Source organism: Mesocricetus auratus, unplaced genomic scaffold (genome assembly GCF_017639785.1).
Source record: "Mesocricetus auratus isolate SY011 unplaced genomic scaffold, BCM_Maur_2.0 Super-Scaffold_100004, whole genome shotgun sequence".
Classification (NCBI taxonomy): domain Eukaryota; kingdom Metazoa; phylum Chordata; class Mammalia; order Rodentia; family Cricetidae; genus Mesocricetus; species Mesocricetus auratus.
In genome coordinates, this window is record NW_024429189.1 from 31324447 (window position 1) to 31383226 (window position 58780).

General features: G+C 39.8%; 1 protein-coding gene across 3 annotated transcripts; it reads right to left on the bottom strand.

Annotated features, from left to right (window-relative positions):
* Positions 1–1024: 1024 nt before the first annotated feature.
* On the bottom strand, positions 1025–53548 carry Ifih1 (interferon induced with helicase C domain 1). Of its 3 annotated transcripts, none has more exons than XM_040744845.1 (16): positions 52777–53548; positions 45591–45759; positions 39640–39723; positions 28380–28484; positions 22476–22696; positions 17367–17577; positions 15815–16032; positions 14416–14532; positions 12846–12969; positions 12070–12345; positions 11320–11579; positions 9231–9380; positions 7504–7665; positions 5105–5295; positions 4528–4618; positions 1025–4430 (listed from the first exon to the last, which is right to left on the bottom strand). In XM_040744845.1, the coding sequence occupies exons 1-16, from the start codon at positions 53221–53223 to the stop codon at positions 4251–4253; spliced, it is 3006 nt and encodes a 1001-aa protein (XP_040600779.1). In that variant the 5' UTR covers positions 53224–53548; the 3' UTR covers positions 1025–4250.
* Positions 53549–58780: the final 5232 nt, after the last annotated feature.

Below are 58780 nucleotides of genomic sequence, written 5' to 3' on the forward strand. Positions count from 1 at the left end.
TCACCGGGGCGGTGGGGGGAGGCGGGGGGGGTGAGGGGCAGATAAGGAAGCTGGAAGCCGGAAGAGAGGAGGTGAAGAGGAGGGGAGAGGAGGGCATGGGGGAACAGGAAAGCTGAGTCAGAGGAAGAATAGAGGAGAGAAGTAAGAGAGATACCATAATAGAAGGAGCCATTATAGGTTTGAAGAGAGATCTGGCACTAGTGAGATGTCCAGAGACCTACAAAGATGACACCAACTGGCAATCTAACCAATAGTGGAGAGGCTACCTTAAATTCCCTTCCTTATAACGTGATTGACAACTTCCTTGTGTGCCATCCTAGAGCCTTCATCCAGTGGCTGAAGGAAGCAGAGGCAGACACCCACAACTAAACACTGAACTGAACTCCTGGAACCCCATTGCAGAGAGAAAGGAGTGATGAGCAAAGGAATTAAGACTTGGTGGGTGAAACCCACAGAAACAGCGGACCTGAATCAGGGGGAGCTCATAGACCCTAGACTGAGAGCTGGGAGGCCAGCATGGGACTGATCCAGACCCCCTGAACGTGGGTGTCAGTGAGGAGACCTCAGCATCCTTTGGGGCCTCAGGCATCCAGAGACTCCCACATCTTAAAAGCTATAATGGCAAGAAGAACTCCGACTCTTCCTTGACATCTTCAGTTGAGTTGTAAACAACATCTGGGACCTGTTTTTTCCAAGGCAGTACTTTCTGCTGTAGTGACTATTGCATTTCAGAGAAGAAAATATCTATTTCTTTTATAGCATATTTCATGTTGAACACTTGTGACATGTAATATTAGCTTTTGAGAAATCATTTCATATTCATGGGCTATGCTTTAAAACAAAAGTACAGACAGGGAGCCAGAATCACAAACCATGAAAATGTTAGGGTGGTTGGGAAACTTTTACCCAACCACTTATGGTTCAGGAGAAAAAAACACAGATGTGTGTGTGGTATGAAGTTTCTGAAAGCCATTCAAACAACTAAAGGACTAAAACTAAGACATTCTAAGGCCAGACTAATGACTTTGTCTCACAGGTACATTTATTAATCAATGTTATGATATTAAGGATTCTACACTATTTAGTAATAATTATTCAAGACACAATAACAATTATAGTTGCTTTTAAATAAGTTGTCAGTTGTAATCACATATTAAATTATAGTGTGCCTGAAATATAAACCTTTAACTTTAAACAAGTAACAACTCCTTTCATTGAAAAAAAGAGAGAACATTGACAAATACAGGCCAATATTTGTTGATACCTCAAAAACAGAGTATATAGGTTACAGTGACCCATTTAGATGTCTTAGATATTTGGTTTCTTGCATGGTTTACAAAACATTTTAGAATAGAGAAATACTTTAAGTCAGGTGGAATTTTTATGGAATTTTAAGAAAAACCAACTCTCTTTTGTGCATTTATATTTCAAAGAGCTTCGATTAGTATATTCATCTTGGCTCAGGTCTCATCAATAAAACATTCAAAATATCTTAATATGGGATTAGCTAATAGATCAAAACCACAAATGAATTCTGTCTTCATTGTCTTCTTCACCAGAGGTAGTTGTTTCTGTGGAGCAAGCCATCCATGAGACTTGGTGTCAGTTCACATGGCTGGTTGAAGTTATGGTCTCTAATCAAGGCTCTTCTGTGACAATGGAGAGGCTCCATTACTGCTGGGTGCAGGCCCTGCAGTGAAGACAGCTGACCCTGATCCATCTCCAAATAACATATTTATTGTATCACTCTCCAGGGTTGTTACTCTTCAAGCCAGAATGTGGAAAGCTTTTATTCTTCATTAACACACTAAGCCTTCGACATCAGTTCCCTCCTGGATCCCATGCAAAGGCTGGAACGACTCCAAGCTACTCTGTCCGTGAACACTGATAATCTTACATGCATTAGAACTGCTCTCAATTTGGCCACTACTCTGTGATTAGGTCGCATTCCAGGATGGTACTGTATTTGCAGAAGCGAAGGCTGAGGAAACAGACCTGACACTGCTTGCTGCTGCATTTAGTAACACTGTTTACTATATGGTGCTTCTTGTTTGTCCAAGTGCTTGCCTATGAATATACATTACATTAGCAAAAAAGGAACAAATGGGGTGATGGTAAAATTCTAAAATGACCCCCAAGATTCCTTCCAAAATTATGTCAGTTCATGCACCATATCTTAAACCATCTCCTTGCTTTGAGTGTGGGCATGACCTGTTGGCCACAAAGGATAGACAGGCATGCGCAGAGGATCTTACCCCAAATGACTTTAGATCTTATCAAATGGACAAGTGAGATTGCCTATCACACCTGCCTATCAATAAGATGCCTAACTCAAAATGTAATGTATCACGTCCCTGTTACTCTAGTTAACTTGCTTGAGATTCCTTAGCAGCTTTGAGAGTTTGTCCTGCTGGCCCTGAAGAAACACATGATACGTGCTGGGGCGGGTTCCTGAAGAGATCACAGAATAAAGCATTCCTGGGATATGAGAGCAATTCCTGGTGGAAATGTAACAAGAAAGCAGAAATCCTAGCCAGACAGCTACAAGGAAACAAATTCTGAGTGAGCAAGGAAGTAGATTCTTCCTTGAAGGCCTCTGGATGAGAACAGTCTGGCCGAAACCTTGATTTTGGCCTTGTGAGAAAACTCCATCTAGACGCCTGACCTACAAAGCAGCTGCTATAATAAATGGGTGTGTATAAATCCATGAAACATGTCCCTTTGTTGTACAAGAACAGCAAGCTAGTAAGAGCAGAGCAGACAGTGTAATCAGCACTTCCCTTACGGGGAGCCGGTGAAGAAGGGTGAACAGAGGAGGGGAATTTGATTGTGAGGATGAGAGGCGGAGAAATGGCTTAGTGGTTAAGAGTACTTGCTCTTGTGAAGGGCCACATCTGATTCCTATCACCCACCTGTGGCTAACAGCCACCCAGAATTCTAGTTTTAGGCAAGCTGGTGCCTTCTGACCGCCAGAGGCACCAGGCATGCATATGGTGCACATACCTACACACATGCATGCCAAACCCACATATACATAAAATAAATCTGAACAAAACTGAAAATCAGTTGTACCAGACTTTTTTCTTTTGGGTCACCGACCTGCTCTCAAATCATGACACGGAGACTTATTGGCTTTGATTGCTTGGACTTAGCATATCTCTTTTCTGGCTAGCTCTTTTAACTTAAATTCACCTGTTTCTCTTGATCTACCTTTTGCCTCAGGCTAATCGCCTTTCTTCTGTATATCTTACTCTCACTGCTTCTCTGCGTCTGGCTGGCTGGTGGCTGCCCCGCTTCTTGCCCTGAGTATGGATGTCCCTCTTTTTCTCCTCTTTCTTTTCTCATTCTTCCTGCTCCAGAGCCTCCTGTTTATTCTCTCTGCCTGATAGCCCTGCCGATCTATTCTCCCGCCTAGCTATTGGTCAAGTAGCTCTTTATTAGACCAATCTGGTGCTTTAGGCAGCAAGGTGAAACAAATGCAACACATCCTTACATAATTAAACAAAAGCACCATAAACAAAAGTAACACATCTTTACACAGTTAAAGTAATATCCCACAGTGTAAACAAAGATAACACATCCTTGCCCAGTTAAAATAATACTCCACAGCAATTAGTGATAGAACTGGCTGGGATTAGTATATTAGATTCTCATTTATATTCCAGCACTTTCCACAATAGTCTACACTAATGGATATTATTGGTAGATTTTTCTTTATCCCTACTGTTTTAATTACTTTTCTGTTACTATGATAAAAATGCCCCATCAAAATAACTTGGGAAGGAAGGATTTCTTGTAGCTCCCAATTCAAGGTTATAATCCATTACTATGGCGAGAGCTTGGGGTAGCTTGTCACATTGTGTTTCACAGTCAAGAAGCAGAATTACCAGTGCAAATGTGGGCTCCTCTAGTTTTCTCAGTTACATACAGTGCAGGACTCAAGCCTGGAGAATGGGAGCCCCGACAGTGGGCAGGTCTTCCTACTTTAGTTAACCTAAGAAATCCCTTATGCGCATTTGTTAGAAGCCCATCTCCCAGGTGATTCTAGATCTCAGGAAATTGACGATTTAGATTAGCAATTTCATTTACAACCAGTAAGAAGTGTGCTTTGTGTCCTTTACATAAATTAAAGCAAAACAAAACCATCATTTATATATTCTGGTATTAGTTCAGTGGTGTAATGAAAACATCAATCAAAATCATACTAAATTTTGAGTTGGCAACATTTTAAAATAATCATGAATCAAGATCTAGTCTTCATCACTATCCAAGCAATATTCTGAGCAATCAAGATCAGGAAATCTGATAGGCAATTCCACCCACTTCTTATATTGTTTTCTTGATGAGTTATTTTTGAAATCCACTACAAAATTCTTTATTTTGAGACAAGGCAAATCTAAACCTTTGTGTACCATCATTGTTCCCCAAGCCTAGAAAACAAAAGAGAGAGAGAGGAAAAATCAAATATCTATTCAGTTTATCATTTCTTTGGGCAAAGTAAAACTGAACCCACTAGAGTTTACTCACCTGGCCACATTTGCAGATAATCTCTCCATTTGCTTGATAATCAGCAAATTTCTTTTGCAGCGCTTTGTTTTCTCTTACAATGTAGAGTCTCCTAAAATGATTACATAGGAAGGATCACTGGTGAGACTTGACAAAATGACAATAGGCAGCCATGGGTTCATAGGACTTGATGATCACCCGCGTGGTGGGTGATGATCTCCCCAGGATTTCTGTGACAAATCAGATGGATGTCACCAACCTACACATACTTCACAAGTGCCACACTGTCTCTGGGTCTCCTTTGAAGTCTGTTATTATTTTAACTTTTCAATCATTCAAAATAATTGAGAACAGATGTGGACATCTGTAAATTAAGTGTCTTGTATCCAAATTGCTTTGAGTCTTAGCTTTACTCCTTGCCTCAAGGGAGATTACTTTAAAAACAGACACAAGAGATGAGGCTATATATCAGGAACTACAAAAGGGAAAGTTGTGAAGAGAAAGAAAACCTCACTTTCGCTATGTAAACAGAATGTCTACAGTGCCATTAACCTCACCTCTCCTAAAGAAATTTAAACATGGATCTTTCTGCACTCACTTGAATTCTGGTGTCATGTTGACATGATGCATCTTCTCAATTACGTGGATGTTTTCTCCTGAGCAGACTAACATATTACAATTTTTGCAGAGTAGTGTTATTAATGACGGATTGTTATTGTAATGCTTTGCAATACTTCTTTTGACTTTCATTTTCTTTTCCAAGATACTTTGTACCTGTAATTTCAAAATCTGTGTGGAGAAGAGAACAGTGAATTAAATATTTCTCATAGTTTTGTGGAATTAAATGAGATGAAATTTACATATCTTAGATAGATTGTACTCTAAAAGATAAACATGAAGAGACAACAGCACCAGATGAACTTAGTATACCATCTTTTACTCTAGTCATTGTCAACCTAAGTCCAAATACAGTGGAAGGATGGAGTAAAAGGTGTTGGGTCAAGTGGTGGGTGGTGTTTGAGTTCATTCTGAATGCCTTGTATAATTTAAACTTTTCAGTAAGACTGACATTTTATGATATGAAAAACAGACATTGTCTTGTGTGTCACTTTGCATCAGTGGTTGCCTATACACTGTTGAAAGGGCATTTAAAACTGGAAGAGTGGAGTTGGTCTCTCGGTAACTGACATGCAGCAATTCTTTCTGGGAGCTTTGAGTATAATGGCACTGGGCACGGTCCACTTCCTTGCTAGTCTTTCTCTTCTACCCTGAGAAGTCTTGCGAGGACAGATCTCTTGCTCAAGGGAGACTGAAAAAGGTAGTCCCTCCTGGAGGCCCTAAATGGATCATCTGTTGTCATTTGAATACTGGTGGCACCTCTATGTTCATGCACGAATTGAATCAACAAAGTCTTGTGTTAATAGTGTTAGAAGAAGTGAAACTTAATCTAGTTGCATGCTTAGAAATGGGGCCCTTGGGAAAAGACTGTCTTGGATTAGGATTTAGAGCACAAAGAAGTTCAGATACATATGCATTCTTGAACAGGGGGTGAGGCCTTACAGAGCCTTCCATGTTCTTAGGCCTCATGGCTTTAACTCTAAGCCATACTCATAAACCTCTTTATGTTGTAAATCAGCCTACCTTGATTATTTTGTTAATGTAATCAAAGGCTAGCTAGTACAATGTTTGAGTCTATAGGTGGGGAGACACTGACCTGTGAAGGGTAGATTGTCCTGTGATTGACCTAAACAACTTAGTCTTAAAACATCAGCTTTTATAAGAATCTCACTGAATCATTCTCTTTAGTCATAAATATGAGGAAATAACTTCATAGTAAGATTATTTAGTGAAAAAAATTGGTTTGCTTTATATTTAAGGGGGTTTAAAATGTATGTTTGTATGAAAACCTGGGCCAGGAAACCTTGGAGTTGGTTATATACTTTGCACACCAATTTGAAAGCATCCCTTCCCTAAAACTCTATTTAGGGTAGAGCCAATTCTAATGTTAAGAAACTAACATTCACACCCATATGCAAGGGTGTGAATTTTCTTCTAAATGGATTGTTTGCTATTATAGGAGTTACAGTCTTTACTTCAGTGGTACGAAAGTTTCCTGAAATATTGTATAAATATATTCCTTTTCCCCTCACTGTGTTCCTTCTCCCAATTCAAATAACTGTTAGTAAGCTGAAATTCAGCTATATGACATAATGCGTACATTTTAATCATTCAGAACTGACCTCAATGTCAATCTCTAAGTGTAACTTATCAAAAGTAGTCATGTTGTTAAATGTCTTTCATCATACTCCACTACGCTGAGTTTTCGTTTGGTTTTGTGTGTTTCTGAAACAGGAATCACTCTGTAGCACTGAGAGTAGTATGTATTCCAAGATAGCCTCAAATGCATGAGGTAAGCCTCTCGCCTCAGCCTTCTGAATGCCGGGATTACAGACATGAACCACCATGCCTGGCTACACAATCCTATCCTAATTCCACAACTCATGTATGATATACATGGTGCCATTAAATTTGTGTTTATTGTTGCTCTTCCCCCCCTCTCCTCACCGCACACATTGCCACCTCTACTTCACATGGCAAGGGGATTGTATTTTGCTTGCCACCGTGTTCTCTGTTTTCAGAATACTGCCTGACAGACAATAGGTGTTTTATAAATATTTCCGTGTTTGTACACATGGATTGGATCAATTTGAAACTACTAGGTAGGTTCCAGTGAGTGAGTTGCACCAGTCTTTCTGGAAAAGGGCAGCCAAATTTAAATTACCAAAGTTGATGTTTGGTTTCCAGGAATGATCAAAACTCCCTCATCATTTCCTGCCCTCCCATAGATCTTGGGGCTTTGTGTGATTCTGGACTCAGAACAAATGACAACTTAGCACAATTTTTCTGTCTGGAGAAATAGCCACACAGACCTCAGTGGCAACCAAATATAGCCATTTTCAGATGAAAACCGAATTCAGCAGCGGCCAAGAACAATACCTCACGTGCATACTCCTCTGGCTTCATATTTTGAACCCGGTTTATAGCTTTATACATCATCTTCTCTCGGAAATCATTAACAATCTCCCGTTCCGTAACTCCAGAACCACTGCTGGTAACCAGGACATAGGTGCTTTCATCAGCTCTGGCTCGACCACGGGCCTGAGAACAAAAGGAAGGAAGTGCTGAGTCTTGCTATGAGCTGTCCGAGTTTGGGCCTGAGAAGATAGTCTTTGGTGAGTATCACAATCTCCAAATGATCTCTTTATTCTTAGTAAAGGTAGTTATTACCCATGGCTTGTAGATAAACCTTTCAAATTTAAATGTTCTTTAACACAATGTTCTAGAATGATTTTTGCAACTCGAGGAAGCCAAAATAATATACCACCCTTATAGCCCTACTGTACCCTGAGCAACTGTCAGAAACCACGAAAACCTTGAGCAGTGGCTTGGACCAGTGAATCCATCTATTTGGAAGAGGATGAATGAGGACAAGGCACATCTCTGGCCTTGGCACCAGGGCTTCTGAGCACACTACAGTGTTCCTGGCAGCCTGCCTTGGACTTTGTACATATTTCTCCAGGAAAACATACACAATAAAGAGTCAAATTTCTGTGGGCTCCATAAGAAGGAGAAGGTTTGGCACATCATTTGTTTTTGTTCTTTAAAATGCTTGTGTAAACAACAAAATATGATGATAGCCACCTCCCAGGTGCCCCCTCCGACTTCTCACAGGGCTCTTCCCCTCCTCGCCATCCACCTCCATGTCTTTTTGATTTTTAATGACCACTGCAGCCATCTATTCTGTGCTGCCCATACATGCCTGGGTATCAGGCCACTCAATGGCGCATTATCAACCTAGCACTGACAAGGTGCAACTTGCCAAACCAGACCTATCACTGGGAGTGATAGGGACACATTTTTAATAGTAAGTAAGCTTGGGTGCCTAGCTCAAGAGCTTATCAACTATTCTTAGGGCAAACTGCTTTCATATTGTAATCAGAAACTTCTGACTTACGGATCACTTCCTGAAATAACCTTGCTTTCTAGCAGGATAGCTGCTAATGACCTTCATCTTCAATAACTTGTCATCTACCAACGGATGAAATAAAACCCCTTCCATGTTTAAAGAATAATGTCTTTGTGATAACTTCTCTACGTACCATGACATTGTTAATGTGAGTAAGAGAGCTGTGAAACTTCAGTCCAAACTGAGAATTATTCATTTACTTATTTTAGTTGTAACCCCACTAAATATTTTATGGAAAACTGAATGTGTAGAAAAGTTGAGTGGCTGGAGGAGGAAAACACAGATCTGCTGGGCCCCCTGAGGTCTGAATGGGTTTCTTTGTCAGACATTTGTGGACAGTGTGGTTCACATTCCTGATCCCACGAGGGGCTCGCTGACATCTTAAAACTGAGGAGGCCTCTTGAGCCTTGCAACGGGGCCAATATTATGCATGGTCTTGGAAAATCTCAGGACATAGAAACAGCAACTAAAGTAGGCTTGTTAGTGAAATTATAAGAGGTCACCATAGTAGTTCCACAAACAGCAGTCATATAAAAGGCTCTCGCTTGCAGTTCTTTAAGATTGGTCTTTTAGCAGAAACACAGATGTATACTTAAAGCTAAAGGGGTTTTGTGTTGTTTTAGTATAAGGGAGGAGGAATCCACACAGGAACACAGGGATGAGAGGGAACCCATTAGTTAGCAATCTCTGGGCATACCTGGACCATGGCTATTTCATTAGTGACAAGACCGTAACGGATAACGATATTGCATTCTTTGATATCCAGGCCTTCCTCTGCCACTGTAGTAGCGATCAGCAGATTTATTTTTCCAGTGCGAAATTTACTAATGACTTCTTTTTGTTCATTCTGTGGAAACATTTTAATAAATTAAATTTTGTGATGCTAAACACATTCAGATCTTCTAATTAGGGGAAGAAATAATAAATTGCAACTGGTCAGTGTAAATCAGAGGATTAGATCATGCATGGATTTGCTGCCATCTGTTTTTGGCAATGAACAAAGACATGATGGTGAGACAACATTTGATTTCCAATCTGGGATTACCACACAATAACAAAAATATTTCCATCCTGCAGTCTGGAGGTGGGAAGAACATTCTTTATGCCAAGGAAATAAATTGATGGGCGATTTGGGAGGAAGAAAAGGGAGAGGGGTTGCTGGCTGAGGAAAGGCTTGGCAAGGACAGGCTAAAATAGGGTTTACCTTTCAATACATTATCCCAAGAGTCCGATACTTAGGGACTAAAATTCACTGAACCATTTATATCAGTTTTGAGACAGAGAAAATTTCCCATGGATATTACAGTTGGTCACTTTAAGCTAATCATCAGAAAGGTGGGGAGGGAACACCTATGGAACATTCCAGAAAGAATACAGGGAGGGGAACTGAAACAGTAGGAAGCAGCGCTACTCTTTAATTCCACTTTGAGGAAGATTCAACTTTAGCCAGAGGAAATATAAGTTCTAGTCAAAAGACAGTCTAAATGAAAAGTGGATGACTGTGTAATTAAAGTCTAATCATAGTAAGTAGTTTTTAAAATGTGAGCTTCAGAGGTTAAGATAAGTCTATTGTAATCTGACCTCTAGCCTTTGCATTGGAAAAGCAGCTGAGCACAGATACCACCTGACAGGGACACTCGGTGCTCCTTTATTTCCTCGAAAGCCTCATCAAGCTGCCAGCTTCTGGGGCATTCAGTGCCTGTTTTCATCCTTATAAATTAAACAAAACTAGCCTTCTAGACCAAGCATCTGTTCTCTAGTGCCCTACCCTTTCTTCTTAAAGGTAACATGAGCTTTCGTTTGTCTCATCACTGTGAAAGAACATGACAGAAAGATCCCTGACAAATCTGTGGCCACTTCTACTTTATTCCTTAACATACATTGACTTTTTAAAAAAAAGTCACATCTTTGATTTTTTAACATTCATCTGTGCCTTCATTTGAAACAGTACTTGAATATGAGATTCCCGGCTCAGGGATAGGCCCTCAGATCAAGAATGTGCCTAACTGTATCAGAATGGATGAGTGAGCTCCAGTTCACAAGGTGAGCCTGGCAGCCCCTAGCTTTAAACCCCATAAGGACCTAAGCCCAGGGAATGAGCAGCTATTGAGTGTCAGAGTGGGGAATTTCAAGTTCTCTTTTCTTAAACACCAAGTGGATTTCGTTTGTTCCATTGTGTGAAACAATGATGGCCACCAGTGAAGTATCCCCTCCCCAAGCAAGACTCAAGGGAAATTTAGCTTTCAGAAGAACACTCAAACAATATGCATGTTTAAATGTTTACACAGTTTACAAGTACCTTTTTTTTCTCTCAGAAGTAGTTTTTACTGGGCACACAATAAATAATATAACTTTTAAAAATTGGCAAAGGAACAGAAACCCCAAAGCCCTATCCTAACATAACCAGTACATTAATTCTTCCAGGTTCTTATAGAGTTCACCTTACAAACGTTTGCTGTACAGTTTTATTGTAATCCATGCATCCTGTGCAGTTTTGAATTCCCTCTGGATTTTATATTGCAAATATTTCTTTGTGATGCTCTTAAGGTAAACGTTACTCATTTTTACAAGAGGCACCAAATTTCAGAAGTTCCTGTAACTATGTAAAAGGCAAGGGGAATTCTGAGGTGACACTTAATGTATTAGCCTACCATTAACTCAAAATGCCACAAACAAGAGCCCCCTGTGAGTCTGTTTGTGAGATGGCGGAAGAATTGAGAAACATTACAAGCAGTTAGAGAAGACTAGCTCAGGTATAAGAAACGAACCCTAAAAGGATGCTGTACCTGTGTCATGGGCTTGACTTCACTGCTGTGTCCTGCTCCAATCAGATGATGTGCTTTGACTCCAACCTCTGCAAACTTTTCATTTTCCGTAATCCACTGGGAAAGTGCATAGGTACTCTGACGCGTTTTTGTGAAAATTATTCCTCGAGATGATTCCTCAGTCTTTGTGAATTGTTCCAATATAGTTTTTCTTAATTTAATGAGTTTTTCATTTTCATATTTTGGGTTTTCAGCTAATTTTCTCAACATTTTCTTGTTATCTTTAAAAGTAATTATTAATGTTATTAGCTTGATTTAGCTACCCCACTAAACACACACACACACACACACACACACACATGCACACACCCTATTGTGCACCACACATATGCCTAATTTCTATTGGTTAATTAAAGAAGAAATGAACTTAAAACTATTAAAAATCAAATTAGTTTGCATCAATAAGTTAAACAAAAATTTTACACTGGCAGATTTTACATAATGATGCACTAAGACATGACTCATCCATAGGTAATATTGTAATAATTAATTAATTAATTGCATTGTCTTGGCAATGAAACTGAGTGATCAAATGATTAATTATGATCACATAATTAAAAGTTAACCTATGATATCGTTATCAACCATAGTCTTCATGAGAATCCTTTTCTTTTAAGATGAATTTTGTAGGTGCTCTGGAAAACTCAAAGAAAGCAGTGAGTCCCTGTCTGAGAGATAGGGGCATGGGCTCTGCGTTATACTGAGTCTTACCAAAGAATAAGTTCATGAGAAATTCGTCTGTGTCGTCCAGTTTCAAAGATTTCTTTACATTGCCCTTAAGTTCATCATCGTAACCGCTAGCATCGTCTTCACTCTCATCGCTGTCCTCTAGGACTGCGAACTTCTTTTCTTTCTCATCGCTGTAGAAAGCTTCCAGGTGGTTGTATGCGTCAATCATTCGGATCGTGTCGTTGATTTGGAGGGCTTCGTTGTACTTCCTCAAATGTTCTGCACAGACGCGGTCTTTGCGATTTCCATCTTTAGCGGCTGTGGAAGAGTAAACTCTGTGCGTGAGGCAATGGGCAGAGAACCGTCCTAAGACTACATTGTAAACTTGAATAGGGTTATGGATCAGAAGCCAACTTCACCGTGGTGCTGGAATGGGCAAGGCTCCTTATGTGCCCTGGGTTCTGAAGGGAGTGGTTTTCAGTGCCAAAGCTTGCTGCTTGAGCTCAGTGGGAACAGGAGTATGGACCTGAACCATATCTGAACAGCTTGAAAAACACGTCAGGGAAATTGCCTTTGGAGACAGAGCTGCTGATAGCTGCCTTAGTACTTTATATCTAATAAATGAAAGTGAAAAGTGGATGAATTGACACCTCTTTCCTTAGATGAGGAGCTTGAATATGTGTGGGCTTGCCCTACACACAAAACAGAAATTCTACTGGATGTTCCATCTGCCTTCAGATTGCTTCTGAGACTGAGAAGATCATCTAAAATCTTGGTGTAAACAAGGAAACAAACGGTTAGATCAAAACCCAAATTACCTTTTTTTTCCATTTGAATGGCCCATTGCTCATAATGCTGGGTTCCAAAATCTGACATTGGGCTCATTTGGCAGTAAGTTTGGATGCTTGTCATAATTTCCAGAAGTTTCTCTTTAAATGGATCCTAAAAGCAATTTTACATACATTACTGAAGTTGTTTGAAATGGCATTGTCTTTACTAAATCAATTTGCATATTATAATGTAACTGGTTCAGAATCACTAACTAGACAATGTAACACAATGGTCCCTGATCGCTTCTTTGTTCTCTACATTTGGTTTTATCCTTTTGCCTCTACCTTCAGGATACACCAATCCTGATACCATAAATCTCTATCATAAAATTGCCAATTTAAATTTTTAAAAAGTAAAGTGAGTATTACCAACCTTGAAAGCTAAAGGCAATTACAAATGTTTATTGCATTAATGTCACAATTATTTAGAAAGTCTTCAATTGTATTTAGGTAACATTCCTATGTGAATACCAGGTTTCACTACTATTACTTCCAAAATAAAGCAATTGACATCGTTTGGAAAACATCCAGATAAGAAAGCATGTATGTTACATGATTCAACTTGGATAAAGTTCAAAATCAGTCAAAGCTAATAGTTTCCCTTGGCATGGGGACGGGGAGGAGAAGGACCTTGTGATGTACTGTTTCTTTATCTGAATTTTTTATGTTTTGTCAATTTATGAAAATCCATGGGCACATTTTGTGCTTTTCTCCACACATCAAACTTTAATGAAACGTAATTTTAAAAGTTAAGGAAAAAGAATGGCAATTCTTCTCAAAAGAATATCCAGTAAAATGTCTTTGGGTGATCATGAATAAAATCACGATAAGTTTGAGTTTATCAGGTAAATCGCAGTGACAACAATGTAACAATGAGTATAGTATAATCAATATGCCAGCATTGCTCTATTTCAGAATAAAAATAGGTACACTATAGAGGTTGGCCACTAACACTTGTTTGGTGCCTACAACATATTGAGTATGACTGCACACATATAATCCCAATAGCCTTATGAGATGGATTCTCAATGGAATTAAACTTATCATACATAGCTAAAATTTTCCAAGCTTTTAATTCTACAAAAGAAAGAATTGGAATAATCTACCAAACATAAAGTCCAAACTGACTATAAGCTTATTTTTTTAATTAATGAAAATATTCACCAGAAAAGCATCAGTACATTAAACATTTCACTTTTTTACAATCAGTGTTTTCCAGAGAAAGAAAATACACAATGAGGATTCCCATTGGTACTCCCAAGTGCTACAAAATGGCTCCCTCGAATGTCAGAAAACCAATCCTGTAAAATGCCGAGACAGAAAGAAGGTGATAACATCTATAACCCCTCCAGTTTAGCTATTCAATGCTCCCCAGTTCCACTCCTCCAAGAATCATATGTAGCTAAGTACTGGTGCCTTGTATCAATTTTTAACAGTATAAAATGATGGCTTTTGATAAAAATGTTAAATGGAAATATTCAGTCAGTGAATGTAAAATAGCCCTGCCATCTTCCAATTCCATACAGTGTTGACAGACAGGGAAATGTTTAGAACATACTTCTCTGGTGTCATCAGCAATCACAAACTTCTTGCATGGCTCCTTTATTTGGTGTTTAAGTTGACCAAGATTCTCCTTCACTGTTTTAATGGTAAATGCATCAAGATTGGCACATATCTGGAAAAGAGACACTGCAAGTGTTCTTACAACTGAATGTATATTTTTGTGTCAGTAGAGTGTAACACGAAGTTTTTAGCATAAATACATAGCATCACATTTTATCCAAATAATATGCAACATTATTTATTAACTATAGCATTTTAGCAATAGTTATTTAGCAATAATATTTGTTCTGGTGTCTTCTGAAAGTATGTTCTAATTCCTTTTTGTTTTTTAAATTCCAATTTGTAGCTGTTATATAGGACTTAGAAAATAGAACAATTTATGCAAATTAACAGGATAGTTATATGGTATTACCTGATTCTATCAGGCTTCCGAATTCACTGTCATGCTTATATTCATGCATTATAGCCTCATTCTTTTCTACATACAAAGAAAACAGCACAAAGGGAGGGACTGCCTTACACTTTATGCCTAGATCCTAGGTAGAATCTAGGCCTTTATTCCCATAATAAGCTATATCTTGGAGACAACCCTTTTCTGAATGATTTTTACTTTAATAATTTCTACTGAATTCAACCTATAATGAGAAGTTTCTGAGGTACTCTGATGATGTCACTTGAGATCAACAGCAGCACCCCAATTTGGGGAAGTTGATGAGTGCATCTTTAATAAAAGATCATCCTATTTCTATTTCCCACTCCCTGATTTAGAGACAGGGTCTCACTCAGCAGCATTAGCTGGCCTGGAACTCACTATGTAAACTCGCAGCAATCTGCTTGGCTTTGCTTCTCACTTGCCAGAATTAAAGGCTGGAACTACTACACTTGCCTCTTTTTCTCTTTTAATTTGAGTAACCTGTATCCTAAACTGACACATAGTGGAAAACGAGACAGAAAGCATGCTGCTTTGAAAGTCATGGAGCAACAGGCCATCAGGAATGAACCCTATCAATATGTGTAAGTTTATCTGTGTTTCTGTATCAAGAAGATCGCGAAGTTCAAGTGTAGAAGGAAAATAGCTGCCCAGGCATTCTACTCAACCCAAGCCTCATTCGTTCGGGGTTGTGAGTCTAGCCATCAATGGCTGAGCCATCTCTGTAGCTCTTCTCATTACTTATAAGCCAGCATCCTAACAATTACACTATTGCTTTGTATTGCTTGCATTTATGAAGGATATCACATGTTGTAGAATACTGAGGCTATTTTCTACAGGCAAAGCAAATAGCCTCCATTTCACTGATGGCATTGGCACTTGAACTCTCAACACTACTTAAAATCCTAAGATGCCTAGGCATTAGACACAGCTTGTTTGGTCGTTCACACACTCAGTGACTTACATTTAAAATATGTTTATCAGCCTCAGCTTGCTTTTTGGCTCCTCCAACACCCGGTGAAGCTGTCAGTCCTAGAATCTGCGGCAGGTGAACTACTGGTTTGTTTTCTTTCTTAAGGCTGTTGTTCTTCAACTTCTGCTTCAAATACCGCCTCATGATATTGTTGTATACTGCCTCCTTATTGGTGTGATGACATTCATCAATGATAATGAGGGAAAAATCTTAACAAAAAAGGTAGAAGGTCTGTTTACCCAAAATGCCATGGTACAATAAGACATACACCTTGATGCTATAAAGGAATGAGCTGCCATTGAGTGTCTTTCATCGGGCAGAGTATTGGTACAGCCCTACCTCAATCTGCTGGGATGACTTTACCCATTATTTCCACACATGAAAACAAAGTTTGTGTATGGTAACTATGATTCTGTTCCTATTAGCTGTCTCAAGACAAGATTCAGAAAGTGCTAGTGAAATTCACATCTTTCTTGCAAATAAACAAACAACAACAACAAAAACAAAATCTTCCCAGTACTCCACTTTTGTTCTTGAATAAAATTTTAATTTTAGACCGACAAATTCTATTTTTATTACACTAAGTGAAAAGTATACTATTTAAAGTGGGATGATTTTGTGTTGTTTATACTTTGCATTTAATTATTGTGATTTCCTTTTACTTCTCCATCTTTCTCCTAATCATTCAACCCTTCCAAATAATGTGAACAGGCTTGTAGTTTTATTCTACAGTAAAGAAGATAGTTGGAGCTGGGTGGTGGTGGTACACTCAGGAGGCAGAGGCAGGGGGATCTCTGTGAGTTCAAGGCCAACTGGTCTACAAAGCTACACAGAGAAACCCTGTCTCAAAAAGCAAAAACAAAAAAAAAACATAGTTGTGGTAGGATCTATCATTAAATTTAAAAATTATATACATAATATTTTATGTATGGTATATATTATAATGTAATTATTCTCTCAGAGAGACACAAGCAAAATGACAGCACAAAGGAAGAACAATTAATCTCTCAAAGAAGGGTTTAGAAGAACACTGGTGGGGAGGAATGCAGGGAGGGGAGGGAGAGGGAGCTGGGATTGCCACGTGAAACAAACTTGTTTCAATTTAAAAAAAAAAGAAGAAAAATAAAAGAACACTGGTAAACTGTGGGTCAGTCAAAAATTAAGTTGAAAGTGTATGTGTCTGTGTATGTGTGTGTGTGTGTGTGTGTGAGAGAGAGAGAGAGAGAGAGAGAGAGAGAGAGAGAGAGAGAGAGAGAGAGAGAGAGAGAGAATGGGAGAACATAGTGAGTTCTTAATGCTTGATTTAGTAATGGTACACTTATGCAAAAGCAAGCCATCAGGTCAAACATGTCTCTGTTTTGTTCATGTTTTCTTCAGGAAGTAGAGCACTTTGGTAACCCTTATGAAATAAAAATGTAACTTAGATAAGCTAAGGTTAATTTTCATCATGTAAAAAAATGACAGAAGGAGCAGCCCGTTACTGTCTTTAATGTTTCTATCAGCCCCTTTTTCTAAAAAAAAAAAAAAGATCACTCCGACCAACCTGACAGCTGCACACCATCATCTTCTCCACTCTCCAGATTTAAGAGGGCATTCTCCAGGATCTGAGCTGTGCTGATGATAACATCGTAAGATTTGACAACTTCTGGAAATGATATTTTCAGCTGGGTATCGCCACTTAATCCAATAATGCGATACCATTTCTTCAAAAATGGGTTGAACTCTTTGCGGAAAAGTTGTTCGGCTAACATCACCTTTAAGGAGGAGAATATACTGAGATTTTAGAAACCCAGACAAAACAGAGAGAAAAGCAAAGCGAAAGACAGAGGAATATCAGTCAAAGGACTGTGTATGGACTGGTAAGAGAAATGTTTGTATTGAATCAGTTAATTTGAAATTACCATTTATACATCATTCAATCTATTCATCTGACATTAAATACTCACCGTGTTTGCATTAAATGTAGACACTGCATCTAGAACATAAAGGTATTTAAGATAAGGCTAATGACAGAGCAACTCAGTTTAGCTGAGCACATATTCCAGAGATCATTCGTTCTTAGTGCCTGGGATGCTGCTAGAGGCTATTGGACTCTAAGAGTGGAAAGAGAACCTGGGCAGTGGCATCATACATGTGTTAGGACAATGTGTGGGATGGGAGAGCATGAACTACAAGGATGGCTTTGGCGTCTGCATTAAAACAAAGTAGCAAGCAAGGGTGAGCGAGGTAGTAATTTTGCTTCCCTTCCAGCCAACACTGCATGTTGCCATATCTGGTGACAGCAGCCATTGAAACCCCAGTGACACCTCCGCATTTCAAGTTACTCAGAATACCTCCAGGACCAAGGCAGAGATGAGCTAGTCTGTCTTATTTTTAAATTTTGTTTACTTTTCTTTGAGAAAGGGTGCTATCACTTAGTCCAGGATGGCCTTATATACCCTATGTAGCTGAGGATGACCTTGAACTCCTGACCCCTCTGTCTCTACCTCTTCAGTGCTGGAATTCCAAGCATGCACCACCAAGCATGAGTTGTGCTGTGTGCAATGCTTAGATTTGACCCCCAGGCTTCCTGTATGCTATGCAAGTATTCTAACACCTGAATTTTATGGGCAGCCCCAGTCAGGCTACCTTAAAGGTTCCTGTTGCAGAATATTGTGTTACATTTGTTTCTGCTGTGGAATACTACTTTAACTGTGTAAAGGTGTGTTACATTTGTTTCTGCTACATTTGTTTAATTATGAAAAGATGTGTTGATGTTTTACCTTGCCTGCCTAAGGTACTTGATTGGTCTAATAAAAAGCTGAGCAGCCAGTAGCTAAGCAGGAAAGGGATAGGTGAGACTGATGGACAGAGAGAATAAGTAAGAAGAAAAAAATCTAGGCTCAAGATAGAAGAGAACAAGGGGGAAAGAGAGGGAGACGGGCCAGTGCCGCCAGCCAAACACAGAAGAAGCAGGAAAAGTAGGACATACAGAAAGAAGATGTAAAAAGCCCTGAGGCAAAACATAAATGAAGAGAAAGGAACCTGTCAAGTCGTAAGAGGATAAGCTGAGGCCGAGCATTCATAACTAATAAGAAGTCTCCATGTCCTGATTTGGGAGCGGGTTGGTGGCCGAGAAGAGAAAGTCCTGCTACAGGTTCCTTTCTAGGAGGATGCAAAGCAGAAGTCCAGGAGTATACACTAACAGCAAAGAGAAATTTGGCAGGAAGAAGTCATGCCCAGACTTCAGCACATGCAGATTCTATTTCTCATAATTACCATATTACCTGATAATTCACTCGCTGTTGGATAATCCTGAAACTCACTCTGGGTGGCATTGACTTCCTATGGAAGGACACAGAGAAAGCCAGATGCAAGTCTGACATGGCTAATTGGGAGGTGTGTGGTCCTTTGGAGCCTTTTCCTGAGATGTGACACAGTGCGTGCCAAGACTAATCAAGCCCAACTGCTACCCACTTCTGCTGAATCATATGGGGCTGCATTACAGCATCTCAAGGAACCTGGGATTTATCCCTCGTGATGTTGAAGCCCTAGATAGGAAGTGGAAAGTCTGGGAGCACAGGTGGTGTTTGCATTTCTCTCTGCACTTGAAGGCTATAACTTTGGAAAGGATGGAGACGAAAGGAAATGGTATTAGAGACCAGGATTTCTGTATTCTAGATTAAAAGTTATAATACCTTACTATTGGGCTAGGCTAAACATGAATATGCTGTTTTACTAAGTCAGAGATTTCCTGACGAAAATAATTAAAGCTGAAGCCACTTTACATTTAAAAACTTACGGCAATCATTTATGATGTAAATAGAGAGCTGGTGGGAAGACTTGGTAATCTCAAGGAAAAAGAATACGAAAGACAGCACCGAGTAATGCTCTCAATGCTCATTCCATGGAGAAATGCCATCTGATAAATCCAGATTTCATGTGTGCAACTCAAAAGCTTTGATGTTTAACGGGAAATGTTCGGTCACTCTATGAAACACAAATAGCTATCAGTAGTGGAATATCTTTGTTTAGTCCCCTAGCTTTTGAAAATAGCCATGAAGTACTTGGACCTGCAGTACCTAGCTCACAGCCTATGCTAAAGCTGATGCAGGATCCATCCACACAAGCCATAGAGAACAAATAAAATTTGCTTTGATTCTGAAAAGAATCCAAATGGATCTAAATGATGAAAATTATAAACATTAAATGTTATAATTCTCATTATAAATTTATATGCATGTATAAGAATTACCTACATGTTATGGGTTGAAACATTCCCAGCTAGAATAAATCATCAAGCAGCCATGATAGACTATTATTAAATTAGATCAAGGACTGGAGAAGTAACTTGGCAGTTAAGGACACTTGCTACTCTTCCAGAGGACCCAGATTCAATTCCTAGCACCCAGTTCACAGCTCTCTGTAACTCCAGTTTCAGAGGATCCAGCACCCTTTGATGGCCTCTATAAGCGCCAGGCATGCATGCACAGACACACAGGTAAGCAAACATTCATACAGGTAAAATAAAAAATAGATCTAAAATGATCAAATCACATGAATAAGAAAAACACTTGGGTGCTCACACTGAAGCTTGAAAACTAGTTGCAGAGAAATAAATTTAAAAGGTTTTAGCTTAATGTGTACTCAGATGAAAAGGAGCCAAGGACTGTAAGCTGATAGCAAGGCGTAGCTAATGTCAAAGTCCATGATGTACAAATGTACTTGGCCCTAGGCTGGATGTCTGCCTCATCTCTCCTTCACATTCCTAAGACTGAATCTACAGCATGTTTTCCAACTCTAAATACTGTGTCTGAGAGAACTCCAGATCTTGAAGGGCCTGGGAATCATGCTGCATGAATAATGAAAGGATGCTGCCATTTCAAAGCGGGGGTATTAGGTTTATGCCCCAGAATGACCGAGGAAAGAATGACCATGTGTTCCATAGAACACATATGTTTTGGGCAAATGCACGAATGGATGTCCCTGAGTGGCAAGTGTGGGAAGAATGTCTGTGGTTATTTTGAAAGACGGGAGGTTATCCTTGGTATGAGGCACTAGCCAGCAGAAGCGACATATCTCTCTGCAAAGGAGGCAAACTGCATCACAAAGATCCTCTCAGCTCTAATTGTCTATGATCCTATGACCAGATAATGGAAATTAGGGAAGGAAACGAATGAAAAATAATAACTGGGCTTTGAAGGTTCATGGCGTGGATGAGGTGGCAAAATGTAACAGAGACAGAAAAATGGGGAAAAGAACCTGTGAAAGGGGAGGTTATGAGGCTCAGATTCAGAAAATGGTAGAACTGCCCCGAAAGAAACAACGGTGTCAATGTAAGTGTCTCTAAGTGCCTGGACTCATTTGACAGCATTATTTTTTTTTCCTATGGACCCCTATAGGACTCAGTCCTGTCCCATATGTAAAGTATTTGATTTCAATAAGTTCCATGTAAGAAAGATATGCAAATTTAGAGCCATTATTAAACTTTTTAATATGTGAGCATATTTGTGTGCACTCAAACATACACAGAATCTAATTTTAACTTCAGAACTTGGAACCTAATTTGACTTTATAGACTAGACAACTAAAAATCTAGAGAAGGTTCAAATTTGTCTAATATCAAAAAGCTGGTAGGTAAAAATAGGCTTTAAACTTACTATACTGAAAAAGGGAATAAATGAAAGGTTTTGGGCAGCAGCAGCAAAAGAAAATCAAGAATATCTTCTTCCAGTGTGTATAAGGCTGTAGAGGCATCACGTCCCTTTGTTTTGTTTTGGAGGTGCTGGGTTTCAAGCCCAGAGCTCTTCCACTGAGCCACACACCCATTTCGAGGAGAGCACTCTGGACTCAGAAGTTGCACACACAAGCATCGTGATGAAAAAACAAATCACTAAAGCTTGGATTCTGCCTGCATTTTTCAGTATGCCAAGCAGCTTTCAACTGAAAATTTTAGAAATAATCCAACTCTTAAAAAATACAAAGTTTTAAAAGTCTTTTCTGCTAACGAATATACAACAGTAAGGAAAAAGCCATTGTTGTTCATGAAAAACACACTAAATTTTATTTTATAGGCTAGGAAAACTTAATAATCCTAATCTACAAATGTATACATTCTCATCTATTTAAATAAAATTCAAATAAATTTTGTTTATAATGTTAATATGAAGGTGGGTTTTGGGCCTTCAGAAGATATACCTTTTCAAAGAGAAGTTCACTGGCATTTAATGTCACATATATTTGCATAAATTCTTTAACCATCATTCGCCTATTTAACAAATATAGACAAAATATTCAGTTGATTTTCTCTTTGGCTTTCAGTCACATTCTGTATGTTCTGGATAAAGGTGATGTTTGGTTAAGGATTAGTGGCTACAGGAACTTTAAAGGAAGGCACTTGATCCTAGATTCCAGGGACATTTTCAGGTCACACACGCTCTCATTCATGGCCTTACACCGTGTGTTAGAAACTTTAATTTTTATCTACAAGTTAGGACAACGTTATTTAATGTTGTAGTTTTAAATTTTAGGTATATAACTTAAAGGGGAAATTAAAATAAATGGTTTCTTTGACATTACACAAATCTGTGTGATTTGTTGCTACAAATGTTATCGTCTGAAAGATTTAGAATAATGAAACAAAAATAAGAGCATTGAAGCAAAGGCAAAGTACCTTATTGACAAGGACCATAACCTTCCCGGACTCAGAGGCCTGCTTCTTCTTGTCTAAGTGATCTTTGGTGATGTAAACAGCCACTCTGGTCTTCCCACTCCCCGTGGGAAGGCAGATAATAATATTCTTCCCTTCCAAAGCTGGTTGGGCCACTTCCATTTGGTAAGGTCTGAGCTGCAGTTCTGGCTCCGGGGATGCTCTTTGTGTCCCTGCTCTTTCATCTGAGGGAAGTAAAACAAAGAAACAACATCAGAGACAGGGCAATGAAGAAACATAAGCCGGAAACTGCACACAGGTTTCTGGTGATTTAGGTTCCTTGCCTCTGTGATCCAAGCTAACCAGTTTCCTATTTTCTGTACCAGAGAGTATCAGCTTTGTCTTCGGGACATCATCTAGGTTCCCTGCTATGGAGTGAAATAACAGCACGGAGTCCTTGGAGAGGAGACGATATGGGAAGACCAAGGAGAGGGCACATTCCCTTTGGCTCTCAGAAAGGCTGCAGTATAGGCTTGTCAGTTCCCATTGTTACCGTACCTGGTTTCTCCTAGTCCTTCCACCTGTAAACCAAGAGGAGGTAGAAAGGCAAGAATGAGTAGCTCTCGCTTTCATTTTATTTTTTTATTAAAAAGAAGGGAAAACAGCAGCTGGAACTCCTTACTTAATTTGCTAAAATATCACCTGGCAACGAAATGCCATGAAGTATGTACCTGCTGTCATCTACTGGTATCTGTGGTGCTTTAGGAACTCAAGGCCTGCATATAAACTGGGAACATTACTTGCGCTGAGTGTGCATACATATCTTCTTACAAAGGGTCTCTATTGACAAGCCTGATATAGTGTAAATGTTATTTGTAAAATGCTATTATTATTGCTGAAGATGTAATGATGAAATATTTCTGTGTGTTCAATACAAATTTTAAAATATAGTTTGGATACACAATTGTGTATGTGGCACTAGTGGACACGGAGGGCTGCTTCTGTGTGTGAGAGACTGAGACAGAGAGACACAGAGAGCAAGAACACACACACACACACACACACACACACACACACGCACAGAGAGGGGAGAATCTTTGGCATTCAAGGCAACTAGATTATACAGCATATTTAGGAAACAGTTGGACAGAGTTTTCTATACTGGCTTTTAACTGATAAATGTTGCCACCAAAATATAAAACGTAATTGTGCAGCTTTACATTAAATTGTCATGATTTTTACCATGCATTTTTAAATTACTATTTTATGACTCCCTGATATGCAAGTCACCATGCATTTGTTCTCATGACACCCAAAGCTAAATATATTACAAGTAGTTCCATAACACACATTTTTAAATAAATAGACAGACAGATAGATAAATACATGCTAATAGTGATTTTATAAATTCTAGAATAATCTTACTGTAACATATCTTGGTTTAAATGTATGTTGCTCAGAGGTGACCATGTTTTCCCATCTTATTAGCCGAGAGGAAAGGCTCTAAAAATGCATTGCTTACAGCATGGAATGTATTAAAATAAATATTTTTCCAACTTAAGCGTCCACCTGTGCTTTAAAGCATCAGAAAAGATGAAGTGACCGCTTATCAGTATTTCACCACCCATGAGATGCGTGCTCACTCCCTTATCTATGATCCCAATAAAGCTAAGCCAACACCGTCCCATTAACTTTTAAAAAAAAAAAACTTGCTGACATCTCAGTTTCCACAAACTGTTGATCCTCTTTGAGTGGGCTTTAACTTGCTGAGAGAGAACTAGCTGAATAGGTAGGAAAATTCACACCAAATACCACTTAGTAAGAACCATCTACAGAGCAAGCAGGATGCTTGCCTTCTACGCATGACTAACCACAGATGTAATGCATTTAAGCTGTGGATGAATCATCTGCTGAGTCATTTAATAGGTTTTTTATGAAAAACATCTCACAGATCATCAGTGTTTTGAGTTCACGTCCCATTAAATTTCTATAAGGCTCAGGTTTATTTAATGATATAACAATAACATTTTGTTTCCAGGGAATGACTTCTACGGATAATGAAAATCTTCATGTTTCATTTCTACTAAGAGCATTTATTACCCATCTTTTCCCCCAAAGAGCTAGAATATTTATAACGAAAGACATAATTTAACAGTACCTAAAATCAAGATATGAAATTTTATACCAATAAATTCTCTGTTAATTTTTCTCTATCAAAATTTTGGTATAGATTAGAAAACAATAAAATGTTGCATTCCTGGTAGCAATTGTATATACTTGTTAGTAATAATTTCCCCCTTTCATTGTTAGGCTTTCTGGTATCTCTTTTGGCAACAAGACTTAAAGAGAAACATGATTTTCTAGGTCTCTTTTGTAGAAACCCAAAACTCGGATAAAAATGAATGTCCTCTCAGTGTTGCTTATGCATGTGTTAGAGTTGAATATGAAGTGACCCCAGAGTCCCCTGTGTTTCCTCTGCAGCAGGTACCTCTGCTTGGGGAGGGAGCTTTGAAGGTTGGGTCTCGCTGGAAGAAGAGAGTAACTGGACTGAGGCAAGGGGAGCCTTTGAGAGTTATAGCCTGGACAAACTTGTTTCCTGTTAGGCTGCCATAGAAATAAACTAGACAATTCACTCTCCAGCTTCTACATCCTCCAGCCCCATGCCCCACCAGCATGCTGTCTGTACCATCACAGATTGTATCCTCTGAACCACAGGCTAGAGTAATTCTTTCTTCTCCTAAGTTGTTTCTTGTCAAGAGAGTGGTTATGTGATGAGAAAAGTAACCAATACAACATAGTGTGGTTTTATTGTATCATTATAACTCAGAAGGATTCGAAGAGTCAAATGGCTATCATTTTAAAGGTTTAACTCCACAGACAAAGTTGAGGTTCATTGCCACTGAACTGGTCTTGTGCCACAAATTCATTCTGTAGGCTCCTATTGCACACCACATCCTGTCAAAATGATGTTGCTTCTCAAATGACCTCAGTATAGGGAACTATACTGCCCCACCTAATTATCAGTTAGATAAATAGATAGTCGTATTTATTTTTGAGTCAGGACTAGGAGGTCTAGGGGGCAGCCCAGAGATTTAAAACAGAAAATCAGAGAGAATTCAAGAAGAAAAAAAAATTGGATTCAATGCTAGAACAGCATCCAAAGAAAAAATGCTGGGTTAGTGCTAAATATTCTGCCTGATTCTTGCCTTATCACATCTTCTGACACAGGGATGGAAAAATTTATCCATATAAGCAATGAAAACAGAGTTTCATCTTCTCTGTCACCAGAAGGAGAAAGCTGGGCTGGAATCAATGAGCCAAAGCTAGTATCAAGGAAAAGTGAAATGTTTGGTTTTGCTTTGTTTATTTATTCTTGGCTCACTCTGATGTAATCAATATAACCCAATTATGTAATCTATAGAATGTAAATTATAATCCACTAAACCCAATCATATAATCCATGTAACCCAAATTATAATCAGTTAAACCTAGTAATGAAGGTGGTATTAAAACCACTCACAGGCTTTGAAGTATGCTGCACATTCCCCTTAAAATAAAAGCCAGGTGATCTTTAAATTATACTACAACATGTAAATGGTCAAAAAGGAAATGAAACAGGGTTTAAATAATACTATGCTATTGAAGCTACAGCATGTGGCAAACTTCATTCTCACATGGGTTTTGACAGCTGAGTTATTCTTGGAGAGGAAAGGTCTGCCACCGCATGTGTCTGAAATCGACAAAGCATCCTTTTACCTATAGTGTGTAACCATGGGGAAAACACACTCCTATTGGACAAATATTAATAGACATCTTCTCAAAATAGCAGGAGGCACATTCTCCATATCAGGTCAATATGGATTGACAAAAAGTGCCACTGCTTTGAGGAGCAATGTATCTTTCTAAAAATAGGGGAGGAGAAATCTTGTCACCTAATTAGACTACGTAAACTTGAAAAGTGCCAGCAATCACATTCTGCTATAGTGTGGTAGCTCTCTGAAGATAATAATACAATTGCCTTTGGTTCTCATTATGCTACTTTGGAAGGGGGATTAAGGATGTGTGGATTAAGGTACCTTATGGTGTCAGCCTAGAAGGTGAAAACAATTTCAGCTCTTACAGTATTAAGTAATCCAGTACTTTAAACTCTCACCAATTTACCAAATGCTTTTATTAAATGACTTCTATACAGTTTTAGTATGCAGTCGGGGGTTAAATATTTCATAAATGTTATCATTTCAGGATTTTACTGGCCACTATACAAAATCATTCTTTGCTCTTAAACACTCATCCATCTAGACCCTGAAGGGCATCCCTGGAAAATGTGCTTGCCTTTAAAAATGTTATTTGCTTTTAAAAATGTATTTGCTTTTTAAAAGTAGGTTGTGCTCAGATTTATCACGTCTTTCATGCCACACTGAAGACTAAAAATCAGCAAATACATTTGCTAACAGCTCTAAGTAGGCAAAATGCCCTGCAAATAGAGGATGTGTTTTAGATATTTATTGAATGAATGAATATTGTTGAAAAGCCCTTCCTTAGACAAATACAAATCAGGATAGGGCAAAGCAGCTTTAAACGACCCATATGGATCATAACTATCAGCTAGAGTCTATTTAGAGTTCTAGCTTCGGTGACACACAGCAGAAGTGGTTAGCTTTCAATTTAACTCTTTCAGAACAAAGACAGAAAATCAAATTTGATCCGTGTGGAGAACTTAACAATGATGGCACTGAACAGAAAATGAACTGATCCTCTTTAATGATGAAGTCATGACTGACAGTTGGTGAGCCGTCATTCCTCACATTAACCTGTAAAAGATGCAGAAGTGCAACTGGGAGGGAAAATATATTTGTATGTAGGCATGTATGTATGTGTGTATGTATGTATGTATGTATGTATGTATGGTGTAATTACACTTCAAAAGCTTTTAAGGCAAATAACCTTGCTTATGCAAAAGTCTTTTTCCCACTGCTGATCTATATTTTTAGAAATCTGGTCATGCAGAACAGTACTTTCTAAGTAGAAACAAACCCATCACACAAAGAATAAACTAACTTATTCTTTAATGTGCCAGTTTTCCTTTGGTTCCCTAGCTGGTTCATTGCCAAATAGTTTCATTTATTAATTCTTGCAAATGCATTTTTTCAAAGTTTTAGACAAACACAGAAAGGCGAGTAGTAGACATCAATAACTCATCGGCCACAGCTGAAAGATGTTAACCCTCTAGCTCTTTGTAGCCACACCTTTGATAGACAGAATGGGATAATTTGGATCAATCACACTGACAAGTTAGGAAGTCTAATAAGAGGAAGTACTGATGGGGGGGTCTCACTGGAAGCAGGCGTTCTCACTTCCTGCAGGTGTGAGAGGCAGCCAATATGGAGAACAGTATGGGCGATACCTCCTCAAGTTTTCATTTAGTGATCAAAATGCTATCTATGCTCTGCTACTGTTACATCCAAAGCAGAGCTAACTTAGCTCTATGTGTCCCTAGACTCTCGTTTTTAAAAGGCACTCTGTTTATTGCCTGTAGTCACATTGCATTTACTGGAAGTATCAATTTTCTGTCTGAGGACATTTTAAAATAACAAATAATCCAGGAAGGGGTAAATATACCAAACTGCACCAAGAGTTTAGGCGCAGTTAAAATGAATTGAGACAGATCTCATGAAAGAATAGAAGACATGATTCTATGAAAGGTGGCTCATGCCTGACCAAGATCAAAACTCGAGTTTCCTCGTAAGACTTGAGCAAGTTATACTGTTAAAGAGAGTAAATGGCAAAGTTCCAATGTGACTCGCTGTTGGAAAAAAATTGCCTTAATTGCATAAATCCATTAGGGAGGCTATGAGCGGCCCCCATGCATTCCACTATATGGTGTCTTATTTCACACTCTTTCAGGTTTACACAACGGTTCGGCAGTACCTGAATCACTTCCCACGATGCCTGAATCGCTGCCCATGTTGCTGTTATGTCCAAGACTTTCGCCTAAGCAGCTGACACTCCCTGCTGCCAAACTTGTGTCTGATTCTGCAAAGGAAAACATTTTAAAATATTTAAAAAATATTTCTGAGAATAAGCGTATTTTAGCTGCACACCTCTACAGCACACAGTACATGCAGCTCAGTGCAAGTGGGGAAGGCACCCCCAAGTGAGTATGAATAAAAGGTAAGAATTTCTCACGGGCTACCCTGAAAACATTCCACCAGGGATGAGCAGCTGCCGGGAATGACTCAAACCCGCGTTACCTGCCGACAGTAACACCCAGCAGGAAAGAAAATGTGAATTCCTACACATTTGGGTTTGAATTATGTATCTCACCTGTACACATATATTTTGTCTCCTGGAAGGAACTTCTAAGCTCAGTAGCGTCTTTTAAACACAAATCATTATAGAAACCAGTGGGCTGTTTGTGGATGGTGATGGTGGAATGAGGAAAGGATAAAATTTAATGAGTTATGCAGACCTACTGACCAGTTATGAAATTAACATTTCAGAGATAAATAAACATGAGTTTAAAAACCTCTACAAGAATCTTCTCAAAGAGGATATGACTGACGTTTGGCATCACATTTGCTAGAGTCTGGAAATGTTTCTCTTTGCTATAATTATATGAAGCCGCCATCAACCGAGCGTGTGAATGGCAAGTGTGTATGCCCTTCACTGAATCCCAGTGTTGCTTTTTGTAGTCGGGGTCATTCCTTTTTGACATCCTTTTTTCTTATCGCTTATCTCCAAAGATGTACGCAATCTCATTGTCAAGGATCAGAACTAACATTAAATATCAGGGCACAGGCGTTCTTGAAGCTGACTTTGGAATCAGGAAGATCTGTGAAACTTGCCGCTTAGGTTGGTCTAACCCTAGGTCCCTTTTATGTCAAATGGCTGTAGTATCATTTACCTTTTTTTGAGTTGACAACTACTGGGCAATGCTAGACACAATGACTTGATGGCAGAAGATCTGAATTGAAATGAAAATCAAACCATTGGTATATTGCTGGGGCAGGCATTCCATTTTGTAATGTTCCTATAATTAATTCTATTTTATAATATTTATAATTTGTCAGGCAATTTTCGTTTCTTCTTAAGGCTTTTGAAACAATAATAAACTATGTTAAGATACTGTCAGTAACTGAAAACTACTATCAGTGCCACATTTTTTAGTACTGAAACAGAAGTAGAGGAAAACGTACAGCTGAACATCATCAGGATGTTCTTCAAGTGCTTTACCATTCCGAGTCAGATGAATACAGCTTCAATTTGATCACTCCTTCGTTGTTAATGAGTTTGACAAGTGTCTTCCCTTCTGCTACACCGAAGTCCTCTCTATCACCTTGCAAGTCCCCTCCAGCTTCTTTGTTGCCAGTGCCTTCGCTGTCTCCTGGCAGTCAGTGGTCTGGTTTCTGGTCTCACTGCTTTTACCCTTTCCAGAGTGCCATGTAAGTGGATCTGTGGAGCATTCAGCCCTCCTTTGACTTAGGGTACCATATCTGAGAGCCACCCATGCTTCGTGTGTTATCGGTGACTTCCTGCTTTTTGCTGTCCCTATGGAATATGTTCTTGACATGGAAGGCATCTCCTACAATTTAATTAAGTCCATTTAGGTTGGACGATATCATGGAACTTCAGCCCATGTGATCTACCAAACATGTTAGACACCGCCCTTAAAAATCAGAAGCTGAGAGGGAAAAAAAAAGTTGTACAAAAACTCTCCATGGACATACATACTGTTTAAGTATATTAGCACAACATAAATACACTAATGTGAAAATACTGTGCTTATCAGTTGTCATAGATTAGCTCTGGAACTCGGATTTGAGGAGTCCCTCATGATCACACGGGGAAACCTGGGTATCTCACAGAGAGATTTTAAATATGGCACTTTGCAATTCCCAGAGGTATGTCTTGTTAGAGACTCAGAGGCGAGTGTGGGATAGAACTGTCAAGTCTGAGAGCGTTTCGGGCAGATGTACTGATGAAAAGAGAATATGATTTGTAAGGAAAAGGCAAGGTGTAAAATGAGATGGGAAAATGTCATTGCGAAGATAATTCCAGTTCTAGACAGATAGGCCAAGATTTCTGTAGCAAAAAAGTAAATTTCGACATGCTCTCCACTTGTTATTTTAAATGTAGAATTGAGAGCTGAAGAGTATACTAAAGTACCTGGGAAGATGCCAATAAATACAATCTAGAAATTGAATGCTGTTACCAACAAATTTTCCAGTGAGTATAGTGCAAATGGAAATAATATCTGATTTTCCACTTTATTTTCTAATTATTAGGATTTGAACCATAAACTTAAACTGACTTTTAGTGTATGTAAAGTCAAGATTTCCCCCAGCTTTGTTTTAGCACACATAAGTTTGGGGTGGAGGATTTATCCAGCGTGTACAAAAAAAGTACTAATAATAATGTTGCTACCATATATTCAGTGTGATTAATTTCATTATTTGGGTTATGTAGATGTCATAATCAAGTGTGCATTTTGTCAGAACACTGAGCTCAGAGCTTTCCCAGATATGAGGCAAATTGTGATGTATCATGGTCTGCAGTAACTACTCCCATCAAATCTCAATTGTATAGGCGAGAAACCAATATTCAGAGCGGTTAAATGATTTATCTATGTTACCCAGCATCTCAGGGCTTTTTTACCAGCATCAAGCATGGACCATGCTTGTGTGAAGCTTTGAAAGCTCTTCATCCTTGGTGCTAAATGAAATGGAACTCACTTTTAAAAAACCGTTCTCCTTGTAGTGTCGCATCTCCCGAGAAACGAGCTAGAGAGATGTTTGCACTTTGCTAATATCCCTGACTCGTGGATGGACACAAACTTTCTACTCACTCATCTACACTTACTTGGCACACATTTTAAGCAGGGACACCTCTGTCTTCACAGCACAAAATCAGCCACAGGAACTCTGTTAGAGATCTCTGCAACAATAACAACGAGAGCAGAGACCCCTATTGCTTTACCATTTGAAGTGGATCTTTAAATGACAAATCTTCACCTCCTCACAAAGGGAATGCAGTTTCCTAAGCAAATTTTTGTGCACTTTTATTTGTTCTTTCATAGAAATAGAAGTTTTAAAGAAAATAAACTTAATAATAAAGAAAACAGTGTATCTTCAATAACACTGAAAGAGCCTTCCCCTTCCCTGCAGATTTTCTGGTTGAATTAAAAAAGAAAATCTCTCTTGAACACAGGCAAGCACGCACACACGCAAGCACGCTCCTCCAGAAAAAGTGACGTCAAGAAACGTGTTGTGTTGCAAAAGAAAAAAAAAAGAAAACAAAACAATGTTTTAAGTTTGTAGCAAACACCAAATTGCTACAACTGATTTACTCAGGATTCTCCTGTTTTGTCTTCCTGCTTTTCAAGACATGGCAGTCTGGTAGGTCCTAATATCCAAAGTCATATATGACATACAAAACAGAGGGGCTGTTGGGGGAGGCAGAGCTTTGCCATGAAGAGCTCATGTGCTTTGGAGCCCAGCGAGGTTCCCCGATCTGAATTCAGACACCACTCCAAGATGGATTGCTCTTATTTAAAAGCATAGATAGTAGCTTCTATAAAGTTTATTGTAGGAATGATCCTTTTAAATCAGGGAATAGAGTTTCAAACAGAAATAAGCCCAAATTTGTGTAGAGCTGCATTGGATATTGGAGTCATAGTGTATAATGTGTTTAATTAACTTTTACATATGTCATTTTGCTCTAAGTGAATTACCAAAGCTAGCTATGAAATAAATTTGAAAATGGCAGTCACTTCTATTAATATAATTGTCTAATATGAAACTCATTGGAACCAAAGAAAAATATACTTGTTCAATTAAAGAGGTAGAATGAATTTTCAAAATAAAAAGTTAAAGAGCAATAACTTCACAAATAAGATTTAAAAAAACAGCTTTGCTTACAATGACAGTAAATCTCTAAAAGGCTGTAAATCTTGGGTAGGGGCATATTTCTTGATTTTGAAAATACATTTTGAATATTTTGGTAATACTCAAAAATATTAGCTGGAATCTAAGAAATTTCGCATTTAGCATATTATATACCTTAAATAATTTTAAAATATTTCAAAAATCGTTTAGAAACCAGAAAATTTACAATAAAATATTGAAAGCGAAAACAGGGAAGGGGGTTGGTGAGTTTAGATTCATTTTCATGTAACGTCTGCCCTCTGCTGGGATGTACTGGTATAGCAAGCAATGAACAAATAATACTGGGTTTTCTTCAAGGAGCTGGGGCTTCCTTAGTTAAAACACAACTTTGCTTCCTTTTTTCTGTCCATGTAGACTTTCTCCTAGGCTAGAAACTTCCATTCTACACGCTCTTATCTTTTCACTCTTGCCGCAGTCGGTCACAGCTTCTGCTGGATGAAAAGCGGGAAACAAGGGCAGCAAAAAAAGGACCTCGGTGTACCTTGGTGAGAACAGTACTCCCTAGTCTCGTCTTCCGGGGGCTGGTGAGGACAAGGTCTACACCTTACCGAGCTTCGCCTTCCTTGGGCGTCTTACTTATGGCCTCACTGTGTACTTGAGCATCAGACCTATACCTTCCTAGCAGGTTCATAGTCCTCTTGTCAAAGACTATCTCGAAAGCTTGAAGCATGTCCTCATATTGGCGTACACACACGGCTGCACGGACCCGTTAACTGTGCTCACTTTCGTGCCATTAATAATGCATATTTTCTTTTCTTTAGAAATAACAATCTTTTCTTTGAGAGGAAATAGATTACTTTTATTTTCGGCTCTATGTATATGGATCTACACACACGCTCACATTTTGGTCTGTCATAGTTCGCTCTGTGTGCCAGGGAACATGTGTTCCCGCAGAATGGAGAGAAGCCACCTCCACCCACCTTGCATATTCGCTCCTGGATCCAAGCTTCTAGGAAATGAGTTCCCCAAAGAGAAAAAAAACTCTCTCTTAGAACCACAGGCCCACATGGCCATCCGTGGAGCTCCTCTGCTCCTGGTTATAGGATTTTTTTTTTTGTGCTGAAATACTTCAGCTAGAATTCAATTTGAGTCATGTGTGATGATGGTGGCTTAAACTGTATTATCTCTGCCGGTTACCCTTTGCTCAGGGGTCTGCACGCAGAAAGAAGATTATGAAAATACAGGGTTGGAAGCTGGGTGGTGGTAGCACATGCCTTTAATACCAGCACTTTGGAGGCAAAGGCTGGTGGATCTCTCTCTCTATGAGTTCGAGGCCAGACTGGTCTACAGAGCAAGTTCCAGGACATCCGGGGCTGTTATAGAGAAACCCTGCCTTGAAAAACCAAAATAAATAATAATAATAATAATAGCAATAATAATAATAAATACAGAAGGGCTTGTCAATAAATGTTGAAGGCAGAATGGCCTAGAGGGGAGTCAGTCACAAATGATGATTGTGATGGCCACATTGCAAGTGTTGACATTAACTAGGGAAGTACAAGATAGAAAGAAGTTCATGAATTAGAAACCTTTTAAATCCAAAGACGCCTGTGGAAAAGGCTGAAGGAGTTACGCAGCCCAAACCAGACACGAGGAACGTGTAAACGGAAATGCACTTGAGACCGCACAGGTAAAGCTCACCAAGCTTTTCTTGCGGGGGATTAAAGAGATTGCCAACTTCCGTGGCTAAGGCTTCTCGTGGGCAATGCCAAGCTGTCAGTATAACGCCCCCGAGTAATCCCTTACAATCACTCTCGGAAAAGGTCACGCATGAGTTATGGTGGTATTTTATAAATATCCAGACAAGGAATTGTTAACTTGAAGGGAGTTTTTGCTGTGGGAGAAGCAACTGCAGAAATACTGTTAAGAAACACAAGGTCTTCAAGGTCTGAACTCCCGTTGCCGTCCCCCCAACGCCCTTATTACGTGCTCTGACACACTTTGAGATACCCGGTAGCTTCTTCTACTGGTGATATTCACTCAGCCTGCAATCGTATCAGTCGTCTCTGTCCACGTGTCTTCTCCAGAGCCCTTGAAGAGCTAGATCGTGCGACCTCTGCCTCTTTTGTATCGATTTCCTATGGATTACTGTTTCTTTGGTTGCAGGTAAATCGCACCGTCTCATCTAGATCATATAATTTCAAAAGAAAGCACAAGGGCTTGGTGCTTGGCTCCTCACCAATGTGACCTCTGGAACTCACTGCCTTCTTCCTGTGCCACTCCGGCTTTTAGTCGTTGTCTCACAATAAAGACGGCAAGGTCTAATAATCAGATTAAAATGTGACATCATCCCTTTGCTACTACTCTGCTAAAATGATGAGTCTGTAGTTATAAACTGGTGTGAGAAGAAACCCAGGCCGTGTTAGCTACACACTAGAAACGCACTACCCACTTTTCCTTCTGATAAAACACCCGTGGCCTTGTCCTTGAAATGCGAGGGACGGGCTGACAGCCCTTTTAGGATGGCGGTACAGTTGTGAGTCACACAGCACGCTGTGTTTGTAAAGAACGTAAGATCCCTTGTAAGCACCAAAATCAACATGTTCATTTTTCCTCAAATTACTATCTACCCTTAAAGGACCCCAGCAGTACTGTAAGTTCTTAGCAGTCAATGATAAGTAAATTTAGGAAAATATAAAGGATGGCTCACTTGAGCCAATTCTGAAGCAGTAATGTTCGGCTACAGTAACCATCTCCCTTTAGCTTCAAATGCTGTGGCATTTGTTTCTAGAGATCCTAAAAATCACTAGATTTTCTACGGGATAGTGATACGGAACGTCATTTGGATCCTTAAGTGCAAGGATAAATTTTGTGACACTTTCACAGAAATAAGTATAGATCAAACCTAAGATTGGACTTCCGTCTATAAAAAGGAAAAACAAAACAAAACAACAACAAAGTGCTGTGACAGATTGGACCAGGGAGAAAGACGCTGTTTTATAAAGGTCAACTTTTAAACCCCTCCTACAGAACATGATCTATGCAAAATATATCCACAATATATTCCAAAGCATAATGTCACCGGATAAACCTAAGGAGTTGAACATATGGGGGAATGAAAAAGAAGGTATTACAGTCTGAAAACAAGCAGGTTGGTGAGCTCATTAGCTGGGGTGGAATTTTAAAATCTTCACGTGAACGAATATATAAATCAAAATATACACATGCGTTCTGGGTCATGCGCACTGTGTGTTCACACATGGCACGCTAGTTACATTATAATTTTCCACACATGAGCAGAGAAATCCTGTCTCTTTATAAATGTCAAAGCGCCCTCTGCTGACCATCCTGGGGTACTTGCATTTCTTGAGCCCAAACAAGGCTTTGTAATGGATCCCTAAGAGAAGCTTCAGACTTGTTCCGTGCTACGTAAAAGCGTTTCTTCCAAACTCAATAGCACTTTCTTACTTTGCAATCTCATTTATACTTTCATTTTACCATAGTACTTTACTTCCTAAAATACGATAATTAAAAAAATCTATGTAAAAAGTAACTACTCACTTGTTTTGACAAAGCAATAACAGATATTTGGAAGTGATTCCTTAAGTTTTCTGTAAGTGTACAGAATTAAAATAATCCATGGGGTGGGTTAAGTCCCTTTGGAATCTCCCAGATAAGTGCGGCCTAAGGAAACATCAACGTTCTGTGATAGTTTCTTGCTCTAAGATGACTGGTGACTTCAGAAAGCAAAGGTGCCATTGTCATCATTACAAACGCACTGACAGTTCTGAAATGCAGTACCACTGCTGTCAGAAGCTATTGTGTCTATTTAGGAAAGATGGGGCCTGTGTATTTTAATTAATAACTGCAAGGAGGGGGAGACGCTCCCTCTTAAACATGTTTCCTTACTTGTGAGAATTTCATACATGTACACAATATTACTCAACATTTTTTCCTTCTGCTTCCACTAAATCTCCGTGTCCCCCATGTGTCTTCTCCCTTACTTTATGTGACGTATGAGTGTGCGCACGTGTGTGTGTATATATGTGAGTGAGTATGTGTACGTGCGAGTAAGTTTGTGTGTGCAAGTGTGTGTGCACACGCATATGTGTGTATGTGTGCATATGTGCGAGTAAGCATGTGTGAGTGTGTGTGTGTGTGTGTGCGTGTGTGTATGTGTGCATGTGATTCCATTCAGTGCTCTCCATTTTAAACTGGAAGCAGGCTATTCTGAATAGTCAATGAGCAGAACACTAGAAACACCAACCCCCAAATGTGTTGAGAGGTTGAAACCACTTTCTAGAACTTTCCACTACAGAATTCTAGTCTTTGACCCTTTGGAGGAAATATGAATACCATTAGAATTGGTTTAGTGTGAGACACTGTGCTGATTGCTGATTGCTGAGGAGTAAAAGCAACTCCTGAAGAATCTTCATGTAAAAGCTACTCAGTTATTGATGACTACCTTATATGCCATCCTAGAGCCTTCATCCAGTAACTGATGGAAGCAGAAGCAGACACCCTCAGCTAAACACTAAGCTGAACTCCTGGAACCCAGTGACAAAGATGGAGGAGTAATGAGCAAAGGGGTCAAGACCAGGCTAGAGAAACCCACAGAGACAGCTGACCTGAACAAGGGGGAACTCGTGGACACCAGACTGATAGCTGGGAAACCAACATAGGACTGTTCCAGATCCCCTAAACGTGGATGTCAGTTTGGAGGTCTGGACAATCTATGGGACCTCTGGTAGTGGATCAGTATTTATCCCTAGATCACGAATTGACTTTGGGAGCCCACTCCACATAGAAGGATACTCTTTCAGCCTAGACACATGGGGGAGGGCCTAGGCCCTGCTCCAAATAATATGACAGACTTTGAAGATCCCCCATGGAAGGCCTCACCTTCCCTGGGAAGCAGAAAGGAGATGGGATAGAGGGTTCACGTGGGGCAGGGGAGGAGGGGAGGGAGAGGAAACTGGGATTGACATGTGAAACAAGCTTGTTTCTTATTTAAATTAAAAAAAGGAAAAAAAGCTACTCAGTTAATAGACTCAAATGCAACAAACTACTATCAACTAAAAAAAGAAAACTGTTTTTAGAAAAACAATATGAAATAATTCTGATTTAAAATTACGAACTTCTTTTATCTTTTATATCTGTACATTAAAAAATCTATGTTTACAGAAAATGTGTAACTTAAGAAACACATTTTTTCAATGTTACTTTAGCAACTACTGAAAATATTAACCCATCATGTTAGAACACAAAATAAACACACAGCATCTTTATCCGTAAGCTGCACATACCATTTATGCAAGTATGTATCAAAAACTGTGGCATACTTTTGAAAATATTTCAATTTTTAGTTCTAAGAATGACTAGATAGGTAAAATCCTGTATTAAATTTAGCAGCAAATAAATACTATGGCCAAAATAACTCCATGGGTGGGATACAGAGATAAGTGCCCAGCATAAGAGAGGCTGGAAATCCAATCATTGGCAACACAAAATAAAAATCAAACAACAAAACAGTCACTTCCTGGGCTAATGGCGCTTTGCAAGTTGTTTTCATTTGTTTGTCTATTGGTTCATAAGAACAAGAAAATGTGTGGAAACCAGGACTACCTCAAGCCATTTATCAGCTTCGGTGTCTAAAGCAAAGCTCTGGAGCAAAGTCAGCAGGGTTTGGCTTTCCTGTAGAATCAGGGCTTCTGAAGGAGGGCACAGGCCCTCACTTAATGGAGAAGGCAAAGTCTGTAGTATTCAAGTCTAAACACTCTACTAGTCTATGCCTTAAAACCTCCACTAGTGGTTCACTTGACAGTGAAAACCTCAGAAGTATCGCATCACAAAAAACCCAAGACCCATTATTGTAATGGCACAGAAAGATGAGTATGCAAGTTCTTTTGCATACATGAAAATTGAATAAGAAAACAAGCACCCTGAAAAGGAATGTCTAGGGATGGGGAAGGGAGAGGAATACACAGTGTGCACAGACATAGAAATTTCACAACGAATCCCATTAATTTGTATTAATAATTATAAGTTTAAAAAGCAAATACTAAAAGCAAGGTTTAAAAAAAGCACACAAGCCATAAAAAAATGGTATTATTGATGGGACTGATATCTTATATATTTGAATAGTTCATATGAACCAGGAGAAAATTACAAATGCCTCAATATAGAAGGTGATATGCGCTCAAAGAGGAGGGATTTGCAAATAAATAAATAATAGCACAAATCAGAAAAATTCAAATCCATATTTAAATACCAAAATATCAAATTTTATTGTAGCTGAATTGGCAGGGCCTGGAAATGATGCCACCCACTCCTACAGAAAAGACTTGGGGGGATCAGGCGCTTGCCAGATAAGTGCACACCAAAGTCAGGTGGGAAGGACACGTAAATCAGTATAAATTCCCACAGTGAGGGTTGACACTAAGTATCACATGTGTTAAAACTGTATAAACCATTTGAGCCAGAAACCCCAATTATACACACTTCTAATGAGTCAAGAATGACGTAAGTACAGAGGGCTCTAAAGGCGTTGCTCATGATGTAGTAATTTGGAGACACACTGGGTGTCAACACTTGTTTAATTGTGCCCACGTGGTGTTACTATTGTTCAGTCCGTAAAAGCCCTGAGAAACACCTAAAGTGGACACAGGAGACATGACAGTTCTGCAAACAGGTATGAGGAAGACTGGCAAGAGGCATCCCACATGCTCCCCATCCTGGGTACTGGGGGAACATGGGTGGCTTCACAGTGTGTTCCTACGCATTCCAAATTTTCTGCAACCCTGCTCCGGTTGCATCTTTAAATAGAGCTAGTGCACCAGGGGAGCCAGCTCAAGCTAGTTTAGACTAGGGTGTAAAGGCAAACTGGAACACTTTTAGGAATTTTGCTAGACACACCTGTTTTTTAAAGTCAAATGGGGTAAATGCACAATTTCACGAATTTCAAAGGGTAGTAAACACTTAAAAATCATCGATTATTGTTCATCTGCCTGGATTCCACTGTACTCTTCTTTTTTTATGAAGTTAAAATATATTATTTCCTCCCTCCTCTTCCCTCCAATTGACCCCCCTCTCTGAAATTCATGACTTCTTATTCTTTATCTATTTTTACACACACACACACACACACACATACACACACACGAGTTAATATATAAATACAGCCTGAGAGACTTTTTAATAAAAACTCTCACTGATATCAGTGTCCAAATTCCCCATAACTGTACCTGCTGATTCTTCTGGAGGGAATAGTTATTATATACAGGGAACCTTCACATGTCAAGTACCTGTGGTCACAGAGCAGTCTGCAAAGGAGGTCTCCGGTGAAGAATTCTCTGTGTCCCCAGCCTCTGTCTCCAGACTTGACTCATCTAGAGCACACAGAATAGACTCATGAGCTTCAGGTCCATCTTCCTGAGATGAATTCTCCAACTCTGTGAATAGTAACCATTAAATGTCAATGGTAGGGCTACACAGGTTTCCACACAGTGTATACAGATGACATTGGTGTTCTAAAAATAAAGCAGGGGTCTGTTTCCCATACACTGTATACACTTTCAAACATTGACACTTCAAAAAAGACATGTTACTTCAGTGTAACACAATGAAACATACTTTTTGATTTTATCATGACTCCAGTTGAGTCTTTGTGTAACAAATTTTATATGAAAAGGCAAGCTAATTAAATACTAATCAAATCACAAGGTAAGTGAGATGACTTCCTGTCTGACCATCGTCTTTGGGAAGTCAATCACTGACTAGATGACTCCAAGCTATATTTAAGGCTGAATTAATAGAAATGCAAATGGGGTGGCTTTCTTTAGCTTTTACTTGCCATTTTGCTTCTGCCTCCATGTTCATGAGATGTACATCTGCTTTAATGTCAGGCTGAATCCATGTGTTTTGGATTCCTGGGGATTTTTTTTAATTGAATGAAATAGTCTATTTTCTCCACTTTTCCATTTTGCCTCTCCTACTCCTTGGCCTCTAGCATAGCACACAGGGGCATCCAACCTACAGCCTGTGGGCCACGTGTACACCCAGCTGCAAGAGGGAGCTTATGACTGCAATCCAACACAAACTCATAAACCTACTTAATACGTTATAAGATTTTTTTTGGCGATTTATTTTTTCTTTGTAACTCCAGTTTGGGCTCCTCAGTATGTGTTTTATAGACATCACTGCTGTGTTACAATGCTAAAAGGCTGAACATATGGGAGAGGGAAGGTAAGAAAACCAAGGGTTTCTGTTCCTTGTGAAACTTCAGTCTGTCAGAAGAGTCTGAAGTCCTAAATACAATTCTTCAAGTGTCTTTTCAGACTGACCTACTCTAGACAGCATGGGAGAAACCCATCTAGCCTTACATGGAGAGTTTCCTGAACAAAATTTTATCTGTGGATTCAGATGAAGACAAATTGACAATGTTTATTCCTAGCTACTAGTTATTGCATGACTGTCCTGCCCCATTAACTCACTGGTCACTCCAAGACATCTGAGCCCACAGCCTGAAGAAACCAGGCTACTCTACCAACACCTAACTCCTGGTCCTTCACTACACAATACCTGGCTGTTGGTTCTTCTTGCCATAGCCCGTCACAGACTAAATCACATGGTGCAGAACTTCGTGGTTATAGAAGCCAGGGGATTTCCTGAAGGCACTCTGCCCTGAGCATCTCCCAGGCTCATTATCCTCTTCTAGAAGGTTCTCTCTTTGCTCCTACTTCAAGCAACTCTTCTGAATGAAGCCCCTCTGTGGTTGAAAGGGAAGCCTCCTCTTCCATTTAAAGTCTGTTGGAGCTGTTTCCCATACATTGCACTGTTGTCTTCTAATGATCTCCTACCTCAAGGCTAGGTCATGGTCTTGAGGCCCTTTCTACTAATAAACCTCATTCCTGAACGGCGATTATGTGTCAGTTCCTTAGAGTTGCCAACAACAGTGGGGGACCTCTCCTTGTTCTTTATTTAACAGTTACTAAGGTTTAAGATTACATAGTCAGGAGCTGGAGAGATGGCTCAGAGATATGGAGCACTGGCTGCTCTTCCAGAGGACATGGGCTTGATTCCCAGCACCCACATGGCGGCTCACAACTGTCTGTAACTCCAGGGATCTGCTGCTTTCTTCAGGCCACCTGGGGCACCAGGCATGCAAGTGGTGCACAGACTTCCACTCATACATACGAAACTAATTAAACAGTAAAAGATTAAAATAGTCTATCTGCTTTATACTTAGCCACAAAACCATTTTTATATATTGAATAACTTACTTCTCAAAATAACCTGGCTGGCAAGTGATATTTTTATCCCTTTCACAGACAAGGTGATATTCTAGGATGTCTGATAACTGACCAAAGGTAACAATAGGTCCAGGAAAAGAGCCAGGAGCATAGATTTCAAGTCTGGGGCCCTCTGCAATGGAAACGTACCTTAGCCTGGGTGGTTTAAAGAGAAGATACTTCATTTTTACAGTTCCATTTACCTCAGGTAAATTCCCCTCCATTTGGGGACTAAGGCAGACAGTTTTGACCCCAGAATATAGGCCTGAAACTAACACAGAGCAACATTCTTTTCCAAAAGGGAGAAACGGAATGAACGTAGAGATGATATCTTTTAAACAAAACCTAAACCTAGCAATAAAACATCCTTAAACTCTTTTATTATTTTTTTTTCTTTTTTTTGGTTTTTCGAGACAGGGTTTCTCTGTGGCTTTGGAGGCTGTCCTGGAACTCACGCTGTAGACCAGGCTGGTCTTGAACTCACAGAGATCCGCCTGCCTCTGCCTCCCAAGTGCTGGGATTAAAGGCGTGCGCCACCAACGCCCGGCAGAACATCCTTAAACTCTTAAAGGGCACGGATATCTCCTCTTGATCTGACATTCCACCTTCTCTGCCCCTTTGGTGGAATCACTCCAGAGCCTGGAAGGGCAGCCTCTGTTGTTCTCTCTGATAGCATTGTGGATTATTGGGAGGTGCCCCACCTGCCTCTGAGGCACCTCATTAAAACTACAGGGCCACCACCAGCTGACACAAAGGAGGAATAACCCTGAGGCTGGGTCTATGCATTCTTTGGCATCATTCCTTCTTTTGCTTGAAGAATTGCTTTCGAGCCTGTTTCTGGAAGTCCAGGGAGCACCCTTCCCCCACCTTGCTTTTCCTGTTTCCTCTTAGTTGAAAAGTATGATCTAATCTCTAGCTGCCTTGACTGATCCCACCCAAGAACCACACCTACGGTTTACTCTGCAGATGTTGGTTCAGCCACACCTTTGTGTTCTCAGAACATCTCTGTGTGTGTGTGTGTCTCTCTCTCTCAATATCAGTAAGCTAAAACTTCTCCAAATCTTTTGTGTTTTGGCCTCTTTTAGATTAACGCTTCTTCATTTTCTTTCACTTTTTACCATAACTGAGCAGGAGAAACAAAACCATTCCTGTTCTTAGAAATCTACCTTAAACCAGGCGGTGGTCATGCACACCTTTAATCCCAACAGATCTGTGAGTATGAGCCCAGCCTGGTCCACAAAGTAGCCAGAATTGTTTCTCAGAGAAACCGTTTTCAAAAACCAGGAAAAACGAAGAAGAAGAACAAGAAGAAGAAGAGCAAACCAAAATTCAAGAAATCTCCCTTAGAAAGGTGCTATGGAGACAGTTCCGTGGAAATAGAGCTTTCGAGGACCTGAGGTAGACTCCCAGGAGCCTGAGCCTGTGGGAAGCAGGGAGTGATAGGGCCCATCTGTTATAAAGTCAGAGCTCCTCCTGAGCTGGAAGGTGGAAGCAGGAGAATGCCCGAAAGCTCTCAGGATAGCTAGCCTGGTATACACACACACACACACACACACACACACACACAAGAGGGGGGGGAGGAGGGAGAGTACTTTTCAATTTTTAAAAGTTTTAATTAAAATATAATATAATTAGATTACTTCTCCCCTTTCCTCCCTCTATCCCTTCCTGCTTCCAACCCCTCCCATGTCTTCCCCCACTTCTCAGACTGATGGCTTCCTTTTCTTTGATCTTTATTGTTACGCTTAAACACACACACACCACACATACACACACACAAACACACACACATGAGCACATGCATAAATATAAACTACAACTTGCTGAGTCCCTTTGGTTTTGATTGAGTTTGGGTGATTTCAGAGCTGACTACTTTGTATTGGATAATAAATTAGGGGTACAATGCTGGGAGACACAAATTCTCCCTCTGCTCAGAAAACATTAGTTGCTCATAATTTTGTGTGTGTGTGTGTGTGTGTGTGTCTAGGGAAGAGACCCCATGAGAGCTCCCACTTCTGCTTTACTATGACTATTGGTATTCTCATGGCCCAGGTCATATTATTGAGGTATCAAGGGTGTAGCTTCCTGGTCATTTCTAAGAGACACAGTGTCACAGCAGACTTCCTGGTCCTCTATGTCTTACAATCCTCATGTTCCCTCTTCAGTGATGTTCCCTGAGTCTTGGGGGCAAGGGTTGTGTTTCGGATGTATCCCCTGGGACTGGGCTCCCCACAGTCAGCTGATGTTAGAAGACCAGTTGCTACCTGTAACCCTCTCTGATGCAGAGAAGCTTTTTTCGTGTGTGTGGTGAGAACTACACTTTGTCAACAAAATGGGTTCTCAGGCTGGGGTTCCTGAGCTAGGCTTGAGACAGCAGCAGGCAGCCCTACCTGATTTTTGAGCCTAGCTGGACTCTTCTTTCACTAATTCCCTCAAATTCTTAGAAAATTCCAAAGAAAACAAACAGCTTCAAGCCATTACAGCCTCACCTAGGTTTAGCTCAAATATGTGACACTGTGCAGTAGTTATCTCGAAGGGGTGGGAGATAGAAAAGTACCTTGTCCAGCCATCTAGATGATGCTAGCCTTGTCCTACTGGATTCCATGTAGCTCATTCATATCATTTTATAATCCTTTAGTGTTTTCTTATAGTTCACAGTAAAAAAAGATCTGATTTTCTACATCTGAGCTCTTCTACTGTACCTGCTTCTGTCTCCCTGGATATAATAATAGGCGATGGAGATGATGGAGATTAATCGCTATAGATGGTTACAGATGGATATAGATACAGGTACACCCACACCTGTAATATTAGTAGAAACATTAGAACTTCCTGGTTGAGAAACCATGGAGTTACTGTCTAATTTTGAAAGCTATTTTAACTTCTTCTGACAAATAGAGGGAAATATATTTATGTTTCAGAACTTCAAACTACTGGGCAAAAGTAAAAGATTGTCATAAGCTATACAGTAAAAGACAGCAAATGCTTCTCTTACAATCTAGCAATATAAGTGAACTAATCACAGTTCTTCAATTTCACCTATTATTGGTTCTATTTGCAGAGCCCATTCAGAAAGTCATTTACTGAGTGAATCATTTTACTAGAATGAACAGAGAAGGAGGACTTTCCCAGGTCTCCTGCAACTCCATATCCTCATCACCTAGAATAGTTCACTGTATGATTGCTGAATAACAGAAGGAAAAAATTATAATGTTGATAATTATGTATCAGCTGGGCGTTGGTGGCGCACGCCTTTAATCCCAGCACTTGGGAGGCAGAGGCAGATGGATCTCTGTGAGTTCGAGACCAGCCTGGTCTACAAAAGCTAGTTCCAGGACAGCCTCCAAAGCCACAAAGAAACCCTGTCTCAAAAACAAAACAAAACAAAACAAAACAAAAAAAATAAAAAGATAATTATGTATCAATAATGGACTTGTGCTTTATTCTGCATAAGATTTTTTGAAAACAGGGTATATATTTTTGAAAGGAAAAAAATCAATGGGACAGATTAAATTCAGTTTACAAAGGAAGTATGTAAAATATATTATTATTTTAGAATATTATTATTGAATATTTAAAATTCATATTGGGTGAAAATTAGGTGTATTGGTAAGAATAAACCTTTTATATTAATAAACCAAAAAATATAGTTTCTTCCAGTTTATCTGTGTCTTTCTAATGTAAAAATATCTTGATAAAAATTTGAGGTGATTATCTCATTTCAAACACAGGATATGAATGATGAACTGTGGCTGAACTGGTGGCCATTCCAGTGTGCTAGTGGGGGTGTTTCCTAACAGAGTCTTCCCCACACATGGGCTTTCTCATGTGTAAAGGAGACAAAATCAATTCTTCCCATTTAAAGATGTTGACTCTAGAAGTCCTGGTGCCTGACATTACAGTTGCAGATTCATTGACTTCACAATCGCACCGTATCAAAACCTCACTGATAGAATTAGGAATACCTGCAATGTCTTCCGGGCAGCCAGCACCTGTTAGCTCCTGGTAGAGCACATCATTTCCGGTTTGGCGAAGAACATCCAGGAAGGTAGAAAACCAGTTTTCTTTGTGCACAATCCTTCTCAACAGCTCTCTTACGCCTGACTCATTCCCAGCATTTCCCGCAGCAGAAATCTAGCGTTTCAACAGAAAAGAAGGAAGAGGAAACACGGTGTGAACATATGAAAAGGGAAGATCCTCCAAAGGAAAATCAAGGGGTTAGGCGAACGTATAAACAAAGACAGTGTTCCATGCAACTGTTCCAGGGTTTCAGGGAAAAAAAAATCATTGAGTCAAATCCTCTTCTAAACACGCAGTATTGTTCTAATTAGGCTGAAGAGGTTGCTCAGTGGTTAGAGGCACTTGCTACTAAGTTTCATGATTGATTTCACTCCCAGACGCCACATGGTGGAAGGGGAAAAGCAGTTCTTACAAACCTTCCTCTGACTTTTACTCACATATCACCACACATTTCCTCTGCAGTTCCCACCACAAATGAAACTCCAAAACAAGAATTTTAATAAATTGAAAATACTAAATAATTGAGAAACAAATAAATGCTTTTGCTAGAGATCCTGTGACCAAAGCCAAGAGAAAGTATCTTCAATCTGTATTCATGTTATGGCTCGAGGGTGTCTATGTGCATGTCTGTGTATGTGTGTGTGTGTGTGTGTGTATGGGTGTGTGTGTGTCTGCATGTGTATGTCTCTGTGTGTCTACTGTATGTCTATGTGTGTGCCTGTGTGTGTGTATGTGTATCTCTCTGTGTGTCTATGTGTATATGGTATGGACACAAGTGTACACCTGTGTACTCCTCTGTGCGTGCATGTGTGAAGGCCAGAAACTGACCTTTGCTGTCTTCCTTATTTACGTCCTCTCTTTATGTGAGGGACTAACTGAACTAGGAACTTGCTATTTTGGCTAGACTGACTTTTCAGTGAACCACCAGGTCTGCCTGTCTCTGCCCACCAGAATGTAAGACTTTTCTATATATTTTGGGCTTGCTATTTTCTTTCAACCCATCAAGTTTATAAATGGGGAACCAAACATTTCATGTCCTCTTCCTTGACTGTTACCACTTTGGAACTAAGCAGTTAGTGATGGCAGATTCATCTTCTTGCCTATTCAATATTTGCAATATTTATTATTGCAATGATAACATTTCTCCAAATTCTTTCACATTCAATATTCCTTTTGAGACATGAGGAAGAATTTACTTCTCACTCTCTCTGTCTGTGTATGTGTGTGTATATGTGTGTGTGTATCCTTTACAATATATACTCAACATTTGCTTTCTCTTTACAGTAGTCTAGCATATCATTTAAAAATACAGATCATCTGTGAAGTCATTATCAAAGCACATCTTTCCAGGTCTGAACAGAGTAAGAAACATTTGGAGAAAACGGTAAACACGGGCCATGCTTGAGAGACATTTAGTGAACCTTTGCTATCTCTGACATCAAATGTGCTACCTCCTCTTGCTGAGACTCACTTCCTACCCCCCCCCACCCCCGACATTGTGTACTTCTGCCATGCTGGTTATGCTCTGAAACCACCTGTGGAGATATTAAAACACAATGGTGTACAGGCACTATCTGGAGAGATCCGACTTGACGGAAACCCAAACATGTGTCTGTGGGGATGGGGGTGTGTGCGATCTTATATAATTCAATCAGTATACCAGATGAGAAATAGTCTTAGGTATTCTCAAATTTCCCTACCTCTACTAAGCATCGGGATTGAAGCTGCTCTTTCCTACAAAACAGATTGGGCTTTCTAGTCCTGCCATGGTATCCCACAGCATTATTATATGAGGACCTGGTGGAATTTTTGCATCAGTGCCTGGAACAAATTTAGTACTAGCTTTCCCCAGGGATGGTGGGAAAGTATTTACTTTTAAAAAGAGTTTATTGGTAGACAAAGTACTTACAGTGCTCACCTGAATCTCACTCTAGAGATAGTTTCATCTTTAGAATTTGTAATTAACTTTTCATTTATTATTATTTATTTATGGAGTGTGCTGTGGAGAATACAATGTGCGTGTGAAAGTTAGAGGACAACTTACTGGAGTGGGTTTTCTCTTTCTACCATGTGGGTTCCTGGGAGGATTCAACACAGGTGCTTAGCTTTGTAACAGGCGCCTTTATATTTGAAGCCATCTCAGAGGCTCCAGTTTTATTAGCTAATGCTGTGTTGATTGGTACAAATCTAATAATCCAAATGGCATGGGAGTGACAACTACAGAAATCCTGTGTGAAACCAAGATACAGAGACATTTAGCACTCGATAAGATCCCAAAGTCAGTAAGTAGCAGACAGAGTTTCCAGGATAAATGCTGGCTTCCTGAGCTGTAATTCCAGCTAAAAATTCTCTCCAATTCTAAGTTCACTTTCTGCCAATAAGTGGTTAGAATTACTATCTGAACTTCATACATTTCAACCCATCTCCCCCATAGCATTTTCTAAGCAGTGTCTTGCTCAATCCTAGTGTTTACTAACTTTCCTGGTAGTCTCATGATGGAAAATCTTTTGTCTGTTCTGAAATTTGTGAGATTTTTATTGTTTTCTGGTAATCTGAAGTATAATTGCTACACATGTAAACAAGACAGATCTCAGGTTCTTATTTTAACTCGGCATTCCACCTTCCATCCTTTAAACAACTTTAAACTATATATGATACAAATAATCAGAATTTTCTAAGGACAGTGATTAAAGCTTTGTAATCAGCATTCATATTAAAATCCTATGAATATTCTATTAACCCATTTTCCTTCAACTGTTAATCTATCAAGTTTATGTTTCCTGCTGAGATTTTGTACTTTCTTTGCCCAGGTATTTGAGGATCGATGATGCTGTACTTTTAACTAAGGATTTTTAGTGTTTGAATGTGAAACTACAACTATTATCTGGGTTTTTTTTTTGGTGGCTTCATCAATGTTCTCAATTTTTAATATCTTCCCTTTTTTAGTGTTAGAAAGTACACCAATGTTTACTGTTAGAAAGTGCCCATGTTTTAGTTACTCCATTCTCTTAAAATGCTGCAGTGATATTTATCCATCAGATAAGCACAAAAACTTTAGCTCCCAGGATGTTAATATGTATTTACAATTGTAGCAAGAAACAAAGTGATACCCTCCCCAACTGGAATTTCTCCTTTAAAGTTAAAAAATGTTTATATGTACATAACATATCAATTAATTTATGGAATGAGAAATATGGTTGAATTTGTGGATAGGACAGTTCACTTCTAGAATATTCTAGACTTTTCAGCAGAAATAAGTAGAGAAAGCACTGTTATTTTCACAGAGTACTGGATTTCCAAGACAATTGTACTATTTAATATAAAAGTTTTCTCTTCCTCTTGTATTTTAGGTAGCTATTTAAATGTAATAATGACCTTTTAAAGCCAGCGGAGTTCAATTTTCAGACAACAGCAAATTAGGAAGCAAAATTCATGTCCTAAACAAAGAATTTGTTCATGTTTTACCAAGTGAATTGTCAAATGCACACTAATAATGTCTTATTTGTACCTTTTTACTTTTTTGCTCCAAAAAGCCCTGTCCTCCCTAGTTTGCCTAATAATACAATACTTGAGGGAAAACTTACTTGGGCATTCAACTTCATATTGGAAGAGCTAGACTTTGTCTATCTGGGGCATCACTGTATCTTAATTTTCCATGTAAATGAAAGGTATATGATTTTAAAGACTACAGGTGTTTAGTGATGTCAGCCAGGGCTAAAACACACATCTGTCTCTCTTCATAGCTGTCCATATGGATATTACTGTGATCACCTCTGTATCAGAGCTCTTTTATGACCTATGTTGATGGACTCCCCCAAGTTATCACTGAGTTTCTTGGGGGGAAACGGGCAATGTAGGAGCATTCCATTACTCGGACGGATCATTCTATTTTGATTATTTGTGAAATGAATCTTGTATTTATTAACGAGTCTAACTTTAGACTCACTAATGCAGCATACAATCTTCACCTAGGAAGACTGAGCTCTGATTAACACTACAATGTAAGCATCAGATAAGCAGTGTCTCTGTTTCTCTTGTCTTCTCACATTAGCATGGTATACAACAAAGATGTCACTCAAATCATTCATTCTGAAAGAATGATAAAGCAGTAAGTCAAATATGTTCTTGAGGTACTTATTTTCAAATCATCTGGGGGCCAGCTAGTGCTGGCAGAAGTGTGCATAAGAAGCCAACATTACAATAACTAATCAAATAGAAAATGTCTACAAGACAGCTTTTCAGTCTTTGGTAGAGGTTAACTCAGAAGGTCTACAAGAAAACAATAATAATAATAATAATAATAATAATAATAATATCATTTTTAGAAGCCCTGGTCAATTAGTTAAGCTTAACTTCTGATGTCTTTTGAAATTACCAAAATTCACTTTTGGAAATTTAATGCCCACCAACTATCTATTTCCCAGCATCATATCATATTTAGCTTATCATATGTCTTCAACTCAATTTTCTTTTTATTTCTTTTTTTTTCTTTCTTATTTTTGTTGTTTGTTTTTTGGCAAATAAACTCAAACACCAATCAAATGATGAAAATACTAGCACTGAATAGTGTCTAGATATTTACAAGGTGAAAGACAGTTTCTCTTTCAAATGAACTTAACTCACAGACACTAAGACGTAGGCCTCAGCCGGGCGTTGGTGGCACACGCCTTTAATCCTAGCACTCGGAGGAAGAAATAGTCAAATCTCTTTGAGTTTGAGACCAGCCTGGTCTACAAGAGCTAGTTCCAGGGCAGGCTCCAAAACTACACAGAGAAACCCTGTCTCGAGGAAAGAAAAAAAAAAAAGTAGGTCTTTATGCAAGAAATTAACCTAAATCCCTGAAATTTTACCCCTAAATTAAAGAGCGAAATGTGTGATAATCAAAGTCAATACAATCTTCATATCAAAATAACTGATCAGTTATGAAGCTTTTACTTTAACATTTCTCAATTAGTATTGATGTGAGGCTAGAAATTACTATGTTGTTCATTTTTCCGGGTAAACTTAGGATCAGGGAACCTCTAAATTCTTGTGATTGTCCCATCCCAAGGTAAATGATCAATGACCTTTGTATCAAAAGAGATTCCTCCAAAGGTAACACTGACTTCCCATTGAAATCCATGTTTACTTTTAGAGCTGATAAGGTGAAATAATGCACTAGGAATGATTACAGACACCTACAGACTCACTGCTGCTCCTTAGCCTCAAATCTATAGCTCTTCCTTCTCTCAGGGATTCCTTAGAAACGTGAAAGTGGGAGAAAGTTCAGGTTATTTTAGCTTAACTGCTGCCAGTACACAAAAGTCCTTTTACTACCCATCTTCTCGATGTCAAATCCCTTGCATTACTGCTAGCTGCCTCCGAGCTTGCCAGAATCAAGAACTTGGATAAAATGTAGCTGGCAGAGATTCAACCCAGGCAAGATGAAAGTGATGCTGATAGGCAGAAGTATTTAGAGTAAACAAGGAGAAGTGCTGATTCTCTGGCACTGGGGACATCATACCAGCAAACATAAACAGCTTTGTGGTGTGACTGGACTCTGTTGCTTCTGGACCTCCTAACAGCTACTGTGGCTGGAAATGCCATCTTCCATCTCCAGCTGGCTTGGAGGCTGCATACTTTCTTCCAAATTAAGATTCTGCCACCGTGATGTACACATTTGTCATATCCAGCTGGACTACTATAATGCGTTCTAGTCATTTCTCAATACACAAAATGATATAAATACGACTGTCAGCAGGGCAAAGGAATTCACTCGGAGAAACTGGACATCAAAATGAGATGCGTACTGGGTAGTCGTGGGAACTGCTGACTGTCCAAAGTACCATTGATATTAGTAACTAAAGGCCAAGTTGCGTCATAGGCTAGAGCCTATCAATCTGTTGCCCAGAGTCTATAATGAAGATAAAACCAATGAGTCAAAAGAAAAGGAAGAAAATGTCAAAATCATAGCACAGTATACGTGAAACCTTTGACTTGTAGTAATGGGTTGTTTGTCCACATGTTTTTAAATAAAGGCTTTCAATTCTATTTATTCATTTATTTTGTTTTTAATTATGTGTCGGTGGGGGCAGGGGTAGAACGTACATGCATGTGGGTGTAGCTCAGGTGGAAGCCAGGGGCATCAGAGTTCCCTGGATCTCTAGAAGTTATAGACTGCTGTGTGACACCTGAAATGGCCACTCGGGACTGAATTCCCATTCTTGGCAAAAACAGCTTATGCTATTCATAACTGAGCCATCTTTCCAGCTCCCAAACAAGACTTTAAACTTGCAACACTGGGTAAGTTCAGATGCAGTGAGTTCAACATTTATGTAGTACATGATGCATCTCCACTCTTGGACAAACAACTAACATTGTATTAAATCACCTGTTACATGGACCCATATAAACGATACTCCAAAAAAGTCATCCACTCCTTCACTGATGTGAAAATCTTAGACAAACAGCATTTGTCAGTTGAGTATCTCTGAACTCAACCAAGTTCTTTTAGAATTTCTACTTTTTTAAATATGGAAAGTTTGATTAAAAAGAGAGATGAGATGTGATTTTTTCATTTGGACCAAGATTTAATGAGGTATGCATACTATTTAAGGCATGGTTGAGGGACATTGGGGACCTGACAATAAATATTTTAGCTTTATAGGCCATATTACCTCCAGCCAACTGTGAAAAATCAGCCATAAAAGAGTGTATAAGCAATAAGAACCAGAGTTTCAATAAGACTTTATAAACACTTAAAACTGAAAAATAAGACAGCTAATTTTACCTTAGCTTCTGGTTCTCAAAATGTGAGTGGAAGGCTAGATGCAGCCAGTGGGCCACAGCTTGCTGATGGCTACTTTAAGAAGTAGGGGAACTAAATTATAAAACTCAGCATCACCTGGGTTTGGAGAATCATAATGATTGATGGTAGACACGCTTCTGTTCTTTCTGGGAGACCAATTGCAAATTGTCTAACTGTCTAATGGTTTTTCTCATCTGTTAAATGGACCCCCTTGAACAAGAACCCTAAAAAGAGGAGCGGCTCTGCCCAAAGAAGTCAGGCCACTCTCTATGGGGAAATGCACAAGTAACCCTTGCTTTGTAAAAATCTTCCATAAACCCATCTCCATCTCAAGTGACTCCTACCCGATTTCTATCCTCAGGTGTCAACAGTCCCTTCTCCACGCAAGTATCCAAGACGTCGTTAATCAGGAGCTTGTCCACCAGAGTGGGCTGAAGGAGATTCAGCAGGTGGAGGCATTCATCATGGGCGGTCTCAGAGGAGGGAGAGGGCAGATCGGTGAGTCTGACGTAGCGCGCGGCTAGGTGGCTGCCACTGTGCTCCAGGGCCTCCAAGAACATCTGCGTCCAGCCGGGCGGCCACTCCCCCTTCTCCAAAGTGCTCAGCAGCAGTTCTGCAGCGCTGGTGTTCCCACAGGTGGCTGCCTTCTTCAGAACCTGCTCTTTGGTTTCTGCGGGCAGAAAGATCAAGTAGTCCAGCACCGGTTCCACCTCAAAGTACCTTTTCAACCTACTGCTGAAGATGGAGATGAGATAGCGGAAGCTGTCCTCTGTTGAACAGACAGTCGACATCCTTGGTTCTCAGGGAACGGGAGAGGAGTCTCCCGGGCGAGCGGACGATCTACAGGTGGGAGTGGGTCTCCGCCTACGCCGCCTGAGAGCAGCTGGTGCCAGGTGGCCTCCGAACCCTGGATCGATCGGTGGCACCGGGCAGGTGGCAGGTGGGCCAGGAACGCTCTTGCAGGCGGGTGTAGACTCCGGACCACTCGCACTGCACTGGGCTACAATAGTGCTGCTCACCCTCGCAGGAGCTTTGAGCGCGGTCCTCCACCCACGCACGGATCATAGGAGTTGCAGGGTTGGTTTCGGTTTTGATTCTCTTCTCCGGACTCACTAGCATCAACTTCCGGACCAGAGAGTTAGTTTCATGAGGAGGGAGGCGGCCCGTGGACGCCGCTGATTAGGCGAGAACTTTGCCTAAGAACACCACGGGAACGTGGGAAACCGAAAGGGAGAGCGAACTCTCCCTTGAGCTGAGAAAGCCGGTGAAGCTCTGCAATGTTTTGATTTGCAGGTCTTCCCCGCGGTGTGCTGCTTGGAAGACCGTCCCCACTCGCCAGTTAGCTTGCAGAGGGCGAGGAAGGTCTCAGGAGAAATGAAGAATTGCGCTAATCCCTGTTGGAAATTTGAGTTACCTGAGTTACCCGTGTGTGTGTGTGTGTGTGTGTGTGTGTGTGTGTGTGTGTGTGTGTGTGTGTGTGTGTGTGTGTGTGTGTGTGTGTGTATGGTTGGAAGAAGGAACCCCAGGAGGGCACTTTTGCAACTCAGGCACAGTAAACCTTACACTCAGTGGGGTTCCAAGAACTAATTTGTTACCCCAAGAACTGGGTCTTAAAGCTGTTTAGTAGAGTTGACTTTTTATACTTAAACAGCTTTATTTCCTCGTGCTTTGATTGGTAGTATAGCATTTATACAGCTTTGATCTGGGCCTGCCTAGTGACAGATGCAGACTGACTTTAGCCACCAACTCAGTTTAGGAGGAAGCCAAGACTGAAGGTTTGTAGGTTCCCTGTACTCTTTAGTAGACAACTTTCTTATAATAAAACAAAACAACAACGAAAAAAACCCTCAACAACTTATTCTTGACATAGCTGCCATTCTTTTCTTGGATTCAATACAACAAGTTTTGGCTGAAGCATCTAGGAACTTAATTAGCAACTAATGTACTGCCTTGTAGTAAACATCAACATTTGTCTATGTCATGAGAGAGAGAAAAGAGGCATTCACAGTGGGGGAAAAACAAAAAACAAAACAAAAAAAGAAAAAAGAAAAAAGAAAAAAAAACCCAGCAGCTTTGTTTCAGTACAGAAGCTGCACAAATGTGAGTCTGTGGGTTGCTGTCCACCATGCTGGCAATTATATGACCAAATATGGAGGTACACTGACACTTTGAATAGAACTTCCTAGTCCGTAATTATATGGAGAAAGGATGTTATCACAAAGGCACATTTAGGACAGTTAATCTGTTAGAGAAGCATATTTACTGAAATCCAGTGAAGCTGGGGAAGCCTTAGGATTCTTCAAAAACTATAAGAGAACTGCAGAGTTTCCATGAACCTCATGACAGCCTTCAAGAAAACCACAGCAGTGCATTGTATCATATTATTCATTTTTCACTTCAAAATAGCCACCGAGTATATGGCCATCTTTTTTCTAAATGCTGTTAGTAATGTAAAGTTCCTATTTTTATTGTACCCATATACAAAATGGGAATGAAGACAGATAGTAATAATAATAACTGTGTTCCAGATCAGGATAACTGCTATGAAGATAAGCTAAGACTAGGCTGTTAAAGCAGGACTGTGTCACCACCGGTTGGACTGATTTTCAATCTAGATGTCCTTACCAGTCTCCCACAATCAACACTCCGTGATAAACATCAAAGGCAATTTTATTTTCAAATGAAAGTCACCAGCTGATTGAAGATTGAGTGTGGCACCAGAGGGAGAAAAGACAGGAACATCTTTTTCTAAGACTCCGTCACAGTTTTGATAGGACCCCTTCTATAAAAAAGATGGTAAGAAAATAAAACGCCATTAACAATTTCCCAACAATTATCCTGGTTGGACCAGTGAGATAAGTCAGTGAGTAAAAACACTTGTGAAGACCAGAACCCACATGGCAGAAGGAGAGAACCGACTCCTGCAAATTGTCCTCTGATGTTCACATAGTTGCTGTGGCATGGGTGTGCGCACACATGCGCACATGTGTACACACACACACACACACACACACCATGGACAAATCAATGTAAAAATATCCATTTCTCCATTTGTAGTTTTGTGTGATGATTTACCTTCTGCACTTTTTTCCCCATTTAAGTGGTTCCCTTTTTTACGTTTTCTTTGCTTTTATTCTCATCATCGTCCTCGTTTTCTCAATATTAAGTTTCTGTTTCTTTTCTCCTCTGAGAAAGACTGCTGACCTCTGTTTCTTCTCATCTTGTACAGAACTTTCTATACTTTTGAAAACCCCCAAAAATCTATTCCAGGCCCCATCAGTTTCAAATCACTCTTTAGAATCTTGTCTAAATGGTGACACAGGAAGATGCTAGACTAGAGATTTCTATTATTTTCCAGTTTTCATTAGAGTGTTTAACATTAAAGAAGCCAAGATTGTAGCAGGCTTTCTTGGGCCACCAGCCCCCAAATCATGACAAGGAGACTTATTAGTTATGAATACTTGGCCCACCAGCTCTTATGACTTCATTTAGCCTCTTCCTTCTCTTCATCTGTGTTTTGCTTCGAGGCTTTTTACCTTTCTTTCATTCTGTGTGTCCTACTTTCCTGCTTTCTCCGTATCTGGCTGGCTGGCAGCTGCCTGGCTGGCTGACCCCAGGTATCTCAGTCTCTTACTCTCTCATTCTCTCCCAAGCTTAGATTTCTCCTCCTACTTATTCTCTGTCTGTCAGCCCCACCCCTCCCTCTATGCCTAGCTATTGGCAATTCAGTTTTCTTTTTAATTAGACCAACCAGGTGCCTTAGGCAGGTAATGTGAAACAGCAATACATCTTTACATAGTTAAACAAATGCAGCATAAACAAATGCAATGCACCTTTACATATTGTGCAACACAGGCAAACCGCTACATCATTAAAGTAATATTTCACAACAAAAGATGGGAGAGTAAAGAACGGCTCAGCTAGCAATGACATTTGCCACCAAGCCTGACAATCTGAAGTTGACCCAGGACCCACTCCATATGACTTGTCCTCTGACATTTGCATCCTTGTAAGACACACACACACACACACACACACACACACACACACACACACACAGTAAGAAAGAAGCTGAGATGATCATAGCTGCCAAAAAATACAATAGCTGCATGAAATAGTAGTAGTTTTTTGTTTTAAAGAAAATGATATTAAATCCAATTTTATGAGTGAATCCTCTAAGTGCATCCATCTTTGGGTTTAGTTCCTAGCCCCCACACAGTGATTCCAGGGGATCTGATGCCCACTTCTGATCTCCATGCACACCAGGCACACATACTTATATATGTGTAGGCAAAACACTCAGACACATAAAATAAAATAATCTTTAAAAAGTTAAGTAAATGCTCAAGAGAAAGCTGTTTTCAAATGTAATTAGACTGCCGTTGATTTACTTTGTAAGTGTGATGGCTTGAAAGAAAATGGCCCCCATGAACAGTGGCACTATTAGGAGGTGTGGCATTGTTGGAATAGATATGGCCTTGATGGAGGAAGTGTGTCATTATGTGTGGTGTGGTGGACATTGAGGTCTCCTATGCTCAAGCTATGCCCAGTGACAGTTTACTTCTTGTTTCCAGTGGATCAAGATGTAGAACTCTCAGCTCCTTCTCCAGCACCATGCCTGCCTGCATGTCACCATGCTTCCCAACACTTTGATACTGGATGAAACCTTAAGAACGGTAAGCCTCCACAATTAAATGTTTTCCTTTATAAGAGTTGCCATGGTCTGGTGTATGAATGATCTTTGGGAGCCCATTCTAGATGGAGGGATGCTCTCTCAGCCTGGACACATGGGGAAGGGCCTACCCAGGTCCTGCCCTGGATGAAATGACAGACTTTGGAGATCCCCCCCAAGGAGAGCCTCACCCTCCCTGGGGAATGATGTGGGGACTGGGTGGGGGGTGGAGGGGCTGGTGGAGGGACAAGGGAGGAGGGGTGGGAGAGGGAGCTGGGATTGACATGTGAAGCATTCATGTTTCTAATTTAAATAAAAACATAAATTGAGGGGAAAAAAAAGAGTTGCCATGGTCATGGTGTCTCTTCACAGTAATAGACACCCTAACTAAGACAGTAAATCTGGTTGACATTTGCCCATTGGACACAACAGGGTTAGATGTTTCAGTCTACTTTATTCTGATTAAGAAGTAACAGGTTTTTTTTTTGCTTCACACTGTACCAAGTGCCAAATATTGCATTCTTATTCACTACAATTGACATTCTTAAAGTTGGAGGACTATGGAATGAGTGACTAACATTTAATGTTTAGATACACTGAGCCAAAATCCTGAATTCCTAAATTCATAGTACTGAACAGATATTTTTAAAAAGCATTTAAACCAGCCTCGTGGTGGTGGTGCACACCTTTAATCCCAGCACTTGTGAGGGAGGCAGAGGCAGCAGGATCTCTGTGAGTTTGAGGTCAGCCTGGTCTACAGAGCTAGCTCCAGGACAGTCAGAACTGTTACACAGAGAAAACCTGTCTTGAAAAACAACCAACCAACCAACCAACAAACAAGCAAAAAAGCATTTAAACATCAATGAATGACATTATATGAATAACATTCAAAAATCTAATTTGGGAGCTTGGAAGAGAGCTTTGTTGGTAAAATGCTTGCCACTTAAGCTAGAGGACCTGAGTTTTCAGATTCTTAGAAGCTACCTAACATGGCAGGTTTCTCTGTGTGTACGTGTAATCCCAGTGCTGGGATAGTGGAGACAGGCGAATCACAGGCTGATAGTGGAGACAGGCGAATCACAGGCTGAACCTTAAAGCTAGTTTGCCTAGATGAATTGGTGCGCTCTATATTTGGTGAGACACCATATTTCAAAGTATAAAAATGGTAAGTTGCAGGGAGCCATGAGTTGTGGCCGCCATTCCAAGATGGCACTGGGCCCCTGCAGGGCTGGAGTAAACAACTCCATATAGGGTCATAACCAGAATCACCAGCTCGAGCATGCTCAGTGTCTTCAGCTTGCTGGGCCAATCAGGGAGCCTGAGGTGGCTGCCAGGGGTGCTCGACAGTTGCACGCTGCCTCAGCTCCTATATAAGCAGCTGCAGTCTTTGGTCGGGGTCCCTCGCTTCCTGCTCTCCCTTCAACCAAGAGGCTCCAATAAAGCGTGATTTGGGAAGAATCCTTGTCTGGTGGTAGTCTTTCCTGCTGGTCAGGGAGTGCTCCACAGTAAGTAATCTAGGAAGATGTCTGGTGTCCATCTCTGGCCTCCACACACATATGTATTCACACAAACATAGATGTGCACCCCTATACAAATGAACCACATTTACATGTGTACACATTATTCCACACACATATGTAAACGACTTTTATTTTCTTTATCTGATTCCATATTTT

Excerpts from the sequence above, each read along its gene's own strand:
- Ifih1 (XM_040744843.1), bottom strand. The coding sequence starts at position 53,223 with ATGTCGACTGTCTGTTCAACAGAGGACAGCTTCCGCTATCTCATCTCC. Across the intron at positions 45,760-52,776 it reads CACCTGAGGATAGAAATCGG|ATTTCTGCTGCGGGAAATGC; the intron begins GTAGGAGTCACT and ends TTGAAACGCTAG. Across the intron at positions 12,346-12,845 it reads CATTCAAATGGAAAAAAAAG|CCGCTAAAGATGGAAATCGC; the intron begins GTAATTTGGGTT and ends ACTCTTCCACAG.